This window comes from Silene latifolia, chromosome 8 (genome assembly GCF_048544455.1).
Source record: "Silene latifolia isolate original U9 population chromosome 8, ASM4854445v1, whole genome shotgun sequence".
Lineage (NCBI taxonomy): Eukaryota > Viridiplantae > Streptophyta > Magnoliopsida > Caryophyllales > Caryophyllaceae > Silene > Silene latifolia.
In genome coordinates this window covers 105,546,513-105,618,601 of record NC_133533.1, presented here as the reverse complement: position 1 = coordinate 105,618,601, position 72,089 = coordinate 105,546,513, and the positions used below count along the sequence as shown (strand labels likewise).

General features: G+C 39.5%; 1 non-coding gene across 1 annotated transcript; it reads left to right on the top strand.

Annotated features, from left to right (window-relative positions):
• Window positions 1-1,978: 1,978 nt before the first annotated feature.
• LOC141597699 (small nucleolar RNA R71) lies at window positions 1,979-2,085 on the top strand. The gene has a single exon (XR_012522919.1). It is a non-coding gene; the product is annotated as a small nucleolar RNA R71 (small nucleolar RNA).
• The last annotated feature ends 70,004 nt before the right edge of the window (window positions 2,086-72,089 follow it).

Below are 72,089 nucleotides of genomic sequence, written 5' to 3'. Positions count from 1 at the left end.
AGCATACTCCCGGTGCTCCTTGCAATCCTTTACCTTGCCCTCAAGGAACCCTTGCAAACCCTTGTCTTCATCAAATTTCTTCATATCAACCCATTCTTCTACCACATCAATCATATAACAAGACTTTTCTTCCGAAGGCTCTTTCATAGCCTTGTTCAAGGAGAATTCAACCTTATCTTCACCCACTTGCAAAGAAAGCTTCCCATTCTTCACATCAATCATAGCACCCCCCGTAGCAAGGCAAGGGCGCCCCAATATGATGGGAATATTTGAGTCTTCGGGGATGTCCATTACATAGAAATCACATGGAAATGCAAGTTTCCCCACCTTGAGTGGGACATCCTCCACAAGACCAATAGGGTATCTTACCGACCTATCCGCAAGTTGGAGAGAAACCCTTGTTGGTGAAAGCTCATAACCTTTCAACTTCTTAAAAATTTTGAGGGGCATAAGACTAATGCTAGCCCCCAAATCACACAAAGCCCTCTCAATGTGCACGGTCCCAATCTTGCAAGGTATGGAAAAACTCCCCGGGTCTTCAAGCTTTTGAGGAGCTTCATTCATGAGAATTGCACTACACTCCTTGGATAAGCTCACCGTAGTTGTTGGGCTCAAAGAGTTTTTGTTTGAGATAAGCTCCTTCAAGAACTTGCCATAACTCGGAATCTCCTTTACGGCATCAATGAAAGGCATAGTAATGTTGATACCCTTCATCATATCCATGAACTTCCCATACTTTTGTTCAAGTTTGGCTCTTGCCAATCTTTGTGGAAAGGGAACCGGTGGTACATAAGTTCTTACCACTTGTTGTTGAGGCTCTTCAACCACCCTTGTTGGTTCATCAATCACCTTTGGAGTCTCCACAACAATTTCCACGAGTTCCTCTTCTCCCTCCTTTTCTTCAATTACCTTTGGAGGTTCAACCACAACTTGAGGTTCAATGACGTTACCCGGTCTACTACTCTTCCTTTTCTTGACAAATTCCCGGTCTTCCAAATCCCTACCACTCCTCAAGTGGATAGCATTCATGGTTTTCGGATTCTCCTCGGTTTTACCCGGGAATTTCCCCTGGGAGGCTTGAAGTTGGCTCATTTGAGTAACCAATTGGGAGATTTGGTTGTCCGTCATTCGTTGAGAGGCTTGCATTTGGGTTCTAAGTTGGTTGATGGATGTGGTTGTCTCTTCTTGTTTTTGGGTGGTATGGTTGATGAATTGTGTTTGATGATTCATCATTTGCTCCATCATGAGTTCCATGTTTGACTTTGGTTGGGTGGGTTGTTGGAATGGTTGGAAATTTTGTTGGAAAGGTTGGGTGGTTTGTTGGAATGGTTGGGTGGTTGGTGGGTTAAGTGATTGAAATTGTTGTCTAGGTTGGAAGGTTCTTCCTTGGAAACCCGGTGGACCTTGATTGAATGTTGTGTTTTGTTTTTGAGTTTGGAAGTTTGGTTGTTGTGACTTTTGTTGGAAGGTTGGGTTTTGGACATTTTGAGAGCCATAAGAGAAGTTTGGGTGGGCTCTCAATCCCGGGTGATATTGGTTGTTGTTAAATGCTTGCTTGGCCGGACTAGACTCCCATATCCCGTTCACTTGCTCCATACAACTTCCATCTCCAACCACCAAGGGACACTCATTGGGTGGGTGTCCTTGGTCTCCACAAAGCTCACAACTATAGACTTGGTTCCTCATAGAAGAATTGCTAGATGTCTTGCTTGAGCTCATCAAGGCTACTTGTTGCTTAAGCTCTTCTATCATCTCTTTCACTTCCACATTGTTGGCCGATTCGACCGTTGACTTCCCTTTTCTCTTGTGCCTATCATTGTTCCAATGAAAGGTGCGAGAAGCCATTTCTTCAATAAGCTCTTTCGCCGTCTTGTGATCTATCTTATCCAAAGCTCCCTTCCCCGAGCCCGAATCAAGGTTCATCTTCATATCATTGTTTAACCCTTCATAGAAATTGTTGATGAGCTCATCATCTCCAATACCGTGGTGAGGACATAGCCTTTGGAGGCCCTTGTACCTCTCCCATGCTTCATAAAGGGTCTCATCTTCTTGTTGGGTGAACCCTTGGAGCTCACTCTTGATTCTTGCGGTTCGTTGGGGTGGGAAATACTTGTTGAGAAAAGCCTTAGAGACATCGTCCCAAGTCCGAAGAGAGTCGGGTTCACAACTTTTAAGCCATTCCTTGGCACTTCCCCTCAAAGAGTAAGGGAAAAGCCTAAGGCGTACGGCATCTTCCGTGACTCCATTGGCCTTGAACATGTCACAACTATCCAAGAACTCGTTGAGATGCTCGTTGGGGTTTTCGGTGGCTCCCCCTCCGAATTGATTCCCTTGGACAAGTTGTAGCAAGGTGGCTTTCACATCAAAATTGTTGGCTTGAATAGGTGGCTTCACAATACTCGGATTCACCACCTTTTTCGGAGCCAAGTTATCTCTCATAGGGACCGCGGCCATTGTTACTTCCGTTTCCGGTGTTGCAAAAGGATTTTCGAAAGTTTCAAAGACCCGTGGTTCCCCTTGAAGGTTCTCAATTACTGGATTTTCTTGAGGAATCGGTGTTTCTATAAGTCCTCTTCTACGGAGCGAATTTAGTCTTCTCGCGGTTGCTTCGATCTCGTGGTCAATCGGGCGTATTGGTTGACCTCGTCGAGCTCTCCTAACCATGCAAGAAATCCTACACACTCAAGAGAGGGATTAGAAACAAAAGACTTAGTCTAAACAAGAACGAAAACAATTAATATCTAGCCGAACTCCCCGGCAACGGCGCCAAAAACTTGATGGTATCAAGTTATACCTCGCAAGTGCACGATTTTATCGTTGTACACTATTAAGGGTCGATCCCACAAGGAGTTGAGAAGATTACTAATTGTTCTAATCCTATCGTTTAGCTAAGTCAACAATAAGGGATGAAGGTTTGTACTAAAACTACCAACAACAAGGTAAAACGACTAAATAAAAACAAACTAAGAGAAAGAGCAAGATAAAATAAATAGATGAAATCAAATAATTTAAAAACCTAAGACTCGGTTCTCCCCAAACAATTCGTAATTCCACACAATCGAATCTCTAGGCTAATCACAAGGGTAGGTAGGTGAGGAGGTGACGACTCTAATTCGCCTAAGACCCCCCTCTCGGGTTCGAAATAGGACACTAGTGCTACCCACCAACCCCCCTCTCGGGTTCGAAGGTCGGAATCCCTAACTCAATACCCGACTACCCCAAAAACATGCATTATTCCCAAGGTAGTCCAATATTTGCTAAGGTCATTAAGCCCCGTCAATTCCCGGGTCATCCCACTCCCTCTCTCGAGGGTCGATTTCAAACGCTAGATTAGAGGTGTCCTACCCCGGTTCTCCCTTTCGGTCTCAACCAAGGTCAACAATAGGGTCGAATTATGGGTATCCAAATCACAACCTAACCAACTCTCGTTGGTGGTCAAGGGTCGTAAGTCAACACTACCCAAAAGTCAACCCATAAACCAAGTCAATCCTCTAAACTACCCTCACCAATTTCCCCAAATAATTAGCCTTTATGAAATTCAACTAATGAAATTACTCATGTTGGGTCAAACCGAGCCCTAGTGGAAGACTACTCACTAATCATGGTCCTAATTGCAAAATAAACAATAAAGATGGAAACTTTGGTCATAAACATGGTGAGAAGATGAAATTCACTACTAAACATACAACAATCTAACAATGGGTGTGAGGAAAGATGATTTAATCTAATAATGAGAGTGATTAGACCTAAAGACACAATCTTTAACCAAATCAACTCAAAGATTAAGTCTTTGAGGACAACTACCCAAAGTTGAACAAAGGAAAGAGAAACAAAGGAAAGATCAACAATAAAAAGATGAACAATGATGAAATTAACAACAACAAACAAACAACACCAACAATCTTAACATAAATAATCAAGCAAACATAAAAGAAGAACAAAAATGTAAACAAATGGAAATAGGGAGAGAATTAATACCAACAAAATAGTGAAAGAGGAATTTGGATAGAAATAATAAAGAAGGAAATCCTTCAATCTTCTTACAAACCCAAATTCAATCACTAATTGATTGAAGAACTAGCTTAATTAGGGAATGATTAGTGAAATAATTAACAAAGTTTCAAACTTGGAAAAGGAAATAATTCAGATCTAGGGTTGTGTGTACAAAAGGGTTTAAGAGGGGGTATTTATAGGCTTGTACAAAATTAGGAAGAAAAGAGGAAGAAAAGCCCAAATCCCGTGCTGCTGTGTTTTGCCGGTCCACCGGCAGCCGGTGGTCTTACCGGTAAAACCGTGCAAGATTTAAAAATAGCTGGCATTTGTGTTTTGCCGGTGGGCCGGTTGCCGGCCTGCCGGCAAAACACACTCTTCAGGACTTCTGCTTCTTCTTTATGGTGCGTAATGCCGGTTGACCGGCCGCGGTGTCTTCTCTTAGCAGCGAGGCCAACTTGTTTTTCACCAAAATCTCCAATTAATTCCATTTCTTTGTGCTTTACCGGTGGACCGGTTGCCGGCCTGCCGGCAAAGCACATTCCTCAGCTTTTCTTCAAAATCTTAAGTGACTCTCTGGGGTGTGTTTTGCCGGTGGCTAGACCGGCTGCCGGCCTGCCGGCAAAACACACTCTTCACCATTTCTTCCCCTCTTCTTCATGTAAAGGCAATGGGATGCCTTTCTTGCCCCAATTTCTCCATACTTAGGTCGTTTCCTACAAAAGGACACACACGGTAACAAGCACGGGTATTGGGCACAATATGCAAGGAAAAACACCCGAAACCGACTCGATAAGAGTCGGTTTGCATAAAAGAAAGAGGGAATTAGAGGTAAATTAATCGTATATCACCCGCAATATGTTTTTAGTAGCATTTTATTGAATATTTTTGTTTATGATGTTTGTTAAAATAGTGGGGGAGTGTTGTGTTTATATATGAAGGAGGGTTAACAAATGTTAACTAGACTATAGAGGGTAGACTATAGTCTCTCCACGCGCGCGGCGGCGGGCTCGGCTCGGCTCTGCTACGTTCTATTTCTTTCTGAGTTTACCTTTTTTACTTTGAAGTCAGGTTCGATTCCATTGAGGTAAAATATTGCCCAGTTGGTAGGCGATCTGTAAACTGTTAGAATTTTATTAATCTCATTAATTTACATATTCATATATGAATCAATTTATTTAGTCATAAAATAAATTCTAGATCTTATGCATGCAAACATATATAAGATAAGAGAAGAAATCATCTTTCTTACTATGTGATTTCGGTTTTATGGGCACCAACAAGATCTCCTTCTTGTTAGTTCTTGAGCTTTCCAACAATGGATGAACAAGATTCAAGTTTAGAATCTCTCCCAAAAGCATATACCCAAGGAAACCTCTTAATAACTAATATTATTATGATCTAGTAATAATATTAATCTAGCTTAAATATTTGACCCAAAATATTGATTTTGTTCTCCTCTATTTCGATATAGAGGAGAGGATTTTGTGTGTTTTTCTTTCTCTAAAATTTCACAAGTTGTAGAGAAAATACAATTTTTTTTTACTACACTAGAAAAATATGAGTTAAAGTGTGTATGAATAAAAATGATAGAGGAAAAACTCTGTCATTTCACTTGGCAAAACCGGTTGGAGGAGGGAAGGTAGCCAATGCATGAGGCCAACTTTCTTTCCAAGAACAACTAGGCATGCATGGCTACATATAGAGTGTAATAATTGTGTTTTTCCCTTATTAAAATAATCAACACAATTGTGACATATGTGACATGTTACTTGACATGTGAATTTGTAATGTATTTTTAACATATTAAAAATCAACATACTCATAAAATATGTCATTTACAAAATCGACTAGTAATTCGTAATTACTTGTACCAAAACGGTTTATCAAATTATAAATTACAACGTCTTGTATTTATAATAAATTATTCATTCAATTTCAATTCCAAATTTTTTCGTAAACAATAATTTTATCTAAGTAATAAAACAATTCAATTACTTAGACCGTATCTAATATAATCGAATTACAATAAGACACATTAATTTTACTCACAAAATCATCCGTCAATTTTAAGCAATTTAATTAACTCGTATCGGCATACGATTAATTAAATAATCAATTAAGAGTATTTCCCTATAGGTATGACCTAAGGAGATCAACTGATCACCACCGTCGCACGACAGTAATGTCAAACTCTAGTCAGCCAATCATTACCGATATGTGTGGACCAGTTGACTGTAAAATTATTACATCCCACATGTATTCTTAAAATGAGATTTAACATGTGATCATCATGAGCGACAGTTGTGATCGCATTATTGTCGGAGGACACATATTCCAACAATCTCCCACTTGTCCTCGACAAGTGTGCGTCACCAATTCTCTTGTCCTATTATTATATCCCACTCAATGCAAAGTGTCTTTCAGGTCGTACTTGCAAGTGATCATATCGAGAGTGGTTTCCTCGATCTGGAGAATAAATTATTGACCGGAGTTATCTACCATAGATACCTTCCGAGCGTGGCCACGCATTTCCAGTTTATTACTCCTCGAGTGGCCCTAAGATATTGTTTTAACCCTGACAAGGGAGTGGACAATTCCTATCGCACTCATTCCCTTCGACTAGCCACAGCCATCATAACCCAAAATATGCCCATTTGACCCCATTTACGAAGGTCGTAGTAACACAAATCAAAGTTATTCTGAAACTGTGCCACCTTAGGTGAACAGTCTTTAGTCAAAAGAATCGACTCATTAGAATACTATAGTAGCTCTCGCCACGACCAGGCTATATAAATTTGCCAGAACTCTATAAGCGGTCCTAAGGCCCGACAAAGTGTTCCTAACAGTCTGCCTATGTGATCGACTAGTCATCTCATATGACTCTATAGCATTTGAACTTGCCATCAATCGCATCACACTCTAGTCACTTCGAGACGTCACCTCATACAAGTGACTATGGGCGAATACCATGTTAATCCGGGTTCACTTTAACGGGGTTCAATATTGTCTCTACAACCCGTTTGGATGTAACAAAGTATAAAAGGAGTTTTCAGATTTTAAAAACTCGAACGACAAATGTGATTATCATATGAGTAGTCAATACTTGATTACTACTTCATATCCAATTTAGATCTTGTATTTAGTTGTTCATCTCAATTCAATTGAAATGACATGGCTCATCATGTTAAGCCTATGAGAAGGCTTTGGTTAGTAGGTTTTATCAACTTCTTGTACCTTACTCAACCTTACTACATACTCGTTTTCCTTTGTAATGTATACATTTGCATTACAAAACTTTCTGAGTACGTGTCGAGATCCAATCAAGACATAGGCCCTCTAGCATTAGAATAGCTCCCACTGTTTTCACAGTGTGCGGGACTCATCCTTCTTGAACATCCCATGATTGCAAGTGTACTCAATTTCCGTTGTAAATATTTCTCATTGTTCTTTATTGCCTAGAACGATTTTAGAAAATCTATTTCTTAAATAACATAGCCACAATGGTATCTTAACCATCCTAATGTGTTTTGATTATGGTTTTGTCGGAAACCATGCGGAATCTCAATTGTCAATTGTCACTTGTGTAACACCCTTACACAAAATTGCATCAAAAACACTTTGCATTACATCCTTAATGCTTCTGCAAGCACTTAAGGGTAATCTTTATGGCCTACTTGGTAACTATTACTTAAATTCGATTTGAAACAATTCATCATACTTAAAGTATATGAAGTGTTATACATCATTTCCTATTTAATTGATTCGGCAGCGGAAACAAATGTAATCAATCAAATATGTTCAACTCGATTGAACTAATCATGAATCTTATCAACATAAGACTTCTTATTTGATGCTAATATCATGTGGATTTATCTACATAAATCTGGATATTAAAGATGTATTATATTACTCCAAAAGTCTTAAATCATTCCCAATGATCAATATGTCATCCACATATTAGACTAATTAAAATTTCTGTAACTCCCACTAAACTCTATGTATAAACACAACTTCTCGACCTATCGAGAAAAGTTTTATAACATGATCAAAACATTGATTCCAACTCATTAATGTCCTACTTAAGACAATCTCTTAAGTTGCACATTATCTTAAGATTGTAAGAATCTATAAAACTCATGACATGTATTGAATACATTCCTTCTAATTGAAGAAGTGGGTTTTAAATTCACTCGTTATATGTATATCATCATAATGAAATACAATCCCTAAGAAGATCCGAATAGACTTAAGCATTTCAACTAGTGCAAAACCCTTTGCCACCAATCAAGCTTTGATATCTAACAATTCACTTGGAATTTATTTTGGATTTTCATGGCTCTAAGCCTTGTATTGAGTTGTGACTTAAACACTCTCATGTAAGTCATATGTTCATCACTTTCCAGAAGTAATCAACTTGAATCAAACAATTTCTTTGTAAGTTGCAAGCTCTTTACTTTCTAAAAGTAACACTAATTCATCATCTTCAACAAGTGATAACTTTAACCTCCTAGGTTTTGAAGAAACAACGTCTTACACAAAACGTCTCATGTAGCCAAGAAAGACCAGTTTCTTGCAACATAACATTCTTTGTGGCTCTTGATTAATTTCTCTCGCTCTGTCTTCTAGAAATAAACTTGTATTTTAGAAAGACAGCTTCACGAGCCACAAACCCGTTGTACTCGTGATTATGTGGACAGCGGGCCGCCCACGGGGGCGCTTGGTGAGAACGAAACAAGCGTTTGCATTTTGTATAGAGTCGCCACCAATTTTTATGGGAAATTGGAACCGTTCGAATACCTCGTGTCATGTCAAGACACAAAGTAATGACATGAACACTAAGCAATCGTTACCCTTAGCATTCTATGTCTAGAATGACTCTCGTGGATGCCAATGAACACGGGTGCTCACGGAGATCTGGAGTAAGGGGTGAGGGTACGTATTAGGAAGCTCTTTTGATCGAACACCTAATCCCGCCCGCCTCGATAGCGGCCTCTACTAATGATTAGGGAAGTTATTCGTACTTGATATATCGTCGGCTATATGCATGCAATGCAACATCCAAGTTTTAATCCTAGCATGTGAAAATTAACTAAGTCGGTTGACACGTAATTAGCATGCAATTGGGTCGAAGTAGGAATTTAAGGTTGATTTACATGTGAAAACATACAAATGATAAAAGAAATACAATAACTATAAATTACAATAATGAAAATTACATTAATTACATTGGAATAGGCGATTTATGTCGAAAATACCTTTAAAACGGATGATTTGAGAAAAAGAATAAAAGAATTAAATACGAACAGGAATGATATTACGGATAATAGTCGATTAATACGTAATCTAATTAAATTATGTCAAGGCAGAAACGGAGTTCAGGGACAGAACTCAGCCAGGAACAGGCGCAGCAGAGCTGCGTCTTTTTGAATAAGCGCGTGACGCTGCGTCTGTTCCCTTGGCTCGATTCATTTTGTGAAGCCGTGATTGCAAGCCGTTAATGTCGATTGGTGATTTAAAGGATTAATTTAATTATTTACTCGGATGAAAGTGATTAATAGGTTATTACATATGAATGGGTCATAAAAGCAAAACAGAATAAGACGGATGCAAACGGATTAACTACATGATGGAATAATGATAGAAGTGAAAAATATTAATGAGTCCTCTATTGAAATCAATTAACTAACATTAGATACGATGGATTAATGACGAATATGCGACGAATATGACAAAAGACGGATTAAACTATATCAAGGACGAATTCCAGAAACCCAATATGAACGAATTGAATCTTTACAACCCGGAATTGAATTATAATGACGAAAACCCGCAAATATGAATTATAAGGGATTTAAGTCGGATTTATGACAAATTAAACATGGGAATGACGGTGAATAATATACACATGTGATTTATATGTTATCATGACGAAGAATTAACAAGCGAACAAGCAAAAGAAGGATTTTGAATACGAATTACAGAGGACAAACGAAGAAGAAAGGAAGCGAGGCTGCGGCGGGCCTCACGAAGAGGCGCAGCAAGAAGCTGCGCTCCTTCGAAAGAGCGCGCAGCGATTCTTTGCGTCCTTTCTCGACGGTTATTTACTGAAAATCCGCAAAACAGGTTTTAACAAAGGGTTTTAGAAATCGGTTTTAATGGTATTTTCGACGTAAACCTTACAATTGATGATACGAAAAGTAAAATACAATATATAAATAAGGATTATACACCCTCAGACTTACATGTTGACGAAACGAGAAGGACTAAGATATCGATTAGTGATGCTCGACGCGAATGCAAAGAGAGTGCCCTCGTAAGAGGAAAACGATTAATTAATTAAGTTGATTGAGTGTAGTTGGTCAAATTGGTCGGTCATGCAACGGAGAGGCTGGTACCCGGAAAGATCCGAGCTTACGTGGTCGAAAGTTCAAGCAAGTAGGCGCCAATAAGTAAGAACAAAGTCTAGAATGCAAAGGGAGAAGAGAAGGGCGGACACTCGCGTGAGAAATATGAGGAGCGAAGGCTCCTATTTATACTAATCACGTGAAGGAATTAGGGTTTCGGAGACTCTTTGGAAGTGAATCTCGGAAAGATATGAGAAATATACGAGAAACATGCAGAAAAGGGCCTGGGAAGAGGCGCAGCAGCCACTGCGTCTCTTGGAAGAGGCGCAAAGACTGCTTTGCGTCTATTCCCGGAGGTTTCCTCTATTTGAAGAAAGATTTCGCGTTTGAGTTATGGTAGGACGGAAATAATTCGATTATCTTATGAATATTACGGGATATTATTTGCCAAAAGATAAAATTTGTGAAATATGGAATAGAAATATCCGGAACATTCCGAACATTCGACTCGGGATTTAACAAGTTATCGAGAAAATGGAGACGGTTTTTGACCGGACTCGAATGTACTCTAATTACGCCAAAACGACCGTATCGGGACGTAGATGACAACCATGAGGTAGACATTAATATTTGAGCAATCACTTAACGATAATCTTATTTAATCTGTCACAAATCGTTCGCGTATCAATCATGCGGCCCAATCATCACCGGGTGGTTTGCGGGAGGTGCGAAATGAGGTATCTCTGAGCCCCCACTTTGACCGAGGCTTGGACAAGGCGAAAGTCAAAGTATAGCCATCAGTTCAATCGAAGATTACAACCTGACGACTATGGCGACGCGAGGCGGTTCAAGGGGTCGAACCAAGGACTGTCGTCGGGAACATTTTAGAGTCTGTCGACTATCGGGAGGGTCGTTTAAAGTCCATTAGACTACGTAAGGGGGCTCGCCTTGACCATAAGAAGAGACCATACCGAGACTTCTTCCTCGAGATGCTTCCGGAGTTGCGTAGGAGCTAAGGTTGAGCATGGGAGCTAAGGGTAAGACCTAAAGGGTATATAAGGATTGGTGCTAGGGTGCGGGACCCTAAAGGAAAGCATTGACGGGAAAGAGGTCTAAAGTAAGTTCAACTTAAAGGGTAAACCGGAGGTTGGGTATAGGAACTCTATTGGTTTGGGAGACTTGGAGGCTTATGAACCTAAAAGGATTGGGATCCTATAGTTTAAAAAATCCTAATTTCGGGTTTATGAACCTAAGAAAGAAGGCTTTAGGTTTGGGAACTTCTGGAGAACGACACCCTCGTCGAACTCTGCGGGGAAACACGAAATATTGAGAGTAGCAGGACACGGCTGGGAACTGCTGGAGGAAAATGTTTGGATAATCTTCGGGAAAATATTGAGTAGCAGGACACGGCTGGGAACTGCTAGAGGGAAAGATCTGCTTGGGTAGATGTCAATCCTCACGTCTTGAGAGAGACAGTGCGTCCGCTTACTCTCGCTGGAGACATAGTTGGGATTATTCTTCTTGTCATGAGAGGGAAAGTATATCCGCTTACTCTCGCTTGAGACATAATGAACGTGTGTCGAATTTTTGTAAATAATTAAATGCTCGTTGCGACAAGCAAAATGAGTCTTGGAAGGAATAAATAGTCTGCTGCTGGCTTGGAAATGCAAGCCGGAACGAAAGAAAATCGTCGAACGGACCGAAAGAGTAAAATAGCATCTGGGAAGAGGCGCACCAAAGATGGGCCCACAAATAACGAACTTATAACGAATTTTTGAAAATTCGTATGGAGGGAACAAGAGGAAGAGGCGCAACAAGAGCTGTGTCTCTTGGAAGAGGCGCAGCGCCTGCTGCGTCTATTCCCCAATTTGGCTTTCCTGCGTAAAAACGCGAAAATCAGAGGGATTGTTTCATTTGCAACACAAATCACTCATTTCTCTCTCAAATCTTCACCATTTCCGCCAAGGTTTGATTCAAAAGCTTGCTTTAAACATGACTAATCGAGGTATGTATCTTAATCTTGCATTAATCCTCTATATTTGTTGAATTTTGAGCCGCGAACTTTAGGGTTTTCGACCCTTTTGATCGAAAATTTGGGGCTTTTCCCCCAAATGGATTTGCCTTGCCAAATTGATGTTAGAAACGGATAGTAGGTGATGTTAGGAACATAACCATGTATTTGTTTCGAATTTTCATCAAGTTTTGAGCCTTTGAGTGAAATTTTGAGACGGTTTTACAGCTAAATCGTAAATTGCTTCGAAAATAGCCTTAGGACTGCCCATTTGCGATGAAATTTGATATTTAGGATCCTTTGGTGATGGTTAAACTTTATACCGTCTCGGAATTTTGGTTTGTGACAACTTTTTCAGGACACCTTTCTAGGGCATAATCGCCGTTATAGCGAAATGCTGCCGAATTTTCGACTTGAACCCGGAACTAGGCTTCGAATTAGACTTGACTTGACCTAATTTTTCACATGAGTGATCGGGTTGGTGGGAATATGGCCAAAGATGGCAAGGAAAGAGCGATTTCAGGGCTTTGAAAGCTCGAAAACTCCTTAACAAAGGCTCGTCGTCATATGACGCGGCCTGAATTTGCTGTAACGTTGCAGGTGATGAGGCTTCTACTTCTGGGAGAGCTCCCATGGAGATAGACGCCGCTACTGTTGAGGAGGCTTTAGAGCAGGCCTTCACCGCTGCGGTGATGGCTGCTGAGTTTCACGAGGAGGAGGCCGTCGAGGAGGAGGAGATCCCGAGACGAGCCAACGTCAGGCGAGGAGGTCGTCGGTGAGGGAGCCCTGCGTGGGCTGAGACCTGGGAGAGTAGGCACCTCGTGTGGGCTGCAGAGGGTCACCTGTCCTACAGGACGGTGAAGAGCTTGGTAAATAGGAATTCACTACCCACTGCTCCCCCTCTTTCATTCTTTTTGTCCAAATTTCTTTTAAATTTTAGTCAAAACTAAATATAGCTTTGTTTCAAATCATGATAGGAGGCCGGGAACATCAGGTCGTTCTCGGGGTACACGACGGCGATGGAGCACTACGAGCGGCTGTCGGCGGAGGAGAGGGCCATGATCGAGCGTGGAGCGTTCGGTCCTCGGTTCAGTGTCCGGAGGGATATCGTGAAGAGGAAGTTGCGGGCTAACCTTAGCCTGGTCCGCGCTTTCTTGGACCGATTCTGGGATACGACTTCCACATTTCACATGCCTTTTGGTGAGGTGGGAGTCACTTTGGAGGATTACGGCATGATTTCTCGGGTGCCGTGTGGGACCGAGGAGATGGTGTGGCGGAGGCGCCATGAGGGTGGACTCGGCCGAGGCGAGGAGGTTGATTGGCTGGAACTTGTCGCCGAAGGCTGTTCTGATCTTGCGGGTTTGGTACCCAGTTCTTACGTTCGAGACTACTTTGCGGGGAAGACCCCGGCGATGGTGACGATTGATGGGAGGGAGACGGCTCCTCCTCTCTGTCTGGTGAGCGAGAGGGCTCGTCGTGGCTTTGGTGGTTTCTGTCTTCGATTTACCTCGGAGACAAGGGCGAGAGGCTGTCGACGAAGCTCCTTCCCTTCCTTTTCGACTGAGTTCCCTAGGGCGGGGACCGGGTCACTTCTTTGGTTTCGCGGTCCTCATCCGCTTCATGAGGGCCATGGTTCGTCCGGAGTTGATGGAGAAGGGGACTTCCCAGTCTTTGTCGGACTGGACTCTTGTTGGAGGTATGAACCTTCCTTTAGACCAATGTAAATTCCTTTCTTTATCAAATCACGAAAGATCGTCATTGATTATTACGCTTTACATGCGTGGGTGTACTCTTACTTCCCGAGTCTCGCGCCCAAGAGGACGGAGCTGCTGGAGAGGGCCTATCCCGTGGTGAGGATTGGGTGATGTCGGACGAAGAGCAAGCGTTCTTCTCACAATGTCTACCGGCGGGATGTGAACGCTCTTGGTGAAACGGCGTGAGTATCCCATTCGTATTCATTTATACTTCTTATACTTTGCTTTTAATTGATCATAGGACTGATCTTTGCCTTACCTTGTCACAGTGGGTGCCCAGACCTTGGGCGGAGTACGCTGGAGCGCCTCCTTTCATGGCTGAGGTCCTTCGACCTAGGAGCCCGAGTTGACTGCTGTTGAGGACGTCGATGGGTCCTGTGTGGTACTTGGGCGAGCGTTTGGCTCGTCAGTGCTCTCGGGACGCGTTGACGGTTCCCGTCGATCCTCCCAGGACGATGTTTAGGGAGCCTTCTGAGGCTGAGAGGGAGGCGGACTTGGCTGGTGCCAGTGGCGACGACCTTCTTCTCCCTGGCGAGGACTACTCGGCGTTCCTTTACGTGAGGTTGGCGTCGGCGGTAGTGGTGAGTATCTTTTACTTTTCCTTGATTTGATTTTGAGAATTACGATGAAAGATCATCGGTTAATGAGAGCTATTTGTCCTTGCAGGAGGTCGAGGCGGCGGGCATCGAGCCCCCAGAGTACCCTGAGACCCTCGAGTACACTGACGCGGCCGGGAGGACGACGATCTCCGAGCTGCGTGACTTTGACGTAGCTGTGACGGATGCTGGCCTAGACGACTGGCAGCATCTGATTCGGAGGGTGAGTTTCTAACTTGTATAACTTTCGTGTAGGAACACATTTGATTGAGCTTGTTCAATTTCTTTGAGAGTTTCTTTTGAAAATGCGGTCGCGCCGTCCCGGTTCGTGGCGCTATGGAGGGTGGCCAACCGGTGCGAGCTACTGCCATCGAGGCACTCGTCGGTGGTCGGTCGGTCGTCGGTATGAACCTTACACCCATTTCTCTTTTTTGATTTTTGATTTCCAATTTTGCTTGAACCGATTGACATGAGCCAATTTATTCTTTGTTTACTGGGGGTGACCGCGAGTGGGAGCGAGAGTTGACCCATTCTCGGGAGGAGACGGCTCGCGTGTTGAGGGAGCTCGAGGTTCGGGATGCCGAGATCGCTGCTCTTGTGGCGAGAGTTGCCGAGGGTTGGGCGCCCAGCAGTAGTTTTGTGTAGTTCGTAGACTTGTACATTTGGACGTCTGATTTTGAACATTTTTGGACTTTGTTTGGGGCGCAAGCCCCCAGTTTGCTTGGACTTTTGGACTTTGTTCGGGGCGCAAGCCCCCAGTTTGCTCGTACATTTGCTCTGTTTGGTGTATATACGACGGCCTGAGTGCCTTTGCTGCTGGGTTGTGTTGCTTGTATCTGCAGGTTAGTTCTTGAACAGGTTTGGTAGATAACGGTTTACGCCGTCATGCTGCCGAAATTTACATAGAAATCACGCCAAGCATACATTTTTATATACACATGGCTCTAATTAGCGCAAAATGAGACTCAAAAGAACACAAGAATGCAAAAATTTTGCCGGAAATGACCGGACGGTAGGGAGGGTTACCCCCTAAAAAAAAAAAAAAAAAGAAATCTATAAGTTAGAAAATGTAGAAATGAAATGCTGAAATTCGTTAAAAATGAAAACAAATGAAAATTATTTCCTGAAAAGAAAATGAATGAAAATTATTTCCTAATAAAAAAAAGACAATGAAAATTATTTCCTAAAAAAAAGAAATGAATTAAGTGTGATGAAATGGCGAAGGTGTCGATGTCGCCTTGAAATGCGTGCCCGCGAATTTAGGAAACCTAAAACATGGTAATCTTCCCGTATTTACCAAAATCAAACCCCGTAGGAATAAGAAATCATTCGTTATAGAATTAGGAAAGATCCCGCGCGGAAATCACAGAAGTGAGACTGGGGAAGAGGCGCAGCATGAGCTGCGCCCCTTTGAAGAGGCGCGGCGAGCGCCGCGCCTTTGTTCCAAGCCGGTCCGTTCGGCGGATTTTTGGAAACAGCAATTAGTATAAATAGAAGCGTCGACGGAGCTTTAATTCACATAAATCTTTCGTCTCTTCTTCGTCTATTCACATAAAACTCCCAAAATAAATCTTCAAGAGAAAAAATTGTCATCATGAATACTTTGGAGATCCGCTTGAAGGAATGGACCAATGAATTTTCAAATATGGAGAAGCATGACATGGGTGCTTATAATCTTGGGTCTTGAGCTTCTCCGCCAATGCTTTGTGGGTGTCGGATTCTTATCTGAGGTGGCGAAAGGCTACAACTCCGGAAGAGCGCGAGAGACTGAGAAAACGCGAGCCTGTTGACTACAAGGTGGGCGTGGGAGAGAAAGAGAAGGAGAAGCATCTGACAGAGGGAGAAGAAGAAGCCGGGTTTCAATTCATTCATCCTTCAAAGAAATCAAAGACTACTCCTGTCGTAGAGATGGTGGTTGGCAAGAATGGAAGAGTCAGGCCTCGAGAAAGACCGTTGGTGATTAGGTCTGAAGTGGTGCAAGAGCGCCCAGCTCGAGGTCGTGACAAGAAATATGACAAGAATGACAAGGGCAAGGGGAAGATGGAGGAATAGCCCGAGTCTTTATTTATTATTTGATTATTATTATTATTGTTGTTGTAATAAAAAGGAGGGATTTTTAGAATCCTAGCCTATTCTATTTTTATTATGTAACGTACTACTATTATTTAGGAAGTGAATGAAATAAAGAGGTTAAATGGTTATGAAACCGTTGGAATTTTCTACTTATTATTCTTGTTGAATTTCAAATGCAATGCAAATGTCCTTCTATTTACATTTTAGATATACTGGGTTGAATCCCGTGAAGGATTGCCTACGTATTCACTTAAAGCGAAATCAAACCCTTGCGCGTAGTTCGAGTAAATGTAAAAGAATAATTGTTCGAAGCAGGAGCTTGTAATGAACATAGAAAATAAGCATGAGCTTTTGCTTACTCTGGAGGTGCGAATTTAGTTTATTTGATGATATGAGGATGACAATTTCGTCAAAATGCAAGAGCACGGTGACATTTAGCTTATTTCAGCTTGGCCAGGGGCCGTTTATTTAGTGCCACAAGAGCGACACATGGGTTTACGCGAGGCGCGTTTTTGTTCCTATTCTAGGCATAGTACCGTTTCAGTTGGTCAAGGTTTGTGGGGTTTGAAAACTCATTCTCATCTACGTCTGTGATTCTAACCGCACCCCCTGGGAGTATGGATTTGACTAGAAATGGTCCGGCCCAATTAGGTTTGAATTTTCCCCTTGGGTCAACAGGTAAAAGAGCTCTAACCGATTTGAGTACTAAGTCTCCTTCTTTGATGTTTCTTGGCCTAACCCTTTTGTTGAAAGCTCGTTTGATACGTGCTTAATATGTTTGGACATTATGTAAGGCGCGCAGCCTACGTTCATCCAGGAGGATGAGTTCTTCATATCTATCCTTCTTCCAATCGACCTCCGGGATTTGACTTTCTAGTAGAATACGCAGGGATGGTATTTCTAGCTCGACTGGTTGTACGGCTTCCATGCCGTAGGTCAAATAGAAAGGAGTAGCCCCAGTGGGCGTCCTGACAGATGTACGGTATCCCCATAAGGCAAAGGGTATTTTGCCTGGCCAATCTCTGTAGTTGTCGATCATTTTCTTGAGAATTGTGACAACATTTTTGTTTGCCGCCTCTACCGCGCCGTTAGTCTGTGGTCTATAGGGCGAAAGAGTGGTGATGCTTAATCTTGTATTTGGTTAGCAATTGCTCGGTTTCAGCTTGGAAGTGTGACCCGTTATCGCTAATGATCTCATGTGGGCAACCATATCGACAGATGATGTTGTTTTGTATGAACTTTGCCACATTTTTAGCCGTAAGACCAGTGTAGGAAGCCGCTTCTACCCATTTGGTAAAATAGTCAATTGCCACTAGAATGAAACAGTGACCTCCTGTTCCGGCCGGGGTATGTCAATTCCCCATGCGGAAAATGGCCAAGGAGATGTCATCGTGTAGAGCAATGAAGGAGGGACATGTTGTACATTCCCAAAGATTTGGCAATTGTGGCAATGTCTCACGTATTTGATGCAATCGGATTCCATTGTGGTCCAATAATATCCCAAACGTGTGATTTTCTTTGCCATCATAGGCCCACTCATGTGAGGACCGCATTCTCCGTCGTGGAGTTCTTCCATCACCTTTCGTGCCTGTGAATGATCAAGGCAACGTAGGACTACACCAAGAGGTGTTCTTTTGTATAATTCTCCTTGCATCAGAATGTATTGGGAAGCTAATAGGCGTATAGCACGTTGTCCCCTTTTGTCCATATCTTGTGGATAGGTACCATTAAGTTTAAAATTCAGGATTGCCTGGAACCAGGGTTCCTGCGCGATTTCCTCTTCGTCGGTGATTTGGTGAACATAAGCCGGCTCTGACCGTCGTTCGATGCACAACGGCATTTCCATCATGTGATCTGGCATATTTATCAAAGATGCAAGTTTCGCAAGAGCGTCTGCAAATTGATTTTCCTCCCGAGGTAGGTGTAGGTAGGTTACGTGATCAAAGAATTGAGCGACTTGGTCTATCCTAGCCCGATAGGGTGCGAGGCTTTCGCGGATTTTCCAAGATCCTGTAACTTGGTTGATGATCAGTGATGAATCCCCATGTACTCGGAGGTTTTTAATGCCTAAGCTTACTGCCGCTTGTAGTCCAATGAGACAAGCTTCATATTCTGCGGCGTTGTTTGTCACCTCGAAGTCAAGTTTGACAGCAATTGGTGTATGCTCACCTTCAGGAGAAATGAGCAACACTCCTATTCCGAATCCTCTTAAGTTGGATGCTTCATCAAAGTACAGATCCCAGGAATCTACATCTGTTTGAAGTATATCCTCATCGGGAAATGACCAAGTATCTATGGTTTGTGCGTCATTGATAGGATTTTCTGCGAAGAATTCGGCGACGGCGCGACCTTTTATAACTTTCAGTGGCACATATTTAAGGTCGAATTTCGAGAGCATCGAGTCCATCTTGCGGACGTCCGTTGAGGACGGGTTTCTCGAAGAGGTATTTGACTGGATCCATTTTGGAGTATATCTTGACGGAGTAGCTAAGCATGTAGTGACGTAGCTTCTTTGTTGCCCACACAAGAGCGAGGCATGTCTTTTCGAGTTGTGAGTATTTGCACTCATATTAATTCCAAGAACTTCTTACTTAGATAGTAAATGGCTCTTTCTTCACTTCCTACAGTTTGAGCCAGCATAGCACCCATGGCGGTTTCAGTTACTGTGAGATATAAACCAAGAGGTTGATCTCGTTGTGGCGCATGAGCACGGTGGTTTAGCCAATATTTCTTTGATTCGGTCAAACGCCTTTTGACAATCATCATCCCACATGGTGTGGTCTGTTTTCTTGAGTTTCTTGAAGATAGGCTCACAAATCATCGTAAGTTTCGATATGAATTGACTTATGTACTGTACTTTTCCCAGGAATCCTCTGACTTCTTTTTCTGTTTGGGGTTGTGGCATTTCGATCAGAGCCTTGATCTTGGACGGATCTATTTCTATACCACGTTGGCTAACCACGTATCCCAGGAGTTTGCCAGATGTTACCCCAAATGTGCATTTCTGAGGATTGAGCCTCATGTTGTACTTTCGTAGTCTTGCGAAGAACTTGCGAAGGTTCGCAATATGTCCCTCTCTTTCCTTAGATTTGACGATCATGTCATCTACGTATACCTCGACTTCTTTGTGCATCATGTCATGTAGGAGTATAGTTGCGATGCGTTGGTATGTAGCCCCGGCGTTGATCAATCCGAACGGCATTACCGTATAGCAATAGGTTCCCCATTGGGTGACAAATGCGGTCTTATGCATATCTTCCATGGCCATCTTGATTTGGTTATAACCCGCATATCCATCCACGAAGGATAGTAACGCGTGGTCGGCAGTATTGTCCACTAATATGTCAATGTGCGGTAGAGGGAAGTCATCTTTCGGACTCGCTTTGTTCAAGTCCCTAAAGTCAACACAAACACGGATTATCCCATCCTTTTTGGGTACGGGTACTATGTTAGCTACCCAGTCAGAATACTCGGAAACTTTGATGAACCCGGCTTTGAATTGCTTGTCGACTTCTTCCTTAATCTTTAGAGCCCATTCTGTTCTCATTCGTCGAAGCTTCTATTTCACAGGTTTGAAACCTGGCTTAATCGGAATCCTATGTTCGGCAATATCCCTATCGATCCCTGGCATGTCTTTGTAGGACCAAGCGAAAACGTCTTTGAATTCATTTAGGAGGTCTATGAAATCGGCCCTTTCGGTAGAGCTCAAGGTAGTCCCTATCCTAAGTTCTTTGGGTTCTAGTTCAGTTCCTACATTGATGGGTTCGGTGTCCTCTATTACTGGTCCTCCTTCCCCTTCCTGTAATATTTCTTTGGCTACGTAGGGAGGTAGTTCGATTGAGTCTGGGTCTTGGTCATCCTCAGTATCATCGTAAACAGAATTGCACTCAAGATAACGCAAAGAGTAAGCAGAACCTGATTTATTCATATTAAGATTCGAGTAAAGTTGAAACAAAGAAGCCAACTGATCCATGGTCAGTGGCGGCAAAGGGACAGTAATTGGGGCATTTCCCGAACTACTGTGACTACTCGAGACTAAGCTAGGAGAAACGAAGGGAGTGGGGATGACGACAGGAGTGGATTCTCTAATGACTTCTCTAGACTCCGACTCCGACTCCGACTCCGACTCGAACTCATCGTCTTCTGGTTCTCCTTTGAACATCTCTCCTTCTCCAGTGGTGAGCTTGAAGAGTCTTCCTTGATTGTTGGTCCATTTGATCGATTTTCTCCATCCTTTCTGCTGTTTTGTGTCGGTTTCTGTAATCAACACGGTGGGGTTGAAGCGATCGTCTTGTAGTATCATAGTAATGATCTCATCCTGCGCGGCCCTAACGAATCGATCTTCTCCAAACAATAGGCTAACAGCTTGTTCGTCTAAGCAAGGTGCTTGATGGGTTTTGACGGTAGGAACCGTTTCCGGAGGAATGAAGTAGCAATCGTGAAAGATCTCGATTCCGGCTAGCTTCCTCTCAAGATAATGCCAAGGTTCGGGAAATCCATGAAAGAGCTCTGAACTTCCTTCTTGAACAAAGTACCCATTTAAAGTGGGGAGATATGGCCTCATTTGGATTCCCACGTGCTTGCGGTTTTGGACTTGGGCAAGCATTTCGAGAACTTCTTCTTTTGTTGGTTTGTACCCTAGTCCAAGTGGTATCCTTGTTGAGTTGTCTTCCTTGTATGGTGCGAAGGTATTCTTCCGAATTGGGTTCAAAGGCATTCCAGGGAAGTATCCCTGGGATTTGAGTATGTGGTTGACCACCAAGTTGGAGTAGGGATTATAGTATAAGGGTACCAATTCGCTTTCTATGACACTTACACTTTGGAAGCCCCCAAGTTTGTATACGGGATCCGCAAGGACTTGATTATTTGATTGCTTCTCGATTATTGCCTTGATGGGTGACGAATTGATCGTCACTACTTTTTCATTTAGTGGGATCTTGATCTTTTGATGAAGGGTGGATGTTACCGCTTTGGAAGCGTGAATCCAAGGCCTTCCCAGAAGTATATTGAATGAAGCTTCGATGTCCACTATTTGGAAGTTAACCTTTCGTTCGATTGGTCCCGTGGCTATGGTTAGGTTAGCAAGTCCTACCACTTTTCGTCGCGTACCATCATATGCACGCACACCTTGATTGGTGGGAGTCCAATCCGACTCCTTCATACCTAGCTTGTATGCCGTTTTGAGGGGTATGACGTTGACCGCGGAGCCATCATCTACCAAAGTCATTGGCACATTCTTCTTTAGACAAATGACAGTGATGTATAGAGCAAGGTTGTGACTAGCGCCAAAAGGTGGCAAGTCTTCGTCCGAGAAAGTAATAGGATTACTTAGCTTAGATGATTCTTGGAAGACCAAGTTGACTACATCTTCAGGAGTGGAATTATGTGCTACATTTAGCTTGGCCAAAGCTTGCAGTAAAGCTTGGCGATGTGGGAATGAGCTTGCTACTAGTTGCCAGACTGAAAGATCAGCCTTTGTTTTCTGTAATTGCTTGAGCAAATGATCAGTGGGGTCATCTTCGTTTTCATTTGGTGTGATGACGTTGGTTGGACCGTTTTGAGTAGTGTTTTGATATGGGCGACCCGAACGAGTTAGGTGATCCACATCTTGGTCTTCACCGTTTTGGACTATTTCTTTGACTAGGGAGTTTTCAATGAGATACTCGTCCTCATCATCATCGGCCCAAACCCCATTGACTGCAGCTAGTTCTCTCATTCTCATGATATCACCTTCTAGTCGTATGATTTGGTCAACTAGGTTATCAACCACGGTGATTACTTCTTGCATAGTGGCATTTTGAGAGAAGATCAATGGTACACGTTCTTTGGGTATTGCGTTGGGATTGCGTAAGGTTGTTACCATGTTTTCTAGTTCCCAAACTTGTCTATCTACACTTCTTGCCCATGTGATGAAGTCGGAAATGGTAGGGGAGATGGTAGAGTAGAGCCTTTCTTTCTCAATTGCATGAATTTCATTTTCAGTGGGAGACATGAGGTGTGAGCAATCTAAGGTAGATTCATCACTTGTAATCACTAGAACTCCAAGAGGATTTTGAGTGTTGTTGGGTTTACCTCCTGGTGGTATTGGGAGTCGACCATCTTCAATCATATCTTGAAGCATGTGTTTCAACTTGAAGCATTTTTCTGTGTCGTGCCCTTTGCCCCTATGGTATTCACAGTATGAATTTTCATCCCAAAACTTGGACTTCCTTTCGGGTTCGGGAGTAGGTCCAATGGGTTGGAGTTTACCTTGCTTCATTAACCTTTTTAGAGTGTTGGAGTAAGTATCCCCGAGGTTTGTGAATTTCCTTGGTGGGGTAGTTTTCTTGGATGGCTCGAGAAGGTTAACTTCGTCGGTCTTGCTAGTAGAGCCGTATGAACGACTCGTGGACCCTTGATATCCTCGACCTACCGTTTTGGACAAGAGTCCTTTACGGATGTCATCTTCAATCCTCGTCCCCAATACGGTTAAGTCTTTGAAAGTCTTGATGTTTTGATATCTCAAATGATTGGCATAGATGGGTTTGAGATTATCCACAAACTTTTCCACAAGAGTAGCCTCATCCGACGTTTAACTAGTTGGGTGCTAGTCTTTCTCCACCTACTTAGGAAGTCGGTGAATCCTTCTTTGTCATTTTGGGTAAGAACCTCTAGAGTACGCATGTTGACTTGGATCTCGGCATTATCCGTATATTGTTTAGAGAACTCGATTGCGGCGTCTTCCCAAGTAGCGACCTTCTTGTGATCTAAAGTGTAGAACCATTGCTTCGGGATGGTGTCAAGAGATGAAGGAAAGATCCTTAAGAACATCTCGGGTTTGATGCCTTTGATAGACATGTAATCCTTGAAGGCACGGATGTGGTTCAAAGGGTTCTCGTGTCCCTTGAACTTAGGGATATCCGTCATGTTAAAGTTAGTTGGCAATTTGGAATTGACGGCTTCATATTTGCGATTGTTCTCCCTATAAATGTCATCACCCTTAAGGTACATCAATTGCTCCTCTAGGTATTGGAGTCTTTTCTCAGCTGCAGTCGTTCCCATGAGAGGATTCTCATCCCTAGATTCATCATCGGAATTACGTAGTACTTCACTTTCATGAGGAGGCAACCTTCCCTCAACGGAAAAGATACGGCCTTCGATAAGCTCAAGGCGGTCATATGTTTGTTCTTGGGTAATTTGCATTTGGGCTAGCGCGGCGAGGATTCGATCATTACCGTCTTGAAGGTGGTGGAGATTCATTTCATCACTTGATCCGGGCATCTTGGGAACTGGATAAGAGATCGGCGACGAATCAAAACACGATCGACCATTCTATCACACTTGCTAAAAGAGGAAAAGTTTTGACTCGTGAAGTGGGTGTGTGCCACTTGTGTTGAGTGAGTTTTGAAGAAAGACAAGGTCTTTAAAAATGTGTGTCCTAGTCAACTGTAGTGTAGTTGTAGGAGTGGACTCGAAGTGAGGCTTTGAAATGGGCTTGTGGCCCGAATTTTGACACGACAAACGGAAAGAGTTTTGACCGGATTTTGCGCTAATTGGAAGCCCTATTTCGAAATTCTTGTTTGAAAAAGGGTTTTGATTTTTGAAAATTCGTCATGGTTTTGTTTAGAAATGGTGATCACATAAGGTTTACACATTTATACAAGCATTATAACGGGATGCTGAGTGCATTTAAAAGGGATTTGGTTTAAAGGGTAGGTTTCCATACCGAACCATCAAACCCGAAGTCTGTGGAGAGGCTCGTGCCAAACAAGAGTAAGGCCGATTCCTAGTCCATTTCCTCAAGTAGTGAAGGCCCTTGATACAAACAAGAGTAAGCATCATGGTATGGATGACGTCAATCGCTATCCATCCTTAGGCCCAAATAAGAATTAGGACCGTTTAGACGGGACGATTGGTCGAATGGGTTGGGTTGGGCCTAGGAAGGCCGAGTTAAACGGTCTAGGAAGACCGAGTTATGAAAACCGACAATTGTCTTGTACAAACTATTCCCTAACCTTGTTCAAGTTTCACCCTTGGCTACACGTAAGTGTATTATCCCCCGGAGTCGCCAAAGCGTGGACACGCGGGCCGCCCACGGGGCGCTTGGTGAGAACGAAACAAGCGTTTGCATTTTGTATGGAGTCGCCACCAATTTTTATGGGAAATTGGAACCGTTCGAATACCTCGTGTCATGTCAAGACACAAAGTAGTGACATGAACACTAAGCAATCGTTACCCTTAGCATTCTATGTCTAGAATGACTCTCGTGGATGCCAATGAACACGGGTGCTCACGGAGATCTGGAGTAAGGGGTGAGGGTACGTATTAGGAAGCTCTTTTGATCGAACACCTAATCCCGCCCGCCTCGATAGCGGCCTCTACTAATGATTAGGGAAGTTATTCGTACTTGATATATCGTCGGCTATATGCATGCAATGCAACATCCAAGTTTTAATCCTAGCATGTGAAAATTAACTAAGTCGGTTGACACGTAATTAGCATGCAATTGGGTCGAAGTAGGAATTTAAGGTTGATTTACATGTGAAAACATACAAATGATAAAAGAAATACAATAACTATAAATTACAATAATGAAAATTACATTAATTACATTGGAATAGGCGATTTATGTCGAAAATACCTTTAAAACGGATGATTTGAGAAAAAGAATAAAAGAATTAAATACGAACAGGAATGATATTACGGATAATAGTCGATTAATACGTAATCTAATTAAATTATGTCAAGGCAGAAACGGAGTTCAGGGACAGAACTCAGCCAGGAACAGGCGCAGCAGAGCTGCGTCTTTTGGAATAGGCGCAGCAGACGCTGCGTCTGTTCCTTGGCTCAGTTCTGGCTGTGAAGCCGTGATTGCAAGCCGTTAATGTCGATTGGTGATTTAAAGGATTAATTTAATTATTTACTCGGATGAAAGTGATTAATAGGTTATTACATATGAATGGGTCATAAAAGCAGCAAAACAGGAATAAGACGGATGCAAACGGATTAACTACATGATGGAATAATGATAGAAGTGAAAAATATTAATGAGTCCTCTATTGAAATCAATTAACTAACATTAGATACGATGGATTAATGACGAATATGCGACGAATATGACAAAAGACGGATTAAACTATATCAAGGACGAATTCCAGAAACCCAATATGAACGAATTGAATCTTTACAACCCGGAATTGAATTATAATGACGAAAACCCGCAAATATGAATTATAAGGGATTTAAGTCGGATTTATGACAAATTAAACATGGGAATGACGGTGAATAATATACACATGTGATTTATATGTTATCATGACGAAGAATTAACAAGCGAACAAGCAAAAGAAGGATTTTGAATACGAATTACAGAGGACAAACGAAGAAGAAAGGAAGCAGGAACTGCGGCAGCCTCACGAAGAGGCGCAGCAAGAACTGCGCTCCTTCGAAGAGGCGCAGCGATTCTGCGTCCTTTCTCTGACGGTTATTTCTCGAAAATCCGCAAAAACGAGGTTTTAACAAAGGGTTTTAGAAATCGGTTTTAATGGTATTTTCGACGTAAACCTTACAATTGATGATACGAAAAGTAAAATACAATATATAAATAAGGATTATACACCCTCAGACTTACATGTTGACGAAACGAGAAGGATTAAGATATCGATTAGTGATGCTCGACGCGAATGCAAAGAGAGTGCCCTCGTAAGAGGAAAACGATTAATTAATTAAGTTGATTGAGTGTAGTTGGTCAAATTGGTCGGTCATGCAACGGAGAGGCTGGTACCCGGAAAGATCCGAGCTTACGTGGTCGAAAGTTCAAGCAAGTAGGCGCCAATAAGTAAAAACAAAGTCTAGAATGCAAAGGGAGAAGAGAAGGGCGGACACTCGCGTGAGAAATATGAGGAGCGAAGGCTCCTATTTATACTAATCACGTGAAGGAATTAGGGTTTCGGAGACTCTTTGGAAGTGAATCTCGGAAAGATATGAGAAAGATACGAGAAACATGCGAGAAAAGGGCACTGGGAAGAGGCGCGGCAGCCCTGCGTCTCTTGGAAGAGGCGCAAAGACTGCTGCGTCTATTCCCGAGAGGTTTCCTCCTCTTTGAAGAAAGATTTCGCGTTTGAGTTATGGTAGGACGGAAATAATTCGATTATCTTATGAATATTACGGGATATTATTTGCCAAAAGATAAAATTTGTGAAATATGGAATAGAAATATCCGGAACATTCCAGAACATTCTGACTCGGGATTTAACAGTTATCAGAAAATGGAGACGGTTTTTGACCCGGACTCTGAATGTACTCTAATTATCGCCAAAACGATCAGTATCGGGACGTAGATGACAACCATGAGGTAGACATTAATATTTGAGCAATCACTTAACGATAATCTTACGAACTGTCACAAATCGTTCCGCGTATCAATCATGCGGCCCAATCATCACCGGGTGGTTTGCGGGAGGTGCAGAAATGAGGTATCTACAGATTATAATAAGGAAAAATGAGCATTTGTTTCTTTTGAAAACTTACAAACATGGTACCTTATCATTTCATATCTCATATGATTCGTTTTAGATTTAGTGGAAAAATAATTTAGACAAAATGATAAAATCCCCAAAAGGATCAAGTAACTCAAAGTAACTTGATTAGTCCAAACCATATCGAATAGCGTTTGATTTCTTTATCCAACCACACATTATCCCATAATGCGTGCTAAGAGAAATTAATTTGTGATACTATATCACATTTCCTTTGGCTTATATCAAAGTCTTTACTTTGATAATCCCATCACGACTAAATCGTGATTCTTTGAACTCTTTGAACTTCTTCAAAGATTTCTCTATTTACCTTATTAAGTGAACACATTAGCGTCAACTTAAATCGTTGGTAAAAGAAAATGATCAACCTATTTTGGATCAATGATTTACAACCTCGATCTCCTTTTCAACCAAAAAGTACACGACATCTTGCTTTGAATGCAAGATACGCATATACCATAAGATCTAATGGTTTCAAGAGTACTCGATAACTCTTTGCGTTCATCATTCCAGAATTTAAGGTTTAATCTTGGGATACCAATTTGAGTCTTGCATCATCTACATGATGTATCATTCTAGTTTGGTTTAGAATATATTCACCTTGATAATGAACTAGCCATACATCAAATCGTGGTGTATAGGGTCAAAAAAGTGAAACCTCTTTTGTATCTTAACAAGTTTATATTCTTATTTAGAGTTTATGCACTTAATAGTCATAATTAAGTACAACTATAAACCCAAAACTTAGATTGATTACACAATGACTCTATCTCTCGATATTATTTGATGCTAGTCGTCATATTATAATCATCTTATTTATCGAATACAATGATGAAAACCTCCACTGGTTTCTAATATTGACGAAGTAGTACTAGCAATATTTATGTTAATCAAATAAACATTTAAAGAAGAAGGTCTCATTAGATGTCCCACAATTAACTTGTTGATTCTTCAATAATTTGGGGTAGTTTCCTTTCTAGCGTCCAACAATTAAGACAATGAAAACTTTATCGGTCGTGATTGATAGGTTTAGTATCGTTATTCTCAATAACTTTACTTTTAACATTACCTTGTATCAATTCCATTCTAATTTTACTTCTTTAAAACCTTATCCTTTTCTTAACGGTTTAAGAGAATGCTCCCACTCATTTCAATGAGTCTTTGCTAAGAGAAGCAAAATTGAAATTCATGAAGACTACTCTTCATTCGTTTGTTTAGTCTTAAAACTTTCATTGAAGTGGTTGCGGTATTTTGGTCAATTTTGATTTCAAACAAATCTAGTTACCAAAATGATGTAACGTTTCAAAACACTTAACTCAATTAAGCATATGAGAAACAATTCATTGTAAGTAGATATGTTAGTCAAAAATCAAAAACCCTTTTGATCACGAATAATTTTTATCTATACTCTTCACAAGAGATCCTTACAATGGATAATACGAGGTTTTTAGAATAAAAATTCAAATTTTGTCTTTAGTTACGATGTTTTAATGGAGATTTGAATCAAAAATCGAAATGATATCGTATATGAATTGTGGTAAAGAAATAGAACAATATGATAACGGAATAGTGGAAAATTAACATTTATCGTTTTATTAATACTTGTAAATAACAAGTAAAGCATTTACATAGTGACCTCTACCCAACTATGATAAATAATTTCAAGATCCAAATTCATATTAACTTGGGGCACGGTGTGCCGAAATACTCTTTATTAACATGACTCGGTGGATTAACTCTTTAATCGATTCTACTTTTAGAACTCTTGGTCGATAAAATTATATTAATATTTATCTCTAGCCCGAAACACATCCGGAAATCGTCGTGAATACTTTCGTTGAGTTCAACTCAAATTTCGAATAAATGTGTCCATGATCCAAATTCATATCAACTTAGGGTACGGTGTGCCGAAATACTCTTTATTAACATAAATTCGGTGGATAGACATTTATCACCCACTTCCCCTACGTAGCAAGGTTTGTACCCCGGTAAGGCCGAGTGCACTCCCTCACGAAATAGGTTTTCATGGTTTCTACTTTTTGGTAAGGCTAAGTCTCAATTGTTTATTTTAGCGAGAGGTCATGTCAATTTATTATCTATCACGTTTTAAGTGAACTAAAGCGGTGAACTACGATAATTGTAATTGACACGGTCGATTAACTCGATTAAACGATAATGCATGTTTTAGTTATGGCGATTTAGCGATGCATGCAACATATAAATAAAATGCAAAGCATAAATAAATTCCTAGTATGGCCTTCCTAAAATAGTAAATCTAATAAACTATTACAAATTCGGAAACCAACTCCTTTGGTCCCTTAAACTTCGGCCTTGACACGCATTTCAAGGCAATACTATCTTTGATGGATCGCCTTCTCGAGTGGCACCGTCTCCAAGGAACTCCGGAATAAATAAATTACATAATAATTACAAAATTTCCTATTATACATTTGTAATTAAAATAAAAATAAAAATAAATATATTAAATTACAAAACGGTGATACAAGAACACAATAAATTACAACCAAATCGATATTCCCATATATTTCGGGTAATATCAATTAAAACTAAGGCCATACTAAGTAAAATTACATAATTCAAAAATTACATAAAATTAAACTATGACAATCATAACTAAAATGCAGCATTATAATATGTATGAACATGCCCAATTTTATGCTAAATCGCCTTTAAGGAGCCAATATCGTATATTAATCAGTTTTTACGGATTTGCGTGATTTAACCTTTTATAATCACAATAATTACATAAATTCATATTTATGTACAAGTTAATTACCCTAACCAACTTAGGACTCAATATTAGTCTCCACTAATATATTGACAATAATTAACTTATATTTCTTAATATTGTTCATAAATGGACTCAAAAATACAGAATTATGCCATAAACTTCAAATTAAATCATAAAATTTCAAATAAATTTGAAATTTGAAATTTAAACATATGAACATTCTGGAAAAATACTATGACACTCATAATGTTCAAAAAACTTTGGCTAAAAATTTCAAAAATTTATCGAGAAAAACAATGTTGCGGTTTATCGGTTTTAACAATTATGACCCTAAAAATATGAGAAAAATTATATTCATCAACTTTTCACTTTTAGATCTGAAATATATGATAAAATGCAACATGTGACATTTTTCCTTAGTCATGAAGTATGTTTTAGCATTTTTACTAATTAAAGTCACTATTTATGTGATTTTTCATCAAAAATTCATAAATCATGCATAAAGACTTCATTATAGCCAAATATTTTACACACATCTTGTAAAATTGTATGTGACAACATACTAAATTTCTATGACCAGATTCGAAATATAACTCATATTAACCTATTTACTCATTTAAATACGATTTTAACTTGAAAAATCCATATTTCGAGCATAACAACTCATTTTATCATGAAACGTTACAGGCCATCATTAGATAATATATGTGAAAACATATCCAAAAACAACTGAAAAAATCAAAGTTTAGCTATTTTTAGTCCAAAAATGACATTTTTATCATAAAAATCACATTTTAATGCCATTATGATATAAAATGAACAATAAAATCCATAAATAAACCAAAATATCCTAAAAATCACTTAGGACCAGAAACTTTAACATGCAAATTTATTTTAAGGTTTTTCTTCATAAAACCAATTTAATTAGTTTTGTATGTTAATCATATAACTCGGAAAAACTATAAACCGATTTGCATGAAAACAACCTAAGGCTCATGATACCGCTTGTTAGAATTTTATTAATCTCATTAATTTACATATTCATATATGAATCAATTTATTTAGTCATAAAATAAATTCTAGATCTTATGCATGCAAACATAAATAAGATAAGAGAAGAAATCGTTTTTCTTACTATGTGATTTCGGTTTTATGGGCACCAACGGATCTCCTTCTTGTTAGTTCTTGAGCTTTCCAACAATGGATGAACAAGATTCAAGTTTATAATCTCTCCTAAAAGCATATACCCAAGGAAACCTCTTAATAACTAATATTATTATGATCTAGTAATAATATTAATCTAGCTTAAATATTTGACCCAAAATATTGATTTTGTTCTCCTCTGTTTCGGTTTAGAGGAGAGAATTTTGTGTGTTTTTCTTTCTCTAAAATTTCACAAGTTGTAGAGAAAATACAATTTTTTTTTTACTACACTAGAAAAATATGAGTTGAAGTGTGTATGAATAAAAATGATAGAGGAAAAACTCTGTCATTTCACTTGGCAAAACCGGTTGGAGGAGGGAAGGTAGCCAATGCATGAGGCTAACTTTCTTCCCAAGAACAACTAGGCATGCATGGCTACATATAGAGTGTAATAATTGTGTTTTTCCCTTATTAAAATAATCAACACAATTTATGCACTAATACCCTCTAAATTTCGGTACACTTGAGATAAAATGGGTAGTCCATTTTATTTTGTCATTTGTCATATGTGACATGTTACTTGACATGTGAATTTGTAATGTATTTTTAACATATTAAAAATCAACATACTCATAAAATATGTCATTTACAAAATCGACTAGTAGTTCGTAATTACTTGTACAAAAACGGTTTATCAAATTATAAATTACAACGTCTTGTATTTATAATAAATTATTCATTCAATTTCAATTCCAAATTGTTTCGTAAACAATAATTTTATCTAAGTAATAAAACAATTCAATTACTTAGACCGTATCTAATATAATCGAATTACAATAAGATACGTTAATTTTACTCACAAAATCATCCGTCAATTTTAAGCAATTTAATTAACTCGTATCGGCATACGATTAATTAAATAATCAATTAAGAGTATTTTCCTATAGGTATGACCTAAGGGGATCAACTGATCACCACTGTCGTACGACAGTAATGTCAAACTCTAGTCAGCCAATCATTACCGATATGTGTGGACCAGTTGACTGTAAAATTATTACATCCCACATGTATTCTTAAAATAAGATTTAAACATGTGATCATCATGATCGACAGTTGTGATCGCATTATTGTCGGAGGACACATATTCTAACAATAACACCACTTTAAGGAGTCGTTTGGTTGATCAAGGAACTTAATTTTCCTAGGAACTTCAATTTCATGGGAATTAAGTTCCTGCATCCAGTTCGGGTGAATTTAGCAAAAGTGTTTGGTTGCTCATGTAGGAATTAAATTCCATGGGAACTTCCAATGACCAAGGGGGGAGTAGGTAAGCCAATTCCTACATCATGTAGGCATTGGAAGTTCCTGGGAACTTCTAATTCCTCCATTTTTCAAAAAACATGGCAACCAAACAACCCATGTTTTTGCAATTCATGGGATTTTTCAATTCCTGTGTTTTTCAAGTGTCAACCAAACAACCCCTAAGTCTTTAAAGAGGCCGTTGGTCTGCCCTGGCCTTGAACTAGGTAAGGCCTACCCAATAACCTAAACTTTTATATACCAAAAAAGAAAAAAAAACTACCCATTTTGGTAATTACAAAACATTTCATTTATTTGTTATGAAATTATGACGATAAATACAAGAGTTACTATTCACATAAAATGTTTTTGAAATTATACAAGTCACATGAGTTTTTGAGTAATAAAGTTAATGTTAATAGACTACAATGTTACTATTAACATTAACATGTAATTGAAATATAAATGTATAATTATTACAGCCACCTATTATTTCATTAGCAAGTCTATCTGAGCATAATGACCGTATTCGTTTTAAGATGAAAATGGATCTAATACTTCCTACTTGTATATATAGGATAAACTTTTTGTTAGTTCATATACATTTTCCTTTTGTTTCATTTACCATATTTAATTATGTTTAAGTTCGAGACGGATATTATCATCTTAAACAAGAATTTTTGATATTTTACTAGGGGTGAACCTAAATTTTTTTTTGGGTAGCAAATTTTATTCATGTTGTTTTATACTTACATTAACGTCTTATAGTTAAGAATTTCTGGCCTTCTGGGTAGTAGAATTAATAATTCTAACCATTTTTGAAAAGTTTGAGATAACAAGTATTACCTTTTTACTATTAGGTAGATTCCTACAATCTTAGGCTATAATAAAGATAAATAAAAATTATCCCATTGCTGACTGATTAACCACCCAAAGGCTCAAACTCCTTACAAAATTAAAACCCTCAAAAAATGGGTAGAGGCCCAGATCTAATAAGACACATTTATTGCTCCAAGGATTTTTCCATCAAGATGTGGCCATCACAAGATGTGGCTTGTAAGGGTGAGATTATCAGTCAGATCCTCCCAAGTCTTAAGATTCTGACACATCAACTTTTCACTAACTTTTATTATTTCTTTATTGTTCAGACTCATCTCAGGCTCACCTCAGACTTTATACATTATCCGTCAGACTCACCCCAGATTCTACTTTTTCACTCCACTTTATTTTTTTTTACAAAAAGAAAGGACACATGTTGTTCACCCATTGAATAATTTTTCTTTAAGGTGGGGTCAAGACTCACCCAAAGTCTTAAGTTGAGTCTTGGATTTCTAAGACTCAATTTAAGACTTTGTTAAGACTTTGTAAAGACTACGGTAGATTATTGGTAGTCTTGAGTGGGTCTTGTCTCAAGATTACCAATAATCTTACCCTAACGCTTTAAGTTACATACGGGTAGAACGAGACTGAAAAAATGTATTCAAGAACCCGAGTTTATATATATTTTTATTTTAGTTCAAATGAGTGCAATTATGTCGTGGGAGAGAAGTAAACTCCAGAGAAAAAGAAACATATATCGGATGTATTACCTCCAACTTTTTTTATTTTTAAGCATATACGGAGTATGTATTTTTTTTAAGCTTATTATCTTAACTTTATTTGTTTTTGAGCATATGTATATTTTTTATGAGCTTATTAAAGTTTATAAGTTATATTTTAATTTTTTTTCCCGTCAAAACTTTTACTAAACTTCTATGTAATGTTTTTGAGTTTTATAGTAATTTTTTAGAGCTTAATGTTTAAGTAAATATACTCAGAAACTTTATAGTAAAACTCATAATTTTTAAAACAAAAGTCAAAAACTTTATTATAATGTTCAAAAACTATAGAATGGGTGTAGTACATCAGATGTATAATCCACTTACTGTTAAACTCTACTATTATGGGTGGAGTAAGAGAGCTCTTACCACTTAAGTTAACTCTTATTCTCACCCTAATAGTTAGTTATGCATATTATAACTTTTTGAATTCAAATCTGAAATCAGTAGTACTCTTCAATATAAGGTGCTGTTTGGCCTTGCTTATGGAAAATAACTTTTAGTTTTTAAAATGAGTTTATTCACAAGTTACTTTTCGAAAAAGTTTTACTTGTTTGGTCATCCTTTTGTAAAAGCGGTTTCTCACAAAATTTATATGTTTTGCCTAACTACTTTAATACAACTTTTGTTTGCTTATTTGGTTCTTTATATAAAGGGCCATGTTTATTCATGTACGGAGTACATGATTTACTCAATCATGAACACAATTTACAACTTTATCCCTCCCATTTCTAAGATTTTACAGTTTTGTTCCTAATTCCATTTCCTCCCTCAACCTTTAAACCACCATACAAACACCACCAGACACCACCTTCTGCACCGCCCCTCTTACACGCACTCTCATGCCAGATACTTCGACAAAATCGACAGTCCTCCCATGCCCTGCTAAAATAAACATTAACAAATAAAACAACCACCACCTCTCTTCCACCCCTGCCACCACCACCATCCGTACGGCCCTACCCCGTATCTGACCCCCTTGCACGACTGACCACCCCTCCATTGTCGACGTCCGACCTGTGCCCCTCCCTCCTTGCCACCCCTAAACTAATTTTTTAATAAACCCTAATTATTTTTTAATCCTAATTCGATTTACACCTATTTAATTGAATTACAAAATTGATGTTTGATGGATGGAGTTTGAATTATTACTTGGTTAGTATGAGAATTACAATTTCTAATTGAGAAATTTGGTGAAAATTTGGCCAACTTTGATAGATAGAGTAAGAGAGAGTTATTTTATTCTGATTTTTGATAAAGGACAATAAATGGAAAAGTTATGGCAAAATGTCCATGAATAAGTAAAACATGTCCATGAATGAGCAATGACGTATATAAAAAGTAGAAGTAGAAGTAGTAAATATCTACTTCTCCTTTTGGGTGTGAATAATCAGTTTTTGACTTCTCAAAAGTACTTTTAAAACTCTCAAATTTACCATGTTTGGCCAAACTACTACTTTTTCAATTACAAAAGCACTTTTTAAGCTTGGCCAAACAGCACCTAAAAAAAATTCTCTTTTTCGCTCCATAAAAATAGCTAACACACCATTAGTAAACCATGCAAATTTGTACATATGGAATCTAAAGAAAAAAAACAGGATTAGAAAAACAAAAAAGGTAGGCTAGGTCAATTGTGCACGTGACTTCGAAGATGGATTTAGTTATGCTAGCTATGAAGACATAATCTGATTATAGTATTGCAGTTGGTCGCTCGTAAGTCGCAAGACAATCTAACTATCTTTTAAATAAGAATCTAACCAAGTTTTAAACTCATTTTAATTCTCGTCCCTCACTAATGTTCCCATTCAAATAAAAGATAACACTTCCTTATAATACTTCTCATATATATTAGAAAAGTATTACCTTTAATTTGAATGAAAGAGAATATCATTAACTTATCTGCTCAATAAGAAATTGTTTTTTTGAACATCATAGTCAATTTTATTTAGAATAGAATACACAATAATACTTCATAATGGTAATATACATAATTAAATATGTCGATCATTATTATGAAATATTATGAAGCACAAAATCTCATTTGTGACGGCGATATCCGTCACAAGCTTGTGACGGATACCATTTCCTCTCACAAAATACCCATAAGAGGTGAGTGGAGAAGCACATGGGGTGCCCCACCTTGTCCCCTCTCCCTTTTTGTGAGAGGTCACAAGCTTGTGACGAGATTAGCCCGTCACAAGCAAGACGTTTTGATGATGAAGATGTCAAAATAAAACTAAAATTTAGATAAATTCAACAGTTTACGATTACCTCATATAATCTCAATCATTTTTTTTCTTTTTATTTTTTATGAAAAGTACTTTTAGTTCAAAGTTAAACAAATACTAGTAACTAGGATAAAAAATGTACAGTTGAAATGAATGGGGATCCTTTGTCCTATTTGCTGTCTCACTTCACTTACCTCTAACACATCAACAAATTAATATATTTATTGCAATATTTTATTTTGCAACAAATGATGTGTCACACACAATAGAACATAAAAGTGGGACATATGACCCTCACTGTGTTTAAATTACTCCGTATTAGTTTTACTTATGTAATCGTCTTATTTTAACTTAACTACCAATATTCAAAAAAAAAAAAAAAAAAAAAGCTTTACTACCAAACCTTAAAAAACTTGTTTTAACCAAAGTGGGTTGGTTAAATTTGAAGCCCAACCCAAAATCAACAGAAGCCCACATATTAATGGGTAAGGTCTACTTTTGTGGCAAAGAGACATCGCCAAGGTTCATCCTATAACATTAGAGATTACAGAGTAAAGTCGTCATCTTTAAATTTACATAATAAGTTGTATAGCTTGATTGTTTTGTACTTAACAGTATTAAGAACATACTTCTACAATCGATCGATTTCGTAATACATTAATGTGTCATTATGCAGTTGCAATCATGGTCTAGTTTTGATATGTTTAGTTTACCTTTTGTTGTTGGTTCGGTAGATAGTGTAGACACGGAAATTTCATTAAAGTGTCGAAAATAAAAGAAATAAATTATTTTTAAGATAATATCAAATTTTAGCTTAATTTAATTATATTTGTCCCGTTTGATAGAATCCGAATCGATCTATATTGCAAATTAGGTTATTTAGGCTCTAAAGCAAAGTATGGTCAGTTTGGCCCAAAAGAGAAGTCAAGCTCACAAACAAAGCCCAAACTTCAAGTCTAATTGCCAAGGGAGAAATCTCTATAAATAAGAGACTTGTCCACCATTTCAAGGGGAGAAAAAAAAATCACTTTACAAGGGAGACAAATCACTTGTGAAAGTTAGAGAATAGAAGACACCAAAAGCTCTCAACTTTTCTCTACAAATCTCCTTGGCAAGTAGACAACAAGCACCACAAAATCGTGCCGCCTACACAAGGAAACTCAAATCAAATTCAAGCATCGAAGAGAGATTCAAGTCAACGCTACCTTCTCAAGAAGCTAAAGTCAAGCAAATGAGCCTCGAAGATCGTAGACTCGTATCTTAGTATCGTTGTAGAATCAGTGGATAAAATAGAGGTTGTATACATAACTTTTTGATAAATTATAATCTTATTTGTTTCTCTATTTTGTGTTACAGTTTTATTGCAATACAAAATTTGTGCTTACAAATTTTTAGTGAACCCGACGTGAAAACCTCTACCTCTCATCTCTACAACAAGTTAACTTCAAGAACAAGGATGTCTTCCAACACATCAAGCACACCTTCAAGAACTTATGCATCAATCCTCAAAGGGTCTCCTAGTATTGCACCTTCATCAAGTATGCAACCAATTGGTGTTTCTACAAGAGGAATGGCGAAGAAGGCTGCTATCAATGCTGCTGAAAGCTTACACACCTCTCATGTTCCTAAAAGGCCTCGTAAATACTAGATTGCATCCATTGCTGCTGCAGCTACTGCTATAATCAACAAGGCTTCATCTCCATAAAAGGAGAGCAAGGAGTTCAAGGTTAGTGGTGATTTATCCCCTCGCAAAGTGAAGAAAGCAATGCCAAAGAGAAGGAGGAAGCTTCAACCCTTATTTTCGAATAAGTCATGGTTGTTGGTGGCTCTAGCCTCGAAGAACAAATGGAGAATGTGAACAAGCTCCTTCAGAAGATGATGCAAGAAAATGAAGAGAAGAATAAGAGGATTGAAGAGCTTCAAAGGGAAATGGAAGAACTTCGTAACAAGGACAATTCAAGCCATCATGACACCGAAGAGGAGGATGAAGATGAAGATGATGACAAGAATGATGGTGAGAAGCTCCCGAAAAATGATCTTAGTGCCTACACCGTAAAGAAACTGCAAGACTTGATAGCCAGCACGATCAAGGGCATGTTAGGTGAAGGTTCCTCTAGCAGTCTTCGATATGTGAAGCCCTACAGAAAGAGAATCGATGTCTTATACATGCCTGCCAAATATCAACCCCCAAGTTCCAACAGTTCGATGGAAAGGGCAACCCCAAACAACACATTTCTCACTTTGTGGAGACATGCAATAATGCCGGGATAGATGGAGACTTGTTAGTGAAGCATTATGTTCGTTCCCTCAAAGGCAAAACTTTCGATTGGTATATAGATTTAGGTTCTGAGTCGATCGACAATGACCAAATGGAGAACGAGTTCATGAATAGGTTATATAGTACAAGGCGCACAGTGAGCATGAGTGAACTAACGAAAAAAATTCAATGGGAAGGTGAAGCTATTGTGGAATACATCAACCGTTGGCGCGCACTAAGTCTGGAATGCAAGGATCGTTTAGTCAAAGTGATTGCACCGGTGACATTGAAGTCTTACTTGAGGAAGGGGTTGTAACACCCCCATACTCCAAGTGCCTTACCAGGACCACTCAGGTATGAGGACATTACCATATCGGTTACCCGAGGCAATGATAATCAAATAACAATGAAGAAACAACGTTTATTATAAATACTTAGCGAAGAGTTACAAATCTCAAAACCAAACCAAAAGTACGATACATGTTCTCAAACTGACTGTTCTAACTGAAATGTAAATACTAATAAGCTACAGCGGAAGACTCCTATCATCATGTCGTGGCATCCCAGCTATCCCAGTACTCATCTCAATACCTGCTCAATATCTGCTCACCATCTCCGAATGGATCACCGCAGGTTTACAAAACAACACCGGGGTCAGTACTAATCACACAATTCAATATATACTAATAATAAGATAAACAAGACAGCTTAACTGTCACATACACACATCCACGCCAAATCCAATCATCCCAATCACCGATCGTCCCTTTGGACCCAGCCCGCCCGATGGGGGACCGCAGCCGTACCCACCAAATCCCCGCTCCACATAGTGAGCGATAACCCTGTCCATTAATGTGCACATCCCTTCTGTGGCGGGTTCCACAGAAGGCGAAACTAGGGCGTGAAGCCACTCCCGCAAGTGACCCCACTCAGCCGAGGCCACGCCTCGCGAACCATCAACAACGATCACAACCACAATCACAATACAATTATTATATCAAACAACCAAATACAATACACCAACCAATATCCCATTATGGGACTAATACTGAGTAGGAAATCCTACCTGGTATGCACACAATCAGACGGTCTCTACTGCTGAGTCAAAAAGCCTCTTCTATGAACCCTCCTTCTATCATACAACACATAGAGGCTACCAAATCACATACTACACATAAAACCCCCAAATCTCTAAATTAGGGTTTAACCAAAATAGAGGAAATACAACAAAAAGAGTACATAGATCTTACTCTTGACGCTAGGAACTCAACGGTATGAACAACGACAAGAACTGACCCTCCAAACTCCGGGAATTGCTAATTATGCGATTAGGATGAAGAACTTGCTTGCTTTCTCTCTTAAACAGTAATTTAGGTTTTGTAAAAGTGATTTAGAATAATGACGACAAAGCTTAAATACCTCAATCGCGTAATTAACAAAACCCGAGAAATTTCCCCGTAAAACCGGCTACTCGATCGAGTACCCGAGGTACTCGATCGAGTACCCCCTTACTCGATCGAGTGCCCCAGCTACTCGATCGAGTACCCAACAGGTCAGAAACTTTTCTAAAACGCAACTTACCCTTACTCGACAGAGTAAGGCCTACTCGATAGAGTACCCCAAGACTTATAAATACGGAGTATTACAGTCTTCCCTCCTTAAAAGGAACTTCGTCCCCGAAGTTCAAACCACTACTAAACAAAGGTACTCCCACAACATTCCCGACTCAACAATCAAACAAAATTCAACATAAAACATGATACTAACCCAACTCATCCCGACAAACATACCGACACAACATATAAAAGGGGTATAAAACTCTTAAAAACTGTGCGCGATCATCTCCTACCCCCCTAAAAGAAACAAGGTTACGTCCCCGTAACCATACATACCTGATCAAAAAGGAAAGGGTAACGCTCTTTCATAGCTTCCTCTGGCTCCCATGTAGCTTCCTCGGTCTCGTGGTTAGACCAAAGGATCTTAAGCAAAACTGTCTCACCACTCCTAGTCTTTCTAACCTTTCGGTCTAGAATCTGTTTAGGCACCTCAAGATATGATAAGGACTCATCTAGCTCTAAGTTCTCGGCCTCTAACACATGTGACGGGTCGCTCACATACTTCCGCAGCTGTGATACATGAAACACATTGTGTACTCTCTCTAACGCAGCAGGTAAAGCCAGACGATAAGCAACCTCTCCCACTCGCTCTAAGATCTCATAAGGACCGATGAACTTCTGACTCAGCTTACCTTTCTTCCCAAATCTCATAACCCCACGCATAGGAGACACTTTAAGAAGAACCTTATCCCCAACCTGAAACTCTATATCCCGGCGATGTAGATCTGCATAACTCTTTTGTCGATCCTGAGCTGCTCTCATCCTTTCCCTGATCATTTTAATCTGTTCCACCATCTCATGCACCATCTCTGGTCCCAAAACCACTGCTTCAGCACTATCGTCCCAACAGATTGGACTCCTACATCTCCTCCCATACAAGGCCTCAAATGGTGCCATACCAATACTAGTGTGATAGCTGTTATTATAAGAAAATTCTATCAAGTCCAACCTCTGCTCCCAGCTACCACCAAAATCCATCACACAAGCTCGCAACATATCCTCAAGAGTCTTGATTGTTCTCTCAGTCTGCCTGTCTGTCGCAGGATGAAATCTTTGTACTCATCTTCAAAGTTGTTCCCAACGATTCCTGCAACTCCTTCCAAAACCTCGATATAAACCTCGCATCTCTGTCAGACACTATGTCCTTAGGGACTCCATGTAACTTAAGCACGTTCTTTCGATAGGCCATAGCCAATTGTGCCTTAGTCCATGTATCTTTCATTGGAACAAAGTGAGCTGACTTGGTCAGTCGATCCACTATTACCCAAATCACGTTGTTACCTTGTTGACTCTTTGGTAAACCCACAATGAAATCCATGGAAATGGATTCCCACTTCCACTCAGGTACCTCTAAAGACTGAATCTTACCTTGTGGTCGTCGCTGTTCTCCTTTAACTCTCTGGCATGTCAAACAACGGGTCACAAACTCAGCTGTCTCTTTCTTCATCCCAGGCCACCAAAACGTTTTCTTCAAATCCTTGTATAGCTTGTCTCTACCTGGATGAACTGAATATGGTGTGCAATGTGCCTCTGCCATGATAGTCTTTTTCAACTCCTCATCATTAGGAACACACCACCTACCATCAAACCTCAAACTACCATCTGTATGAATAGAAAACCGGGACACTGTCCCTTTCTCTACTCCAGCTCTCCACTCCACTATCTTAGGGTCCAACGCCTGCTTACCTCGAATGTCATCATAAAACTCAAGATGTACTGTCATATCACCCATGGCATCTCCTTTCTGCATCATATGTATCCCAAAACTCGCTACCTCATCCCTCAGCCTCATCAAGGATAGAGCTGCATACACGAGAAGAATGTACACTCTTCCCTACTCAAAGCATCGCAACAACATTGGCCTTCCCTTCATGGTAGATGATTTCCATGTCGTAATCGCCAATCAGCTCCATCCACCTCCTCTGTCTCATGTTCAACTCCTTCTGTGTGAAGATGTACTTGAGACTCTTGTGATCAGAAAATACCTTAAAGATTGCTCCATAAAGGTAATGTCTCCAAATCTTGAGAGCAAACACCACTGCACCCAACTCCAGATCATGAGTAGGGTAGTTCTCCTCATAAGGCTTCAATTACCTTGAAGCATAGACAATCACTTTACCATTCTGCATCAACACACATCCCAGCCCATTCTTTGAGGCATCTGTATAAACCTCAAAGTTCTCAGTCCCTTCAGGCAATGCTAAGACAGGAGCTGTGGTCAAACGCTCCTTTAGTGTTTGGAACGCCGTCTCACAACTCTCATCCCAACGAAACCTGTTCTCTTTCCTCATCAACGCAGTCATAGGTCTAGCTATCTTGGAGAAATCCTTCACGAACCGTCTGTAGTATCCAGCTAAACCCAAGAAACTCCTAACCTCAGCAACATTCTTCGGTGCTTCCCACTCTCATCCGCCTCAATCTTCGCCGGATCCTGACTACCCCATCTTTAGAGATCACATGCCCCAGAAAAGCGACTTTCTCTAACCAGAACTCACACTTGGATAGCTTAGCATACAACTCATGGTCCCTCAAAGTTTGCAACACGATCCTCAGATGCTCCTCATGCTCCTCCTTAGTCTTAGAGTAGACTAAGATATCATCGATAAATACCACTACAAACTGGTCCAAGAATTGTCTGAAGATTCTATTCATCAAATCCATAAACACTGCCGGTGCATTAGACAACCCAAACGACATCACCACATACTCATAATGGCCATACCTCGACGTGAAAGCTGTCTTTGGTATGTCCACCTCTCTAATCTTCACCTGATGGTACCCCGACCTCAAATCAATCTTAGAAAAAGACGATGCACCACTCAACGATCAAACAGGTCATCTATCCTTGGCAAAGGATACTTGTTCTTTATCGTCACTCGGTTCAGCTCCCTGTAATCTATGCATAACCTCAAACTCCCATCTTTCTTCTTCACGAAATGAACTGGTGCTCCCCACGGCGATACACTTGGTCTAATGTATCCCTTCTCTATCAAATCATCCAACTGCTTCCTAAGCTCCTCCATCTCCTTAGGACCCATACGGTACGGTGCCTTAGAGATCGGCCCCGTCCCTGGCTTCAACTCAACGGTGAAATCTATCTCCCTCTTCGGTGGTAACCCCGGAATCTCCTCTGGAAAAACATCTGCAACCTCTCCCACCACTGGTATCTCATCAACTGTCGGACTCTTTACTCGGTCATCTCTCACATGGCACAAGATCAAAGGACATCCCTTCCTCAGATAAGTCTTCAAGGTGACAGCTGCAATCAACTTAACTTTGGGTTTGACTAGAAACCCACGATAAGACACACTAACACCCTTAGGACCTCTTAAAGACACTTTCTTTTGATGACAGTCTATCTTAGCTTTATACTTTCCTAACCAATCCATCCCGACAATCATCTCAAAACCGTCAAAAGGAAACTCTAGCAAGTCTACAGGTAGCTCAACTTGCCCCACTATCATAGATACATCTCTAAACAATCTCCCACAAGATACAGACTCACCCGAAGGTATGAAAACTTGCTCACTAACAGACTCATATACTTTCAAACCCAACTGTTTAACATGACTCGAAGACACAAACGACTGAGAAGCCCCCGAATCAAACAAAACAAAGGTAGGAACACCATTAACAAGGAATGTACCGGTGATAACGTGCGCATCTTCCTCAGCTGCTTTCTTCTCCATCATGAATAACTTGCCACTGGTCTTCTGCCCACCTCCCTGGACAGTACTGGTTGAAGTGGTCGGCTTAGCACCCGACCCTTGATTGTTGTTGTTGTTCGTTGGTGGTTTCTGATAAGAATTACCGCCGTTGCGGTTGCCTCCACTGGTAACTCGACCTCCCGGTTTGGCCATGATCCGGTAGGTGCCGTTGCTCGCGAAGCTCTGTGCGGAGGTCTCGGAAAGATCCTGGTGCACTTGTGCACTCATGTCTCTTGTGGCCTACACCACCACAGCTATAGCAGGTCACTCCCCAACTATTACTCACACTTCCTCGGCCACGCCCAAAGGAAGCCCCAAAGATCGAACCCGGCCCGAAGAAAACCCCTTAGACTGATTGTGGTTGCCTTTCTTGTGATTAGATTGGCCACCACCCTCGCTCTCAGACTTCCTCTTCTCACCACCTAACCTCTCCTGAGCCATCTCCACCAACCTCTCAGCTCTCCCAGCCCTCTCATAGGCTTCCTTAACATCAGTAAGGACTCCCACGGGTAACTTATCCATAATCTTAGGGGTCAACCCCCCTCAAACCTCAACGCCGGGTTCTCCTAACTCAAACCCATATCCTCAAAGCATACCTAGACTTCTCATTGAACTGTCCGTAGTACTCGGGCTACGACATCTCGTGATCATCTTAAAATTGTCAAACTCTTCCCTCAACTTACTCCTCACATGCTCCGGTACAAACTCCTTCCTCACAGCCCTACGAAACTCCTCCCAAGGTATAGCAGGTAAGCCTTGGTTTGTATATATTTCCTTAGCACTCACCTTCACTGAATCCCACCACTTGCCAGCTGCCTCCCTCAGATAGAACGCAGCCTGTTCCACTCTCATCTCATCCGGACAGTGAACCAAATCTAATATGTTCTCCATCTCTCTCAGCCAACTATCAAGAAGGTTAGGCTCCCCAACTCCCTTATATTCTTTCGGGTTAAACCTTGCTATATAGAGGCTGATTTTAGAGTGATCAACCTCCTTCTCCTTATCTTTATTCTTATCCTCATTCACTTTCTTTAGGGTCTCAGTAAGAGCATCCTGGTGCTCTAACATCTTAACGATGTCATCCATGGTCATAAACTCAGCTCTCGCATACAAAGCAGTCTTCTTGGGCGGCATCTTGAAACTATATATAAGAAAGGGTAAACATAAACACACGTACTAAACCTCAAAACACGAAAACACGCTGCCCAGAACCTACTCGATCGAGTTCCCAAACACACTCGATCGAGTAACGGGCTACTCGATCGAGTACCCAAACTTCAGACCCCAAACAGACCTTCTGATCTCTTACATACTCGACCGAGTAGCTAGGCTACTCGATCGAGTGACCCCCTACTCGATCGAGTACCCCTAGTTACTCGATCGAGTACCCAAAAACACGATTCTGGACTCAAAACCGTCAAAAACCCACCCGATCGAGTCAGTCCCACTCGATCGAGTCATGCCAAATCATAAAAGCTACCCGCATGCTACGTCATATGCTAACATGCTAAACTTTATAAACCACATTATATCATAATAAACATGCTACGCATCTTTTCCTACTATCTACGAGATCACTTCATCATGTTATTAAATGCCACGTTGTAAAACATTCAACATGCTATCATTCCATCAACAGTTTCCACATATTTCATTAACCTTTCTTTAACATTCTCAACCTTCAACTTCGAACATCCAACAACTAACACATTTCATCACACTCTTACACAAATTAACCAAACACACATACGACTCGACAAACATTCCCCCCATGTGACCGGTTCAAAGTTGTAGGGCGACCCCGCGACTTTAGGACGTCTCCCAAGCCTTTGCATTAGCTCCTACAACTTTTACCCCGGGTTCATTTTAATTGACTCTCTATGTTCATTAGGTTCATTGGTTACAGGTTTCAGGATCGTTGCTCTGATACCATTTGTAACACCCCCATACTCCAAGTGCCTTACCAGGACCACTCAGGTATGAGGACATTACCATCTCGGTTACCCGAGGCAATGATAATCAAATAACAATGAAGAAACAACGTTTATTATAAATACTTAGCGAAGAGTTACAAATCTCAAAACCAAACCAAAAGTACGATACATGTTCTCAAACTGACTGTTCTAACTGAAATGTAAATACTAATAAGCTACAGCGGAAGACTCCTATCATCATGTCGTGGCATCCCAGCTATCCCAGTACTCATCTCAATACCTGCTCAATATCTGCTCACCATCTCCGAATGGATCACCGCAGGTTTACAAAACAACACCGGGGTCAGTACTAATCACACAATTCAATATATACTAATAATAAGATAAACAAGACAGCTTAACTGTCACATACACACATCCACGCCAAATCCAATCATCCCAATCACTGACTGTCCACTGGACCAGCCCTGCCAGTGGAGGACCGCAGCCGTACCCACCAAATTCCCGCTCCACATAGTGAGCGATAACCCTGTCCATTAATGTGCACATCCCTTCTGTGGCGGGTTCCACAGAAGGCGAAACTAGGGCGTGAAGCCACTCCCGCAAGTGACCCCACTCAGCCGAGGCCACGCCTCGCGAACCATCAACAACGATCACAACCACAATCACAATACAATTATTATATCAAACAACCAAATACAATACACCAACCAATATCCCATTATGGGACTAATACTGAGTAGGAAATCCTACCTGGTATGCACACAATCGATCGGTCTCTCTCGCCGAGTCAAAAAGCCTCTTCTATGAACCCTCCTCCTATCATACAACACATAGAGGCTACCAAATCACATACTACACATAAAACCCCCAAATCTCTAAATTAGGGTTTAACCAAAATAGAGGAAATACAACAAAAAGAGTACATAGATCTTACCCTTGACGCTAGGAACTCAACGGTATGAACAACGACAAGAACTGACCCTCCAAACTCCGGGAATTGCTAATTATACGATTAGGATGAAGAACTTGCTTGCTTTCTCTCTTAAACAGTAATTTAGGTTTTGTAAAAGTGATTTAGAATAATGACGACAAAGCTTAAATACCTCAATCGCGTAATTAACAAAACCCGAGAAATTTCCCCGTAAAACCGGCTACTCGATCGAGTACCCGAGGTACTCGATCGAGTACCCCCTTACTCGATCGAGTGCCCCAGCTACTCGATCGAGTACCCAACAGGTCAGAAACTTTTCTAAAACACAACTTGTCCTTACTCGACAGAGTAAGGCCTACTCGATAGAGTACCCCAAGACTTATAAATACGGAGTATTACAGGGGTGCCCTATAATACTTTGTCATGTAAAAGATACTAGTATGGTGGAACCAACAACAGCTGAGATACCAGTGGTGGGAGAGTTCCAAGATGTTTTTCCGGATAAGGTACCGGGATTACCGCCGAAGAGAGAGATCGATTTCAGTGTGGAGTTGAAACCAGGGACGGGACCAATCTCTAAGGCCTCGTACTGTATGGGTCCTAAGGAATTGGAGGAGTTAAAGAAACAGTTGAATGATTTGGTGGACAAGGAGTACATTAGACCTAGTGTATCGCCTTGGGGTGCACCAGTCTTGTTTGTGAAGAAGAAGGATGAGAGTTTAAGGTTGTGTATTGACTATAGAGAGTTGAACCATGTTACAGTGAAGAATAGGTGATCTTTTTTACCAGTTGAGTGGAGCTGGTGTCTTTTCAAAGATCGATCTAAGATCGGGGTACTAACAGGTGAGGATTCGGGATGACGGCATACCAAAGACAGCTTTTCGATCGCGGTATGGTCACTACGAGTATGTGGTGATGCCGTTTGGGTTGACTAATGCGCCAGCAGTGTTTATGGATCTGATGAACCGGATTTTCAGCCAGTACTTGGATCGGTTTGTGCTGGTGTTTATAGACGATATCTTAGTCTATTCCAAGACTAAGGAGGAGCACGAGGAACATTTACAATTGGTGTTTCAAACTCTACGTGACAACCAATTGTATGCAAAGTTGTTTAGGTGTGAGTTCTGATTAGAGAAAGTGGCTTTTTCCTGGGTCATGTGATTTCTAAAGAAGGTGTAGCTGTTGATCGTAGCAAGATTGAGGCGGTGTCTAATTGGGAGGCGCCGAAGAATGTGGCCGAAATCAGAAGTCTCTTGGGTTTGGCTGGATACTATCTACGGTTTGTGAAAGGCTTTTCAAAGATAGCCAGACCTATGACAGCTTTGATGAGGAAAGAGAACAAGTTTCCCTGGGATGAAAGTTGTGCGACAGCGTTCCAAATATTGAAGGAGCTTCTAACTACAACTGCAGTCTTGGCTTTACCTGAAGGGTGAGAATTTCGAGGTGTATACAGATTCTTCGAAGAACGGGTTGTGTTGGGTTGTGTGGTGATGCAGAACGGGAAAGTCATTGCCAATACTTCTAGGCAACTGAAGTCTTATGAAGAGAACTATCCGACGCATGATCTTGAGTTGGGTGCAGTTGTTTTTGCTCTAAAGATTTGGAGACATTATCTATACGGGGCGACCTTTAAGGTGTTTTTTTATCACAAGAGTTTAAAGTACATCTTTACTCAGAAGGAGTTGAATATGCGACAGATGCGGTTGATGGAGCTCATTGGAGACTATGACATAGATATTATATACCATGAAGGGGAAGCGAATGTTGTGGCCGATGCGTTGAGTAGGAAGGGTGTGCATTCTCTATGCACAACAAGGTGACTTTAAGACGGATTTTAAAGTATGAGTCAGACGGTATTTTTCCCATACAAGTAACTCATATCATACATGGGTATGTGTATAAGACGGAAGTTAAAAATTTTCCTCTAATCGACAAGAAGAAGCAATCCAAAACAGTAGCCAAAACACGGCTAAACAGCCCAAATAGACGGTTTTAAGCTTCTTGTGAAACCGTCTTAAGACGGAATTTTATGCATATAAAAGACGATATCCACCCATTTAAACTACCACATTCATTCACTCATTTTACCATGAACCTAAAGGTACCATCTTTTCTCAACATAGTTAAGTAAAACTTGTGTCAAAATCGTCTTAAACTAACACAACATGAACAATTCGTAAAGACTAGCAATGTATATCAACAAAGAACAATTCAAAACATACAACACACAAATTGATATAATATCGAGTAACCCATCACCGTTACCCTTTGCTCTTCACATTTCTGACTCAAAATTTCTCCGGGTTGTTCGAGTTAGCATCTACACACAAAAAGAACACTTTAGCATAAAAAAACGTGCTCTAAATGGCACGGCCAGAAGTTAAGGACGAGAAAAGTTGCGTCTTTTCTTACAAAAATGGATGGGAACAGAAAGAGGAGAAGATAGACGCGAAAATCACTTGATTTGGCGAGTTAGTTATGGCGATTTTAGTGAATTGGAAGAAATTGTGAAAATGGAGAAGTTAAAGGTGGTGAAAGTTGTTGAGATTTTTGGTGGAAAAAAGTGATGGTAGGTTTTAGGATAAGGGGTTAGGTGGAAAGAAAAAAGGTGAGTGATTGGTCCATAGTCATATTAGGTCCAATTCACAATTTGAGTCGATTTTCGCTAGAAAACACGCCTCAAGTCCGCTATAACTCGAGTCGGAAATTATTACCACTGCTTTATTATTATACGATTAAAACTATATTTTTACGAAAACTAGATTTCATAAATTAATAATTTAAATAAAGCGATTAAAATAATTTTAAACTATTTCGCGAAAAGAGCGAGTGTTACACCACTCTCTCCTTTCCTCAAGTCTCCTCAAGTCTCATCACCGATTCTCAAGTACTCTCTCAAGGTTCTTACTGTCATCGTCACTCTCATTATGCCAATATGATTCTCACCTCTCTCACCAGGTTCACACAAGCTCACACGATACTCATACGCTACTCATGTGCATATTACGCTCGTTTTCTTGCTTTAAATTCCCAATTGTTACACAAACGTCTTCTACATACGTTACCTACAGGGCACTCTTCATCTCGTCATACACCCCACTAAAACCTCACCTTTGTGTCTCCACGCCTTTGTGATGCCGATTGGGCAGGTAACCCCAATGATTATGTCTCAACCACGGGTTAATTAGTCTATTTAGGCAGCAATCCCATCTCTTGGTCGTCAAAGAAACAACAAGCTCTCTCGCGCTCGTCGACAGAGGCAGAATTTCGTGCCATAGCTGACACAAAAACAAAGTTCCTATGGCTCACATCCCTTCTTACGAAACTCGGGATTACCCATGTTCAACCAATATCTATTTATTGTGACAACATTAGCGCAACCTACTACTCAGCCAACCCCGTTTTTCACTCTATAATTAAGCATCTCGCCATTGCATTTCACTTTGTCAAAGAACAAGTTCGTCGTGGTACAATTCGTATTCAACACATTAATGGTAGCGACCAACTTGTTGACACACTCACCAAACCGCTTCACAAGCCACACTTCCTCGAGTTATCTTCTAAGATTAGACTTCGTTAACGTCCGTCCATCTTGAACGGGAATGTCAAAGATACTATTCCTAAGTTCCAAGATATCATTTCTTCTTCCTCCACAAATCAAGGAACCTAATCAACACAATTTGTTTATCATAGGAATGTTTCTCACGTTAGTTTAGAGTGTATATTTGGTTGTTCATATTGTCCTTATTTACTCCTAAAATTATGGAGAATATCTTGTATCATTAGCTAGCATTCACACTTTGTAACTAGTATAAATGTATCCTTGTAATCCTAGTAAATTATCACCAGGGGCGGCTCATGAATTCCGGAGGCCCTGTTCCAAATATTAAGTTGAGGCCCCGAAATTATTAATCGCCATTTACGAGGTCCTAAACGAAAATTACTAATCGCTTTTCATAGAGCTAATTGATCACCGTCTTATAGTTTACGAAGTAAACGAAAAAATAAAATTTGAGAAAAAAAGGGAAATGCTATGATTTATTTTAAAACACAAATTATATAAATAAGACGGTTTTATATCGTAAGACGGTTCACTTTTGTAAAATAACTTTTCATTTATTTGTTGTAAATGGATTGTATTTTTATACAATAAAACCGTATCACACAATAATTAATATAGAGTATAAATATAGGGACTTGCTAAATCCCGCACACTATTTTTCTATTTCCCGCACACTTTACCTCTACAATTCCATAACTACCCTTCATTTAAAAAAAAAAAAAAAAGAAAAAGAAAAATTTCCCCACTCCTCTCTCGAAAAAACTAAACAATTTCGCAGTAATTCAACAAGTATAGATCTTAATTCGTAATATCACAATTAATTCCTTCATTCTATCAACAATTTTATTAATACACTCTTTTAATCGATTGAATGAATATGTGTTTTTTAAAGGGTTTTTTTTTTAGAATTAGGGTTTAGGGTTTGGATAGGCTGTTGAGGAGGGTGGTGTTTGGTGGACGGTGGTCGTTGATTCGGCCGGAGTTGGGTGGTCGGCGTGTACTCCCTGGGTTTTGTGGAGTCGGTGCGGCGGTTGTTGGGCGGTGGGAGTCAGGCGGTTGGTGAGGGATTGGTGTAGGGTGGTTATTGAAGGGGTTGGCGTGAGAGGGGGGGAGGGGGGTTGGTTCTGGGTTATTCGGCCGTGTTTTGGTCGGCATTGGGAGGGGCGCCGGAAAATTGTGATCGGCGCTGGGAGGGGGAGGGGAGGGTGGTCGGAGAAAGGTGGCAGAGGGGAGGGTTGGATTTATTTTTGGGATTTCATTGCTTTTGAATTATTGTCTCTCCATTTGTGTGTGAAAAGTGAGAGAGGTAAAGTCGGAAAGCAATGTAACAAATGTGTTGGATTTAGCATTTTATGTGTTGGATTTAGCATATACGTAAATGGTGAAAGAGAGTATAGTCTTTGAAGTTTGTGCTCAACTTAAAAGAAGAAAAGAATCTGCCTGATGCACGTGTATTTGGGAGGGAAATAAAGACAATTAAGATTCTCTCCATTTCCTAAAAGAAATGGAGGGTCAATTTCCTATTATGGGTCAAGATTTCATCTCACATTGATCTAACGGTCCATATTTTCAATCGATAAATAAAGAAATAATGCATTAGAAAGAGAGGTGTAATATTATATTGTAATGTGAGAGGTAATGGAGAGAAGAAAATGGAGAGGATCTTTGCTCAAATAAAGACTAAAGAGGGTGTAGACTATAGAGTGTAGACTAGCATAGTAGCATGTAGACTTATACGGAGGTAGTCCACTAAGAGAGGGAAGGCCAGTTATTTTCTTTTAATAGTAGACTTATAAATTAGGCTTAGATTGGGCATAGTAGCATGTAGACTTATAAATTGGGCTTAAACTTTGGGGCCATATTTCCCCTTGATCCCCTGTGCAGAGAACCGCATTGCACAACCTTTGGACTGCCCCTGATTATCACTCAAATAATAAACAAAACCCTATTTTTTACAGGTTGAATCTTACCCATTTGATGACCTAATAATAATTGTTCAACATTTGATTTGTTGGATATAAAAATAAAAAGAAAAGTAGGAGAGAAGGTCTGATTGGGAGAGACAAGTGCGTTAAGGACTTAAGGTAATAAAACAGGAATGAAAATTAAAATGTTTGATTTAATTAACTTGACCTTTTGAAGATGGTTTAAGTTCGTGTTCTCGGATTTGATAAGAAAAAATAGATGAGGCACACATTGCATGACTATGGGGTGGTCCCTCCAACATATGTAAAAAGCTTTTACCTCCATGGCTCCATACCTTCCTAAATTTATAAGAGCAGATGAGGTTTGATTTTAACAGTCCTTATTTACCAATGTTGTGCCTTGTCACTTCAAATAGTTTTCACATTCTTTTTTTGGAGCTAAATAATAGAGGTCGATTGAGTAATGATTCATGCAATCAGGCTTACGATTTACATCTGCACGTTTTACCCCTGTCAACATATAGAGTGAATTTTACCTGTTGATTATTACTCCACACATTAGTATGATTGCCTCTATCATAGCATAATTATTGTAAGCTAAACTCAAAGTTTTAATGTACCAACCAAAACCAACAAAGTACATGTTTTTTGCACATGCAAATCTACTCTATTAATCATGTCCACGAAGCACCAATCGTTGGTTGGTGCAGTGGTAGCATGGGGCTGCGCTTGGTAGGGAGGTCTGCGGATCGATCCCCCACAACTGCGATTGGGAGGGGTTTAAATACCGTAATCCTTGGACACGCCCCGAAATCCGGATTAGTCGGCCCAATGTGGTTCGGATTACCGGATGGTTTAGACCAAAAAAAATCATGTCCACGAAGCGCATAAAGTTTTACTTACCAGCGCGTCTAAAATGGCCATATTTTGTCGGTCTTATTTCAGACGGGAAAACAGCCCGTCTGAAATAAGAATTTGTGTTTACTTAAGGGGTCATTTAATTGATACGAAAATTATAAAATTACATGAAACACATTGATGGAAATTATTCAAATTCAGCACCCTCATCTAATTCATAGAAAATAAACTTCCTCATCATACTTTGGATTTACGTGTTAACCTATGAAGGGAACAAAACTATTGCGTGTCTCTGATTTCATAGACGATGCACAATTTCTTATATGAAAAGGTGTGGGACGAAATTGGTGTGAGGCTATCTATTTATGATTATTCAGGTCTTCTTTTAAACGGTTATTTTCGTTTGAAGGATTTAAACAGCTTATATATAATCTATTTACAGCCAAATATAATCTAGTTTAAATGGTCACATTTAATCATAAAAGTGGTCAAATAAGACCGTCTGAAATGAGAATTAGTGATGATTATTATACTTGTGTACAATTTAATTCATATAGAATTGTAGTATTAATGTATTATTGTTGAAAAATTGCCTCAGAAAGGAAATATGTCTTGCACCATTTTAGTTTGAGATTGTGATGGACCGGAAGACTTATCGTGTCCCCAAATGGAACAAAAAAGGAAGGAACATGAAACAAGACATACAAGAAACTTTGCCAAAATTGCTAGATCACAAGGTCATGTCACAATCTTAGCAAATGCCATACTTCCTCCAAATTCCCGGCCATTTGAATTATTCACCCCTTCCTCATAATGTCTTATAATTTTTATATAAATAGTCATATTTTCGTAAAAATTCTCTTCATAAATATATCATTAGAGGTAATTGAATGTGTAGATGAAGCCTAAAATCATTGCACTCGAGTCAAACTCATAATTTATAGGAAATTGAGCCATGATAATTAGAGGTGGCCATCAGGGCGCCATAGGCTGAACTGCGATAGAATGATGCGAGCCGGGCCATAAGACGTAAGGAAAGGGTGGATTCAGTCTGACCGAGTTGGCTCCTTTATGACTAGCCAAGACTCGGCCCAAATAGGCTTTATCATTTTTTTTAATGGCCCGGGCGGGGGAGGGAGACTTTGTTTCGGGCCCCCATTGGGCTGACTGTTTGTGCCGGACTAGCTGAGCTGATGAAAATTGGGTCCGAGATGGCAGGTTGGGCCATACCCAGCCGAGCTACTGATAATTATGAACTATAGAGGTGAAATATCAACTTCCAAAAGTATGGAGTCAAGTTCCCCTCAAAAAAAAAAAGTAAGGAGTCAAGTTACCAATAAAAGAACTACATTTTGCAATGGCATTAACATTGCACTATACCATTTCACAAATGCCTGTATACATAAACAATAAACAGATTCTGCTAAAATAATCATTATTATAAGACTGATATTATCAGGGTCTTAGATATTGGGTCTTAACCTCAAACTCTTTTGTACTCCCTCTTATTCACTAACATCTTCCATATTTCCTAAAACGGAAATTCACAAAGATCTTCTACTTTCCTTATTTGTCTATTATTTGTGGTTAATATAATTTGTAACCCCACATTCTCTCTCCTACTTTCATTTTCCTCCACATAATACCACTCCACTAAATGTTGGTCCAAAACTAATGTGGAAGATCATATAGAATAGGAGGGAGTATGATTTACGACCAATATAGAGGGGTAAATTTTTCCTGAGTCTGCAGGGTTAAGATCTTGGTTATTTAAGACTAAACTTAAGACTTTTGAATAATAAATTATGAATGAAAAAGCGGGTTTTACATATTGATGAAAAGCGTAAATAACGGCTAACTTAAGGTAAAAAAAACATACTCGTTATTAGGATTATTTGAATGAGTGTGTATAACTAATAAAAAGAGAGAACTAGAGAACTTAATTAAAATCATAAAATTTGTGACGCCAATATTTCATTACAAACTTGTGACCTCTTATAAGGAACAAATATGAGAGTAAGTGGGAGGGTAAATGAGAGAGGGAGCTGTGAAAGGTCACAAGCTTGTGATTGTTACAGATAAGGCGGTCTGTTATTTTCTTACTAAGGAGTACATACTAACCTTGGCTAGCCCAAGTCATTTTATTTTAGAAAAACAAAGCTTCACGTGCACCTTAAAAAACCAAAAATGAGGGAGTAAACCAAATATCCATGAGAAAAGAGGGAGGGACATTGATATGATAAGACACTTTCACCTTCGAGGCTGCTGCCTTGGCTTAACTATCTACGTACGATTTATCTTGTCTTTCATTGTGTTTCCTAATTTTTCTTGGGTCACTCCATTTGGTTTATTATTATTCAAACAAAAACAGTCGCACATTGATCTTCCCATTTCTCCTGCTACGTGTAAATTGTCATGTCCTTTCTTACTTCACCACAAAACCATCAATCCTATATCAATTAATCTTTCTTAAGACGGCTATAATCGTTTTACGATTAAAACGAATAAAATAACATTTCACTTATATACATAGACTGAAGGTAACATTTGCTTTTTGACACTATTCATATTGTAGGAAATATTTGATATTATTCTTAATCTATAAGACAAAATATAGTCATGTGAGGTCTTGTTTGATTTATGTTCATGAATGCTACTTCCTCCATTCAACTTCACTCTACCACTTTGCTTTTTCACGTTTGTCAACGCGTGTTTTACGCAGTAAAAATAGTTAGCTTCTTATTTGCACAAATTATAAAAGTTAAATATTTTTAATGTATTCGTAAAGACGAATCAAACAAGATCCCAAATGAATATATTTGTGAATAGTGTACAAAAACCAAAGTGGTAGAATGGAGTTGAATGGAGAAAGTAGCATCAATTTTTAATAACGTGTAACTAAAGATATTAACGTTACAAAACGTGCCTCAACAACTGTGATAAAGCAACTGTTACCTTTAATTTGGATAGAAAAAATATTATTTAACCTATTTTAAATTTAAAACGAATATTTTTGTATGGAACAAAAATTTATTTCAAACTTCATTTGGTTGTTTTTCAGACAAAAACAGTCGCACACTTTCCGATTTCTCCTGCTACTTGTAAGTTGTAATGTCCTTTCTTACTTCACTAGAAAACCATCAATTCCAAAGAGAATTGCTATATCACGCCCCCTGTTTTACTTGTTACGCCCCCTATTTTTTCATTTATTCCTATTTTGCCCTTGGACTTTCAAATTAGTTTTAGAAAAAATTAAATATCGTTTTACGCAAATGTATTTTGACGACTATTTTTATAATAATTAATTTAGTAATGTAGACGGTCCCTCACTCGACATAAATTATTTTAATGTATTTAAATAACAAAACCGATTAAAAAAACAAATACATTATACACGATAAAAAAAAAAAAAAAAAAAAAAAAAAAAAAAAAACCAACCAACATCCTCTATGTCATGTGGGTTACAAGACACGGCCCAGGCTCCGTCATGTGAAATACACGACATGGCCTAGGCACTGTCATGCAGACCACATGACATGGCCATGGTAGCGTCATGTAAGTCACATGACAAGGCCTTGGCACCGTCATGTAAGTCACATGACAAGGCTTTGGCACCGTCATGTAAGTCACATGACAAGGCCTTGGCTCCGTCATGTACTTCACATGACACTACCCACCCACCGTCGTTTATTGTTTTTTTTTTCCCCTAAACTATTTCGATTGTCACTACCAAAAAACGCAGCATATTTACGACAAAAACGCAACTCTAATAGGCTTTACACAACAATAATTCAACACTAATGTAAAAACCGTCTCCGAAAATCAATAACTATAAAACAATATTTATTTTTAGTTTAATTAATTTTCAAGTCCAAGGGCAAAAAAGGAATAAATGAAAAAGTAGGGGGCGTAACAAGTAAAACAGGGGGCGTGATATAGCAATTTTGATTCCTAGAGACCCTCTTAACTCTTTTTTCACCATTTCCTGCCCAATGTCTAGTCATTTTGACTAAACAACAATACAACTACTATTTTACCACATTTGTAACTGGGAAACATTTAAGTGCTATTGGTAAAATTTGCCATTTTGTAGGTGATACCTATCTTTTCGAATTAGAAATTTTGATCGATCATTAGTGTAGATGAGTTTAGAAAATGCGAGTTAAAACTTGTGGTTAAGAAGTTTGGCTAGTCAAAGTTTATTTGGTAAAAATCTTTAATAAACAAGGGTTCAGAATATGATAATTTTTTCAACTTGTATATCTCGTAAAGACGATCGACTTAAAAAAAATGATCAATGTAAACATGAGTTATGGTCAGTCACAATCAACGTTTTATGTTTTAAAATAAGGGTACCACATAGGCACATACAATGTAGCAAACCTCAAATGTACCCGGTGAATTTGTGGGTAGGACTACACATTCACTTTTGAACAAAATTACTCATTCGATCTCAATCAATTATTATCATTTTCTATTTTTTGTTAGAGATTAAATCAAAGGTAAATAAATGATTGAGAAACACTTAATAATTTTTTTGACTTTATTTTAAACTTGGTTTCAATTCAATTCAATTCAACTCAGCTTAACTAAGTCGGGAGCCAATCATCTTCTCTTGCCATTGTGACCACTTCTCCTTTCATGGAGGAAGCAGAAATAAACACTAGAACGACCGAGAGAGTCCAAGGAAAGTAGAAAAAAAAGAAAAAAAAAACAAGAAAAAGCTCAAAATTGCGAGAAGGTGATAATAACCACCAAATATATGGAATTTAAAGTCAAGTTTCATCATTTGAGCATAGACTTCATGGGGTCTATAGTACATGTGCAATTGTGCATATATGAGCAAATAACCGAATATTACAAAAATATATATGCACAATTTCACATGTAAACATAAACAATGTAATCCTCACTAGTTCCATTTGACCAAGAAAAGACACAAGAATGGTAAAAACTACTAGGTGCCAAATAAGAAAATGACAATACTTTATATAAAAACATGTTAACAACAATACACATTTTCATAATGTATTATTACAACAATTAGTTAACAATCAATGTAGCTTAATAACTTCATTAACAAGATTAAGATTTTTTTTGGTGGTGGCGCCGGTACAATGTAGGAAGACAGAGATTTGAACGCGTGACCTATTATCATGATACCTGAGTCTTAGCAAGTCGATTAAGATTGAAGTGTTAATACAATGAGAATAATTAAAGCAAAACAGGGAAATAAAATTAAAGAAAATAACACTAGTAAATTAAATAGTGATTCTAAATAATTAAAACCCACTTAATATGAACAATAAAACTCACTTAATAATATAATTAAAGTGAGCAAAAAATGGAAAAAAGGTGGGATTTTCATTTTCCTAGAAATTAAAGAAAAACATAGATTGAGCCGTCCCGCCAATATCACAACAAACACTAACAACATTAACTAATCACTAACCCATTTCTTGTTTAATCCAACAACAACAAGAAAAACATAAAAATGGCATTTTTACATAAAACCCATTTTACAATAATAAGCTTAAATCAACATAAAAACAACCCATGTTTTTTTGCTCCTCTTCATCTTCATCATTAACTAGAAGTTGAAAATTTGTGAATGTTTTTGAGAGTAAAGAGTGAAAAAGTGAGAAAGTTTGGATCTAGAGATGTAGTAGCGTGTGAGAGTAAGCTTGGAATGAGATGCATTTTTTATGGTTTATGTGATTGTAACGAGGAAATATTAGAGAAAGAAAGGGAAAGAGAAAGAGAAAAAGAGAGAGTGAGAGAAACTTTGTTTTTGTAGAGGTTTAGACTTTCACAAATTCTCATTGAAGACATGACATATCCGTCACAAGCTTGTGACGAATACCACTTTACCTCACAATGTACCCACTTTTTCTCTCTCTGCAACACTATTCATGTGGTCCCCTTTCTCCACTAACCCATTTTGTTACCATTTTATCTCACAAAATATCCGCCACAAATGGTAACCCGTCACAAGGGAGACCAATTGTTAGACTTTAGAGGATGAGATGTAAAAGTATTGCAACATCTCTTTTATTTCCAGTTTTTGATGTTACACAAAATCTCATTGAAGACGGCACGTATCCGTCATTTTGGAGTGACGGATACCATTTCCTCTCACAAATGACCCAAATAAAGGAGAGATAGAAGCACATGGGGGTGCCCCCAACTTGTCCCCCCTATCCATTTTGTGAGTGACATTACGCGTCACTTGCTCCGACTCGTCTTCAACAAGACTAATTGTTGATGTTATTACATGTTTCTTTTTCACTTTTTCTAGTTTTACGACGATATCTAAGGTCTTGTTCTTTCGGACTTAATTTCAGCTTATTTTAGTTTAATTTTATTTAGTTTAATTTAGCTTCATTCAATTCAGTTCAACTCATCTCTTCACTAATTAACTCTTAAGCTCTGTTCTTTTCAACTGAAATGAGGGAAACTGAACTGAACAAAGCTGAACAGAACTGAATTACATTGAATTGAAGCCCATGTTCTTTTCGGCTAAAAGGGAGCTGAATTGAATTGAATAAGGCTAAGCTAAACTGAACTGAACTGAATGAAGCTAAAGTAATGCTTTATTCTTTATGGCTTAACTTCAATTGATTTCAGCTCAACTATATTCAGTTTCTGTTCAGTTCAGTTCAGCTTTATTCAAATTAACTCTAATTTCATCAGCTCCATTCAGTTTAGTTCAGATCAACTTCTATCAGCCGAAAAGAAGAGAGAATAAAAGTTAAATTTGTAAGAGGTGAACTTGCTGAGTTGAACTGAATGAAGCTGAATAGAGTTGAGTTAAAATTAAGTTAGAAAGAACAAAGCCTAAAAGTTAATTTGTGAAGAGATGAGTGGAATTGAACTGAAGTGAATGAAACTTAACTGATTTGAATTGAATTTAATAGAACTGAACTCAAACTGAAATGAGTTGAAATTAAGTATAAAAGAACCGGGTCTTACTTCACTTCATATCGATTTGAAAAAAAGAAACGGCAATTTCAAAACTCGTAAACACGAGTTATGGTCACTTATAGTTTTCCAATTCAAAAAATTGAGTATTTCGTAGAAAGTGGCAAATCACAGGAATCACGTGAATTTTCGAATTTTTTATCTATAGTCAAATTTAATCTGACGTTATCAACTCTTTCAATCCAACAACTACATCATCTATTGTAAAATGATAACATTTTCTTCGTAATAATCGTCACTTCACAAGTGAGACCAACTGTTTGAATTTTGTGGTAGTTTAATGATTCAATTATAGTGCTTATAATTGTTAATAAACGCATTTCCTCCCTCCAAATCCAAGTTAAGTGTTTTTTATCCCACTTTTTATAAAATTGAATGGGTGACTATGCAATTTAACAATGAACAATCTGAAAGTAAAAATTCATAACTAAATTCAACAAAGTAACAAATGGATTAGTTTATTTTTAACATTTAAAAATGTCAAAACAATGGTTAGAGGGTACTCACAAAGGAGGAGTTAATCGAGAAGACAGCCTCTCATAAACTCCACAAACCCTACAAATGTAGTGCTTATTGGCCTAACATTCGTTGGTCGAATCAAGGGATCGTGCTTTTCGCCCTCTCCCTTAAATATTGTTTGGCCTACGGAACCCTATGTCGTTTCTATCTAATTATTGATTAATTATTAAATATTTTAATTAATTTACTCGTAATTGTTAATTGGAATTGTCATCTTGTAGACAAAAACAAGTTTAGGATGGTAATTATCCCCACAATCACTAAAAAATTATTACCATCATTTTCTTGTTCTAGATATTAATTAGTTTAATTGGAAAGTCGAAGTGATATTCATAAATTGAGTTTAAATTCTGTCAGTATCAAATATCAAATTTGCTAGGTGGCTCACACCAAGAAAAAAGAACCATCTTGTCCTCAATTCCACCTTTCAACTCCGCTATTTTTTTGTTTTTGATGAAATGTGAGATTATTATTAAGCACAAAACACTATTATATTGTTTTACTTGCAAAGACAAGATAGGTTATATAGGAGCTAAAAGTCGAGGTGATATTCATAACTGAATGTCGAACTCTACTCTTCACTCTTTGCAACACTTCTCTTTTGATATTCTTCGGCAATTGCTCCGACCTTAGCATTGTAGCATTTATCCGTTCTTTTTCATCCTAATATATTTGTCTTATATACACAAATGGTATGATACTTGACCCGTCTTAAGCTTAAGATGAATAATATCATTTTAAGGGAGACCTACTGACATTTTTATATCACTTTTTCTTGTTAAATATAATTATAAATCGATATAATATATAAATGTGTACATATTAATATCGAATATGAACTTTAATTAGGTCTTCATTTCGTATTACATCTTTTATCCCGTTCCTAATGAAAATATCTCCGATTTGCCAATAGCAATTGTGTTTACAGTAGGTCTCCCTTGCGACGGGTATTATGTGAGTGGAAATGGGTAGAGGGGACAAGGTGGGCACCCACCCCATGTGCTTTGTCTCTCACCCTTATGGGTTTTTTGTGAGACGATATGGTATTCGTCGCAAGTTTGCGATGGATACCCTCCGTCATAAGGGAGAATTTGTGTTGTGTTTAAAGTCGTTAACCATAGATGGCGACTTGGAAGAGTGAGAGGAATGAAAACCAAAAAGGAAAGTAATTAAAAAGTAAGATAATTTCCTTATGATAGAAGATGGCGTGCCTTAAATGCTTAAAGCTGCTATACGGATGATTATGTACTAAAGTGACACATTTTTAAAGCTCAAAAATGTTTAATCTGTACATCTTTTCATTTCAGCTTTCATTTGCTTTCTATCTTGTACTGTACATATTCTAAAGATTAGTCAGGACTCAGGAGCTTGAAACTTTGGGTTCACTCATATCATACCCAAATATCCGTCACAAATTTGTGGCTCGTCAAAGAAATCTACATTGGTAGATAAAGACGAAGCATTTGTGAGTTTTTAGACACTTTAATTTTGTCTTATCTACTATATAAATGAGTGATATTCAACCCGTCACAAAATTGTGACGGATATACCCTTCACAAGAGACAATGATTGCATATCTAATAAGTTAGATTGGGCTAGTTTAAGCCCGTCATTATATTTGTATCGTATTGGTCATATGAGATTAAACTCTCGTTTGTTATGGGTTATAAATACGTAGTCAATATCAATGAAAGGCAGATTATGTTTATGTATCTGAGTTGTACTCTTACCATGGTATCTGAGCCAGGTTAAAGACTTGGCTTTCATGGGCCAAGCTTGCAACCGGACGAGCAAAGTTGCTCAGTTGAATTTGTCCGATCTGAGTTGATATTGAGCCAAGTTTACAGATGTTGTAACGGAGGCGTCCCGTTACCCAAACAGTTAATTGATGAGGCGATAAGAACAATAAATAACGAATGTAAATAAAGTTGACACAAAGATTTACGTGGTTCACCAGTAAAATAACTGGCTACGTCCACCCTGCGAGGAGATCAAATTTCACTATAGTGGAGAAAATAGTACAACAGTAGACCGGTACACACGCGCTCAATGTGAGCCAAAAGTATACCCTATTCTACCAACAAATATAGTAGTCTCAAAGGAACAAAAGAGACTACCTCAATAAGACGAAGGACAAATAATCTTGAGGCCTACCAAGATCTGAACAAACTCCTCCGATCTTCAAAGACAGACGAACACCAATAATAGAGCCCGGAACAAATTGAGTTTTCTTCTTTAGAAGGAACCTCACAAATCGACCCTCTTTATTGTGCTCTCAAATCTCTCTCTTAATTAACCTAGAATAAAACTTGGGTCTTTATATATTTATTCCACCCAAGATAAAATGTCTAGCCTAATAAGAAATTAAAAGGAATAAGAAATTAATAATTAATTTCTTAAACCGACAAACGCACGACTAACCAAAAAACACCAAGGTCTCAAATAAATAGGAAAGTGGCGGGTCCCACAGTTTTCCTAGGCCAAAGATGTAGAAATCGTCACACTTTAACCACGGTCAAAGTCTTAGAATCCTTACAAAGAATATTACGCGCGCGATGTAATGAACTACGGACCTTGTTTCTTCTCTTTGCCTTCTTAGTCCGTATTCGACACAAATTCAAGGCACAAATTCCTAACAAATCTCCACCTTGACTTGAATTATCCAAAAACGAACCAAACCCAAATCAGCTTCAATAGAGTCGATCCTCAAGTCACTACCTGTCCCGGTAGTCTCCACTTTGACTTGAACACAACTCCCAAAACGGACAAACGAACCAAGTGTGCAACAAATGTGACCAATATACGAAGTACCCAATGTAGTAAGCTGTAAACTACCAATTGTACTAAGTACCCAACATATCTTCATACCAATAGGAAGGCCAAATGTAGCAAACTCCGAAAAGGACAAAAGCTACCAAACGCCAACACAAATATATGAGACACCAAATGTCACTAAGATGGAACGGTGTACCAAAACAACACACACAAGACTCCAAAACAAAATCCCCTCCAAAATACATGGCTAAATGTACCGTCGTACCAAACTGTCCCAAAAAGAACACAAACGCCATGACCAAAACAAATGTCTCACTTGAGTAAACTAGGTGTCATGACCACCACAAAAATGCCTACACCAAGGCAACAAAACTCAAGCCGAAACCAAACAAAAAACAAACATTCTAAGCGAGCACAAATTACCTCCATCAAAGGTACAAATTGTTAGACAAGATAGTCCAACCCAAAAGCTCCAAAGAATAAACTCCCGTCGAAGTTTCAAATGACCCCTTATGAGGTCCCAAACGGCTCTCTTTCAAGAGCCACAAACAGCTCCACCCGGAGCCTCAAACCGCCCCACCACTTGGGGCGCAGACCGCCTCAATGAGGCGCATAGACAAAAGTAGATAGCTTGTCTTGAGAACCCTGTAGCTTGACCTGTACCGGAATAGACTCCACCCATCGTCAACACTACCATTCTCACTAAAGCTATCCAAACCCGAATTATCCAGAATATCACCAAGTGACCCAAGTGACCCAAACTGGATGTGCTTCAAAGTATCATTCACATATCCAAGTTGCATATGCCCCAACTTAGACTCGAGAGAGACAAAAGAATGATTACCTGATGCTCCAACAGTCAGCATAGTGCCTTGAAGGACATAAATAGTTCCTTCCTTAACACCCCTCCAAGTAACAGAAGAACCCTTACCAACGCACAACGATCCACCATCACCTTGAAAACAAAGAGCCCGATCAACTAACATCCCAAGTGATACAAGATTTCTCTTCAAACGTGGAACATGCCTAACACCTTCTAGGAAGACAACAACACCATCACATGTCCTAACCTGAACAGTCCCAACTCCAAGCACTTCACAAATAGACCCATCACCCATGGCAACATTGACCCCATGTGAAGCTTCATAAGAAGTAAACCATTCCCTAAACGGACACATATGATAAACGCACCCCGTATCCAAAATCCAACTATCCGAAGAACGTGGAACAACATCAACAACGAGAGCATAATCTTCCTCAGAATCGTATTTAGCAACCTTTTGTGCAACAATGTTAGAAACACCGACTTCCTTCAACTTAGGACACCGATTTTTCCAATGACCTGGTTCCTTACGATGAATTGCGAGACATTCTTACGAGGACCCTTAAACTTGGTTTTACCCTTACTAGAACCCTCCGAATTCACAACAAGCCCTACGGGACTACCGTCTACAACACCACCGACGCTACTCGGCGCAAATCCCTAGTGTGAAGCGCCGACCTCACCTCCTCTAGGGTCAAAGAATCTTTACCAACAACAAACGACTCCACAAAAGTCTCAAACGAATTTGGCAAAGAAACTAACAAAATCAAGGCAAAGATCCTCATCATCTACCTTAACATCTAAATTACGTAAATCAAGTAAAATAGAGTTAAGACGGTCTAGATGGTCCTTGAGAGACGTACCTTCTTGCATACGAAGACCAAACAAACGCTGCTTAAGAAGCAACTTGTTGGTTAGAGTCTTTGTCATATACAAAGATTCCAACTTCAACCACAAACCTATAGCAGTTTCCTCATCGGCAACCTCAACCATAACATAATCGATAAACATAATGAGAATTAAAGAATGAGCCTTCTCCTCCAAGACCACCTCTGCATCTGTCTTTGCTTTTTTTTCGCATCGACGAACTACTGCCGACTTTGCCTTTGAGATAATGAGACCAGACGCCTTCTTTGTCTAAGCAAAGCTCTCATCTTTAATCGCCACAACCCAAAACTATTTCTCCCGGTGAACTTTTCAACATTCAAAACATTCGTAGCGACATCTTTTCACCGAAAATCAAGAAACCCAAATAACGCCTAAAAAGACAACTAACGCGAAGCATCCCAAATCGAACCTTAGCTCTGGTGCCAATTGTTGTAACGGAGGCGTCCCGTTACCCAAACAGTTAATTGATGAGGCGATAAGAACAATAAATAACGAATGTAAATAAAGTTGACACAAAGATTTACGTGGTTCACCAGTAAAATAATCGCTACGTCCACCCGCGAGGAGATCAAATTTCACTATAGTGGAGAAAATAGTACAACAGTAGACCGGTACACACGCGCTCAATGTGAGCCAAAAGTATACCCTATTCTACCAACAAATATAGTAGTCTCAAAGGAACAAAAGAGACTACCTCAATAAGACGAAGGACAAATAATCTTGAGGCCTACCAAGATCTGAACAAACTCCTCCGATCTTCAAAGACAGACGAACACCAATAATAGAGCCCGGAACAAATTGAGTTTTCTTCTTTAGAAGGAACCTCACAAATCGACCCTCTTTATTGTGCTCTCAAATCTCTCTCTTAATTAACCTAGAATAAAACTTGGGTCTTTATATATTTATTCCACCCAAGATAAAATATCTAGCCTAATAAGAAATTAAAAGGAATAAGAAATTAATAATTAATTTCTTAAACCGACAAACGCACGACTAACCAAAAAACACCAAGGTCTCAAATAAATAGGAAAGTGGCGGGTCCCACAGTTTTCCTAGGCCAAAGATGTAGAAATCGTCACACTTTAACCACGGTCAAAGTCTTAGAATCCTTACAGCAATATTACGCGCGCGACAGAATGAACTACGGACCTTGTTTCTTCTCTTTGCCTTCTTAGTCCGTATTCGACACAAATTCAAGGCACAAATTCCTAACAAATCTCCACCTTGACTTGAATTATCCAAAAAACGAACCAAACCCAAATCAGCTTCAATAGAGTCGATCCTCAAGTCACTACCTGTCCCGGTAGTCTCCACTTTGACTTGAACACAACTCCCAAAACGGACAAACGAACCAAGTGTGCAACAAATGTGACCAATATACGAAGTACCCAATGTAGTAAGCTGTAAACTACCAATTGTACTAAGTACCCAACATATCTTCATACCAATAGGAAGGCCAAATGTAGCAAACTCCGAAAAGGACAAAAGCTACCAAACGCCAACACAAATATATGAGACACCAAATGTCACTAAGATGGAACGGTGTACCAAAACAACACACACAAGACTCCAAAACAAAATCCCCTCCAAAATACATGGCTAAATGTACCGTCGTACCAAACTGTCCCAAAAAGAACACAAACGCCATGACCAAAACAAATGTCTCACTTGAGTAAACTAGGTGTCATGACCACCACAAAAATGCCTACACCAAGGCAACAAAACTCAAGCCGAAACCAAACAAAAAACAAACATTCTAAGCGAGCACAAATTACCTCCATCAAAGGTACAAATTGTTAGACAAGATAGTCCAACCCAAAAGCTCCAAAGAATAAACTCCCGTCGAAGTTTCAAATGACCCCTTATGAGGTCCCAAACGGCTCTCTTTCAAGAGCCACAAACAGCTCCACCCGGAGCCTCAAACCGCCCCACCTCTTGGGGCGCAGACCGCCTCAATGAGGCGCATAGACAAAAGTAGATAGCTTGTCTTGAGAACCCTGTAGCTTGACCTGTACCGGAATAGACTCCACCTTACTGTCAACACTACCATTCTCACTAAAGCTATCCAAACCCGAATTATCCAGAATATCACCAAGTGACCCAAGTGACCCAAACTGGATGTGCTTCAAAGTATCATTCACATATCCAAGTTGCATATGCCCCAACTTAGACTCGAGAGAGACAAAAGAATGATTACCTGATGCTCCAACAGTCAGCATAGTGCCTTGAAGGACATAAATAGTTCCTTCCTTAACACCCCTCCAAGTAACAGAAGAACCCTTACCAACGCACAACGATCCACCATCACCTTGAAAACTGTAGCCCTGATCAACTAACATCCCAAGTGATACAAGATTTCTCTTCAAACGTGGAACATGCCTAACACCTTCTAGGAAGACAACAACACCATCACATGTCCTAACCTGAACAGTCCCAACTCCAAGCACTTCACAAATAGACCCATCACCCATGGCAACATTGACCCCATGTGAAGCTTCATAAGAAGTAAACCATTCCCTAAACGGACACATATGATAAACGCACCCCGTATCCAAAATCCAACTATCCGAAGAACGTGGAACAACATCAACAACGAGAGCATAATCTTCCTCAGAATCGTATTTAGCAACCTTTTGTGCAACAGCAGAACCACCAGCTTCCTTCAACTTAGGACACTGATTTTTCCAATGACCTGGTTCCTTACAGTAATTGCAGACATTCTTACGAGGACCCTTAAACTTGGTTTTACCCTTACTAGAACCCTCCGAATTCACAACAAGCCCTACAGGACTACTGTCTACAACACCACCTGACGCTACTCGGCGCAAATCCCTAGTGTGAAGCGCTGACCTCACCTCCTCTAGGGTCAAAGAATCTTTACCAACAACAAACGACTCCACAAAAGTCTCAAACGAATTTGGCAAAGAAACTAACAAAATCAAGGCAGCATCCTCATCATCTACCTTAACATCTAAATTACGTAAATCAAGTAAAATAGAGTTAAGACGGTCTAGATGGTCCTTGAGAGACGTACCTTCTTGCATACGAAGACCAAACAAACGCTGCTTAAGAAGCAACTTGTTGGTTAGAGTCTTTGTCATATACAAAGATTCCAACTTCAACCACAAACCTATAGCAGTTTCCTCATCGGCAACCTCAACCATAACATAATCAGATAAACATAACAGAATTAAAGAATGAGCCTTCTCCTCCAAGACCACCTCTGCATCTGTCTTTGCTTTCTTTTCTGCATCAGACGAACTACCTGCTGACTTTGCCTTTGAGATAACAGACCAGACGCCTTGCTGTCTAAGCAAAGCTCTCATCTTTAACTGCCACAACCCAAAACTATTTCTCCCAGTGAACTTTTCAACATTCAAAACATTCGTAGCCGACATCTTTTCACCTGAAAATCAAGAAACCCAAATAACGCCTAAAAAGACAACTAACGCGGAAGCAGATCCCAAATCAGAACCTTAGCTCTGGTGCTAATTGTTGTAACGGAGGCGTCCCGTTACCCAAACAGTTAATTGATGAGGCGATAAGAACAATAAATAACGAATGTAAATAAAGTTGACACAAAGATTTACGTGGTTCACCAGTAAAATAACTGGCTACGTCCACCCTGCGAGGAGATCAAATTTCACTATAGTGGAGAAAATAGTACAACAGTAGACCGGTACACACGCGCTCAATGTGAGCCAAAAGTATACCCTATTCTACCAACAAATATAGTAGTCTCAAAGGAACAAAAGAGACTACCTCAATAAGACGAAGGACAAATAATCTTGAGGCCTACCAAGATCTGAACAAACTCCTCCGATCTTCAAAGACAGACGAACACCAATAATAGAGCCCGGAACAAATTGAGTTTTCTTCTTTAGAAGGAACCTCACAAATCGACCCTCTTTATTGTGCTCTCAAATCTCTCTCTTAATTAACCTAGAATAAAACTTGGGTCTTTATATATTTATTCCACCCAAGATAAAATATCTAGCCTAATAAGAAATTAAAAGGAATAAGAAATTAATAATTAATTTCTTAAACCGACAAACGCACGACTAACCAAAAAACACCAAGGTCTCAAATAAATAGGAAAGTGGCGGGTCCCACAGTTTTCCTAGGCCAAAGATGTAGAAATCGTCACACTTTAACCACGGTCAAAGTCTTAGAATCCTTACAAAGAATATTACGCGCGCGACATGAATGAACTACGGACCTTGTTTCTTCTCTTTGCCTTCTTAGTCCGTATTCGACACAAATTCAAGGCACAAATTTCTAACAAATCTCCACCTTGACTTGAATTATCCAAAAAACGAACCAAACCCAAATCAGCTTCAATAGAGTCGATCCTCAAGTCACTACACCGTCCGGTAGTCTCCACTTTGACTTGAACACAACTCCCAAAACGGACAAACGAACCAAGTGTGCAACAAATGTGACCAATATACGAAGTACCCAATGTAGTAAGCTGTAAACTACCAATTGTACTAAGTACCCAACATATCTTCATACCAATAGGAAGGCCAAATGTAGCAAACTCCGAAAAGGACAAAAGCTACCAAACGCCAACACAAATATATGAGACACCAAATGTCACTAAGATGGAACGGTGTACCAAAACAACACACACAAGACTCCAAAACAAAATCCCCTCCAAAATACATGGCTAAATGTACCGTCGTACCAAACTGTCCCAAAAAGAACACAAACGCCATGACCAAAACAAATGTCTCACTTGAGTAAACTAGGTGTCATGACCACCACAAAAATGCCTACACCAAGGCAACAAAACTCAAGCCGAAACCAAACAAAAAACAAACATTCTAAGCGAGCACAAATTACCTCCATCAAAGGTACAAATTGTTAGACAAGATAGTCCAACCCAAAAGCTCCAAAGAATAAACTCCCGTCGAAGTTTCAAATGACCCCTTATGAGGTCCCAAACGGCTCTCTTTCAAGAGCCACAAACAGCTCCACCCGGAGCCTCAAACCGCCCCACCTCTTGGGGCGCAGACCGCCTCAATGAGGCGCATAGACAAAAGTAGATAGCTTGTCTTGAGAACCCTGTAGCTTGACCTGTACCGGAATAGACTCCACCTTACTGTCAACACTACCATTCTCACTAAAGCTATCCAAACCCGAATTATCCAGAATATCACCAAGTGACCCAAGTGACCCAAACTGGATGTGCTTCAAAGTATCATTCACATATCCAAGTTGCATATGCCCCAACTTAGACTCGAGAGAGACAAAAGAATGATTACCCGATGCTCCAACGAAAAGATAGTGCCTTGAAGGACATAAATAGTTCCTTCCTTAACACCCTCCAAGTAACAGAAGAACCCTTACCAATGCACAACGATCCACCATCACCTTGAAAACTGTAGCCCTGATCAACTAACATCCCAAGTGATACAAGATTTCTCTTCAAACGTGGAACATGCCTAACACCTTCTAGGAAGACAACAACACCATCACATGTCCTAACCTGAACAGTCCCAACTCCAAGCACTTCACAAATAGACCCATCACCCATGGCAACATTGACCCCATGTGAAGCTTCATAAGAAGTAAACCATTCCCTAAACGGACACATATGATAAACGCACCCCGTATCCAAAATCCAACTATCCGAAGAACGTGGAACAACATCAACAACGAGAGCATAATCTTCCTCGGAATCGTATTTAGCAACCTTTTGTGCAACAATGACAGAAACACCAGACTTCCTTCAACTTAGGACACCGATTTTTCCAATGACCGGTTCCTTACAAGAATTGCGAGACATTCTTACGAGGACCCTTAAACTTGGTTTTACCCTTACTAGAACCCTCCGAATTCACAACAAGCCCTACAAGACTACTGTCTACAACACCACCTGACGCTACTCGGCGCAAATCCCTAGTGTGAAGCGCTGACCTCACCTCCTCTAGGGTCAAAGAATCTTTACCAACAACAAACGACTCCACAAAAGTCTCAAACGAATTTGGCAAAGAAACTAACAAAATCAAGGCAGCATCCTCATCATCTACCTTAACATCTAAATTACGTAAATCAAGTAAAATAGAGTTAAGACGGTCTAGATGGTCCTTGAGAGACGTACCTTCTTGCATACGAAGACCAAACAAACGCTGCTTAAGAAGCAACTTGTTGGTTAGAGTCTTTGTCATATACAAAGATTCCAACTTCAACCACAAACCTATAGCAGTTTCCTCATCGGCAACCTCAACCATAACATAATCAGATAAACATAACAGAATTAAAGAATGAGCCTTCTCCTCCAAGACCACCTCTGCATCTGTCTTTGCTTTCTTTTCTGCATCAGACGAACTACCTGCTGACTTTGCCTTTGAGATAACAGACCAGACGCCTTGCTGTCTAAGTAAAGCTCTCATCTTTAACTGCCACAACCCAAAACTATTTCTCCCAGTGAACTTTTCAACATTCAAAACATTCGTAGCCGACATCTTTTCACCTGAAAATCAAGAAACCCAAATAACGCCTAAAAAGACAACTAACGCGGAAGCAGATCCCAAATCAGAACCTTAGCTCTGGTGCCAATTGTTGTAACGGAGGCGTCCCGTTACCCAAACAGTTAATTGATGAGGCGATAAGAACAATAAATAACGAATGTAAATAAAGTTGACACAAAGATTTACGTGGTTCACCAGTAAAATAACTGGCTACGTCCACCCTGCGAGGAGATCAAATTTCACTATAGTGGAGAAAATAGTACAACAGTAGACCGGTACGCACGCGCTCAATGTGAGCCAAAAGTATACCCTATTCTACCAACAAATATAGTAGTCTCAAAGGAACAAAAGAGACTACCTCAATAAGACGAAGGACAAATAATCTTGAGGCCTACCAAGATCTGAACAAACTCCTCCGATCTTCAAAGACAGACGAACACCAATAATAGAGCCCGGAACAAATTGAGTTTTCTTCTTTAGAAGGAACCTCACAAATCGACCCTCTTTATTGTGCTCTCAAATCTCT